The sequence below is a fragment of the Trachypithecus francoisi genome, unplaced genomic scaffold (genome assembly GCF_009764315.1).
Source record: "Trachypithecus francoisi isolate TF-2019V2 unplaced genomic scaffold, Tfra_2.0 Contig00469, whole genome shotgun sequence".
Taxonomy (NCBI): domain Eukaryota; kingdom Metazoa; phylum Chordata; class Mammalia; order Primates; family Cercopithecidae; genus Trachypithecus; species Trachypithecus francoisi.
Window position 1 is genome coordinate 22,178 of NW_022680662.1, and position 72,089 is coordinate 94,266.

Sequence of the window (72,089 nt, forward strand, 5' to 3'; positions counted from 1 at the left end):
TAAGAATATGCTCCAGGAAAATAAAAACATATGCAAGCATAAAAACTCATACATAAATGTTTACAGCATCATTATTCATAGCAGTCAAAAAGTGGAAAGAATGAAAACATCCATCACCTTTGGGTGGGAAAGAACCCAAAAGTCCATCACCTGGCGAATGGATAAATAAAATGTTTGATGTATCCATACAGTGGAATATTACTCAGCAATAAGAAGAAAGTAAGTACTGATACTGTATTAGAAGGAGACAGCAAAATATCTAGGCAGATACGGAAGGGTCACCAGAGAATCTCCAACCAGCCCGTAAGTGTTTACACCAGATGTTATGTGCAGATAAGGGAACCTGGACTTGTCTTGCCTATACATGCCGGCAGCGGACTGGAGGCCCACATGCATTGGGGGGATGGGGTGCAGCCACCAGGAATTCACGTCTTATGCAGGGGAGGAGCCTGGGCACTTCAGCTCATGTGCTCCTGGTATTCAATTGTGAGGTCGAAACCTGTTGGCAGGAACCCTCTCTTTGCTGAGAGCTTTCCTTTCACATAATAAATTCTGTCCTCCTCACCCTTCAGTGTGTCTGCATGCTTAATTTTTCCTGGTCATGAGAGAAGAACCCAGATTTAGCTGAACTAAGGAGAAAAACCCTGCATCAATACCTGCTACAACACAGATGCAGCAAGAAAAATTATGCTAAGTGAAGTAAGCCAGTCACAGTAGACCACTTGCTTTTTATTTCAGAGGCTTATAGGCAAATCTATACAAAGAAGGTGGGTGGTTCCCTAGGGCTGTGGGAGGAAGGGAAAACTAGTGAAGATGGCTAAATGACGTGGGGTTTATTTTTAGGGTGATGAAAATGTTCTAAAATTGATTGTAATGATTGTTATGCCCAGACCGTTTGTTCCCTGAAGAAGACCACCAGAGTCCAGAGTCAAAGCCAAGCGGCAAGGATCTTTAATGCAAGTTCGAACTTGGTCCCTCCGTTCTACAACATACAAGAGGGCCCCAAACAATGCGTGCGCTTGCTATTTATAGCTCGAGGTAAACAGGACTTGTCAGGTTACAGAGGAACAAGGCATTTCTCTAGGCTACAGCATTACAAATTGTTTACATGTTAATGTGAAGTAATGCTTTTAGCAGCCTTCTTATCGGTTCCTGTGCTTTTACAAACGGTTGTAACCTTATTGGAGCTTCCCCAGGTGTTGTTTTTCTTAATGTGTTTGTGTCGGGCAGGCATATGGGGCTCAGGAAGTTGGGACAAAATAGAGGATTGTTTGTACTGGGCCCAGGACTAAGATATGTGGCAGACACTGGTAATTAGAGCAGGACAGAGACTTTCACAACGTTTGTCCTTACAATGTCTGGAGTCTATAGATAACCTTAATCGATTAGGTCCGGGGTCGATCTTTAACTAGCTTCAGGGCCCCGCCCGGGCTGTTTGCCTGTGGACTTCATTTCTGCCTCTTAGTCTCTTCATTTGATCTCTTTCAATGATGACTGCATAACTGTCTGAAAATACTAAAATCAATGACTTTTAAATGAGTAAATTGCATGGTGTGTTCAATATTTCTCAATAAACCTGTTATGCACCACCCCCCTCCCACACAAATTAATTTGGTACTAGTGATCTGGAGACAGGTACTGCTTCGTTTCAGATCACTTGCCAGAATTCAAGACATAAGAGAATCAACAGCATGTCCTTTTTATAGAAAAAAAAAATTTGTATTTTAAAAACTATCCTTTTTATTAGTATCAAGTCTGTAAAATTAAATGAAAAATCTTTCTTTCACTGCTTAAAGCACTGAGAGATTTATATTGAGGAATAAGACCTTGTTTCCTTTGGCCCCAATTTCTATCTAAAGGGTCTAGGAATCACATGCTTCAAACTATAAAATCTCATCAGATGGGTTTTATTAACTCTTATAATGTGGCTTACTTTCTAACCTGATTCTGGTACAGCATCACAGAGAGAAGCTGCTGAAGGAAATAAAAATATTTAACTCCAAATATATTTTTTTACATATTTTGAAATGGCTGCTGCAGGGCCAAAAGATTGAAATGGCCCTCATTAATGTAACCCAGTCTCTCCCCTTCTAGGGCTTCCCAGATATGGGGAAGATTAAGAGCCTGATGCATTTAAAGTCTGAAAAGATATATTTACCCTCTATTTTCTCAACATATTTTGGCAGAATTTGGGTTTTTCCATTACTAATATTTTCCCAAATTACGTGACTTTTAAGCCCAAAACTGATTTAAAATCACCGTACGTTGGAATATAAATTTTTCTATTACAAAGATACATGCATTTGTATGTTCATTGCAGCACTATTCTCAATAGTAAAGACATGGAATCAACCCAGATGTCTATCAGTGACACATGGGATAAAGAAAATGTGATATATATATACCATGGAGTCATAAATATGAATGAGATCATGCTCTTTGCAGGGACATGGATGAACTCAAAGCTGTTATCCTCAGCAAACTAATGCAGGAACGAAAAACCAAACGCTACATTTTCTCACTTATAAGTGGGAGCTGAATGACGAGAACATGTAGACTTGGGGAGGGGAACGACAAACACTGGGGCCTGTTGGGGTCAGGAGGGAGAGCATCGAGATCAATAGCTAATGCCTGCAGGGCTTAATATCTAGGTGATGGAATGATAGGTGCAGCAAACCATCATGGCACACGTTTACTTATGTAACAAACCTGCACATCTCACACACGTAATCTAGACCTTAAGATGAAATAAATTTTTTTTAAAAATTACCTTATGTTTTAGCTTCTTAATCAGAATATCCATTTTCAGTTGATCTGTTTTTAAGTCTCAATGGCAACCGAAGTCTTCGTTTCCAAATGCACTTAACATATTTATTGCCATTTCCAGAAGTTTCTTATATCTGCAGAAATGCACAGAATTAGTAAGTCAAGTATTTTTAAGACTAAATATTTAATAATTGTTTAAACAGATATTATGTTATGGCATATCAAATAAACAAATCTATAAACTATAATCCTTTCAGTTTCAACTTAGCATAGTTTGGAAGCATTCTATATGAAATTATAATCTTAGATACATAATATGAAGAACGATTTTATGGCATATATGGCAGGTAAAGTGGTATTATAACCATACAGTTTTTTTTTTTTGAGATGGAATTTCACTCTTGTTGGCCAGGCTGAAATGCAATGGTGTGATCTCAGCTCACTGCAACCTCTGCCTACTGGATCCAAATGATTCTCCTGCCTCAGCCTCCCAGGTAGATGGGATTATAGGCGTGTACCACACCTGGCTCATTTTGTATTTTTAGTAGAAATGGGGTTTCACCATGTTGGTCAGACTAGTCTTGACTGCCTGACCTCAAATGATCCACCCACCTTGGCCTCCCAAAGTACTGGAATTACAAGTGTGAGCCACCACACCTGGCCTAACCATCCACTTTTTGTAAATAAACTGTTCATATCCATGTTGATATGCTAAGATAAGATAATCTATTACTAAATATAAGCCATAACCCAGAGATTAGTAACCAAGATAATAAAGTAAAACACATAACGTTTGAAAAAGACACAAAAATAAGTTTTGATACCCACTGACCACATTCCATAAGAAGAAAAAAAAGTACACACAAAAAGCATCAAGGACATTATTCAATGTAGAAAAAGAGAAGTCAGAAAACATCTTTAATATCTGAGTTAAGGAGAAAAAGGAAACAGACAGTTTTAGAAAAAAGGAAAGGGGCAGAGAGATGTGTGATGATTTAAAGACTTTGAAGAAGAGATCCAGAGATCTTTGCTGACATAATGTCAACAAAATGAAAGAGATACAAAACCATATAGAGAAAGGCAATGACAGAAAAATGTAGATTAGAATCAGAAAACCAACTTAAGTGCTCAGTAAATAAACAGAAAAGTAGCTGTGTTCAGGGATTCAAAGACACATTCCATTTAAAAAAAAATCTGTGATCAAAATATGAATGCTCATTTTACTTTTAAGTTATACATATATTTGTATACATATGAAATTTATTTCCATAAAACAGAAGTTTAATAACACATATACTTCATGTATAGAGTGGAGGTATCTGTGTAAAATGAGTAAACTTCCGCTGTTTTATATCTAAAAGAAAAAGAAGCAGAACAAAATATAAGCTACATATCAAGATAAATTTTGATGTTAAAGAATGACACAAATAGGTCTTCTTTAAAGAATTTGAATGCAGCAGAGGATACTACAAAAGGAAGAAAAGATGACCACAGACAGCAAAAGTATCTTCACAAATAAAAATTCAAACTAGATAATGAAGAGTGCACTTGACGTTGTCCAAGGCTTTGTCATTGTTTTCAAAATCATGAAAGAATAAGTGGCCAGGCACGGTGGCTCATGCCACTTTGGGAGGCTGAGGCAGGCAGATAATGAGGTCAGGAGTTCAAGACCAGCCTGACCAGCTTGGCAAAACCCCGTCTCTACTAAAAATACAAAAATTAGCCAGGCGTGGTGGCACATGCCTGTAATCCCAGCTACTCAGGAGGCTGAGGCAGGAGAATTGCTTGGAGGCGTGGGTTGCAGTGAGCCGAGATGGCGTCATTGCAGTCTAGCCTGGGAGACAGAGCCAGACTGTGTCTCAAATAAAAATAAAAATAAAAATAAAATAAGTATAATATTTTGGCATTCTAAAAAAATTTCAGATGTTTTTTCTCTCATATGGGTATTTTTAATATAAATTTTTTCATCCCAACCTTGCCCCAACAGCTCAGCTAACTCCCGCCCCCATGAGGCACATGCCTATCAAGTTGTGTTGTGAGTTTCTGAAATACATTTTAAAATAGAATTCGTTTAATTATGAAAATGCAGACATAAAATGAATTTGTATCTCGATTATAGTCAAGTAAAATTATAGTTAAATCAATTAATAAAGGATTAACATGTTCTACAATATTAAAATCAAACCCAGTTGCCTCTTCTTTTAATTCATGGTTTTTCTTTCTTATTTGATTCACATTATAGTCCAGTGATGATACCAACTCAAAAAGTTTTCTTAAGTCTTCATTTTTTCCTTCAGGCTTAAAAAAAAAGTGTTTAAAATTATTTTTGTAAAATCCAGAGACCCTCTTTTATCTTAAAAATATTATTTCTCATAAGTTGATGAGTAATATGTATATAGGCAGGGCTATAAAGTGCATTTTATAAACCTGATGCCAATAAGGGCAGATTTCAAAACTAGTCACTTTTCTTAAAGTGCTAAAAATGATTCATACTTTCATCATTATCTTTTCTGAAATTTAAACTGCCAAAAATGTTTGTTACAATTGAGGGGTTTTACACACAAAATACTAAGAGTTAGTAAAAAAAAAAAAAAAAAAAAAAAAGAGTAGTTATATTTACATTTTAGTTTTTAAAGATGTTCTAGAAACATTTTCATTACTAGTTTAAGATATTCCAACTTTTCTTAAATTACGTCTTACTAAGACCATTTTTAGAAAACTCTTGTCTAGTTCCCATTACATTTTTGGTCCTCATCTGTCTTCAGGTTGAGCTAAATACTGTCATTCTCTGTAAGTATTCACCCATAGGTTTCAGTTTTTCCCTTTCTCTTAACCATTTCTCTTTAAATAAAGGTTTTTTTTCTATAATAAACAAAAACACAACTTTTGTCTACTTTTTGCGGCTTTTCTATTATCCTGTTTCTCCCCTTCCATTGGACTCTATGACACATGGTCTCATCCAGAAATCTATTTTTCATCACTCATTGTTTTTAACACTGAAATCTAATTTTTAATAATTCCAATAAAAAAGTCCAAGGGTCATGAAGGACTTTATCCTGCTTTACTCAGCAGCAACTGTGAGCAGTGACCAAATGCTCCCTCTGCTCCTCTGACCCCACTTCATTTCTAAATGCAACAACCTCTGTTGTTCGGCCTTGTTGTTGTTGTTGTTGTTGTTTTTGAGATGGAGTCTCCCACTGTCACCCAGGCTGGAGTGCAGTGGCACCATCTCGGCTCAACACAACCTCTGCCTCCTGGGTTCAAGCAATTCTCCTGCCTCACCCTCCCAAGAAGATAGGATTACAGGTGTGTGCTGCCATGCCTGGCAAATTTTTCATATCTTTAGTAGAGACAGGGTTTCACTATGTTGGCCAGACTGATCTTGAACTCCTAACCTCATGATCTGCCTGCCTTAGCCTCCCAAAGTGCTAGGATTACAGGACTGAGCCACCACGCCCAGCTACTATTCCACTTTTTAAATTCTCTCAGGACTCCTAAAATCTCAAAACTTTGACCTAGATTCTCTCATCTACATTTCCAGCTCTGACCTTTTTCTTGAGGCCTCTTCCTTCTAGTACACATATTATAGACAATATTCTCAACCACACACTCATACATTGCTACTTTGTGCAGACTACTTTTGCAGAGAGTGAATCTTGTATATTCTATTCTTGTCTATTCTGTTGGTTCTTACTGATATTATTTTGAGTAGACTGTTATTTTCTAATCTCAAAGGGGGACAGTCTCACTGTTATGATATTGACCTTTTATGATATTGACTTTGTCCTTTTTTTCTTTCTTCTTTTTTGGACCAGTATACTTTGTCCCTTTTTTTCCCTTTTTTGAGATGGAGTCACACTGTGTCATCCAGGCTGGAATGCAGTGGTGCCATCTCAGCTCACTGCAACTTCCACCTCCTAGGTTCAAGTGATTCTCCTGCCTCGGTCTCCCAAGTAGCTGGGACTACAGGTGCACACCACCAAGCCTGGCTAATTTTTATATTTTCAGTAAAGACAGGGTTTCACCATGTTGGCCAGGCTGTTTTTGAACTTCTGACCTCAGGTAATCCACCCACCTCAGCCTCCCAAAATATTGGGATTACAGCACCCAGCCCTTTTTTTCCATCAGATTATCACTTGTTTGCCTTTGCTTTCTTTTAAAGAGTTTCCTTTTCCATAGAGATATAGCGTGATGAAAGTCTTGTTCTAAAGTTTCTTTCGGGGGACACTCAACTATATCATTGGGAAGTTCCAGTCAAGTAGAGGTCTCCCTTCCTCCTAATCGAGATACTTCATCTCAAAATGGTGTCCACCAAATGTCTTAATCCAGGTAGTCTCTTGCTTAGAAACTCATGAAATAAGAACCTTCTCAAGAAGTTAGAGGCTATTGATTGAGATGGTTTAATATTGTCCCTTATTCTATGTTTTACTCCCAAGGCAGACAACAAAGTGGCTAATAACTCTAAGCCTGATGTCTAACTCACTTCTATGGGAATCTATACAAAACCTTTTATTTGTGAGACAGAGTCTCACTCTGTTACCCAGGCTGGAGTGCACTGGCTTCATCACCGCTCACTGCAGCCTCAATATTCCAAGCTCAAGTGACCCTCCTACCACAGCCTCCCAATGTAGCTGGGGCTACAGGCATGCACCACCATGCCTCAGCTAAGTGTTTAATTTTTTTTTTTTTTTAGAGACAGGGTCTCACTATATTGCTCTGGCTGGTCTCAAACTCCTGGGCTCAAGCTATCCTCCTGCCTCAGCCTTCCAAAATGCTAGGATTACTGGCATGAGTCACCTCCCCCAACCAGGTGTTTAACTGGGGACTAACATGAAGCACTTAGAAGAGTACATGGAACATAGTGAGCTACAAAAATATTTGCTACTAGCATAATTATTTAATTGTATCTCTGAACAAAATTGTGTATGCTAGGCAGGTGGCATGCCAATGGAAGTGGTCTCCTATAACTGCATGCAATCTTCTTCTCACCACTGAGAGTTGCAGCAAATCGGGGCATATAATTTATAACTTACTTTTCTCTCTGTGTGACTCAGTAGACAATGACTATGCATGTACTACAATGTAAGTAGCACCTCCTGGACTGAATAGTACATAACTGACATAACCAGCAGAGACAGGCTAAAGACACTGAGCCAAAAACCCTGGACACTACTGCTAAATTGAAGCTCCTGAATCAGTTCCCTCTGAGCAACTGTTGCTGTGGTGCTGCCTTCACAAGCACTCTGTTGAGCACTCAGATTAAGGGGCTGTGCTATCATTCATCAGACAAGCTGCAGCCAGAACTCTTCAGCTGACAAACTGGTGGCAGTCCAGAAAGACAGTTCTGACTGCATAGTGAAAAAAGGCCAATTTAGATTCTTTCTCATAGTGAGAAAAACATAAACATGTGACTGACCGATTCTCCTCTATTAGACTAATTGGTTTAGATTTGATAGTTAATTGCTAAAAATACACTTAGAATATAAACTTTACTGTGTCGAGGTCTCAAAAAAGAAATAATTGGTATGTTATAAAGTATTTAATTGTATGCTAAAAACTTCTAAGCTAAAATATTTTCAATTTATGCAAGGATAGGTGGCATACATATTATATATTATTCCCCTGTTGAGCAAATTTATAATGAGAGAAAATTATCTTCCATTAAAAAAATGCTATATAAAATTAAGGACTAAGTTCTTCTGCACAGACTAGACAACAACTGCTAACACATAAGGTCAACGAGAGTCAGAACGGTCAGAGAAAGCTTCAGGAAAACAAAAAAATTGTCTGCCAGGTCTGAATGAATGAGGCTAGATAAACAGAAACTAAGAAGGCAGAAAGGCTAGCATGAGCAAGACAACTGCTGATATCTGCCCAATTAACTCTGAGGATAAAGTCCAATTAGCAGGGAAATAAAAACACATGTCCATATAGTATAGTAGCCTGTAAGTGAATGTTCGCAGCAGCATTTTTCATAATGGCTAAAAAGTGGAAACTAACCTAAAGGTCCATCAACTGATGAATGAATGGAAAACAAGTATAGCCATGCAATAGAATATCATTTAACTATAAGAAGAAATAAACTATCAATGTGTGCTAGAACATGCATGAATTCTGGAAACATTATGCTAAGTGAAAAAGCCAGTCACAAAGGACGACATATTGTAGAGCTTTATGTATGTGGAAAATGCAAAACAGGCAAACCTATGGAGATAAAAGTAGATGGCAGTTGCCTACAACAGGGGTAGGTGAAGGGATATGGAGGAAGGTTGCAGTCATGCCTAGGAGATGTGGGGTTGCTTTTCAGGGTGACAAAAATGCTCTGAATATACTAATAAATACTGAGTTGCACATTTTAAATGGTTGAACTGTCTGATATGTGAATTATATCTCAGTGAAACTGTTTTTAAAATCCAATGGCAGGATCAAGATAATTTTCTCAGCTCTCAATTTTTGATGTACATACTATATCAGATCTAAATATTTCTACACTTTTATAGTATATTTTAAATAAAAGGTAAATAAAGAGAATGCCTAACTTTTCAAATAGTTTGCAAATTAACATAAAACATGTACATTTCAAAGAATAGTATAATGGCCTTTCTCTACAAGTTAACCTAGAATTTGTGAAATAGACACAGATTCTGTGTCCATTCACAAAAGTGAAGAAATAAGACAATTTTCTGGAACATTCCATTAAACATTCCCCTCTGATTTAATCTAGCCTGCCTCATCAGAGCAATATAAAAATTACTTGAAAATATGTTTAACAGGGAAAAAGTCAATTTTCTGTGAGGAAGGATGTATAATTCTTAATTTTTCCAAGGTACATACTGTAAGAGAAAAGCTATGCAATGGTTTTTCAAAATGGTAGAATGACAGCCACAATAAAAAAAAAAAAGTACATTAAAGCTAGTAAAATGGAAATAATTAAAATGAAAATACAAAATCAAGCTTCTGCCAAAATTAGTATCCTAAAACATGTTATATAATTCAACCAGCTACAGAATAACTGTTGACATGTTAAATTCCATACATACTTGACTTTCCACTTGAAATCATTTCTTCTTTGAGGGCTGTGTCTTATCCAAATTAATGTGACAATGTGATGTACCTTCCAGTGGAGACTCTAACGTAGTTGATTTTTTAAGGGGATCAGCCATTTCTCATTGAAGTTGCCTCACAACCACCTGATAAAATATTTTTGTTACTGATTTTATAAACTGTCTTCTTAACTCTAATATACCTACTTTGAAAATTATCACCACACACATCAATTCACTTTCTTTTCATCACATGTACACACTTTTATTTATTATTGAATTCAGCGAGGGAGGCAGAATGTATTACTTCCTGCCAAATTGGTATTCTCTTACTTAACACAACAGATTCATCCCACCATTTCATCATCTTAGAAGCTCAACTCAACCTCAAAGTTCCTAACATATTCAATCACCTGTTCAAATCCTTCCAACAGATTCCTATCTCAGAATAAAAGTAAAATTCCAATGGCCTTTGAGGCCCTAGGTAAACAGGCCTCTACCTCCCTCTCTGACTTCAAGCTCCTACAACTCCTTCCTGTGCTCACTCCATTCCCACTGTACATAAGCCTGCCACCCCTCTTTAGTCTGAAAATGGGGATCTAATGCCTAACTCATAAATCACAGGCAGCTACAGTATCTTTGTACTGGACAAAGTTATATTCAAATGATAGTCATTGAGTCTTGAAATAAAAATTATGAGCTAATTATTAATACAAATATTCAAAGTCAATTATAAATACCGGTGGGAAGACCAAATCAAATATGGTTTTGCTAAAATCTACCACATTTATCCTAAATTATAATTTTATAACAAGTAGGTGCCTTTAAAACATTATGTGGTCATAAAAATACGTAATTTGAGACTGACATTTTCAGATTTAAGTTAAATTAATATGAATAATAACAAAGTTATGCCAACTAAAATACATACAAAGCTACTTAAAGGAAGGTATTACAAGACACAGCAATACACTTCATCTGGGGAATCTAGGATTAAGTGACAAAGCAAATCACTTAATTAAATTTTAATTTGAAAATACTTATTTCAGGTGTAAACATTTCCATTTATACATTCATCATAGTCTTAACATGTGGCAACATAAAGACATTAAAATTACTGCTTCAGCAACACAGGCCTATCTACCTTAAAATATGACTCTGTGCCTAATAAAATTTCATAGGTGACACAATGTCTTTTCTCAAAGTAAATCATCTCTCAGCTCTACCTTTTATTTCCTGGAAGCAAGGTATGTTGCTAAGCTGATATAATAAACACATTTTTCCTTTTTTTAATTAGGCTTTGTTGAAATATAATTTACATACTATAGAATTTGTTTTAACATAAAGTTAAAAGATTTTTAGTAAATTTACTGACTTGTGCAGCCATCTCTACAACCCAACTTTAGAGCATTTCCATCACTGCACGATCCCTCATACCCATTAGCAGTCACTACCAGCTTTCAGCCCCACCCGTTGTAAACATTAATCTACTAATCTACTTTTTGTCCCTATACATTTATCTTTTCTGATGTTTCATGTAAATGGAATTATACAGTATGGTAAACACTGTATAATTATCCAACATGTATCCAGAACCAAATGTTTAAATTATCTTTCTAGAAGTTTGAAAATATTTATCTTCCTTGACACTTACTACTCTTTGTTTTCTCTTTCTCATATTGAAAGACATTTTCTTTTAAATGATTATATTCATTCATTTGCTTATTTTTCTCTTCTAGCAGGAGGTCTTTCTTTCCACTCTCAATAGAGCCTCTTTGGATATTAATTACTATCTCTTGATGACCCTCTTTCTGATGAACATCATCTAGTTGCTGTTCAAGCCACGGATTTTCACGTTGGAGTTGACATATCCTCTCTTCTACACAGTTCCACATTCCAGTGGATTTACTCACTTTAGCTTCTGCATTTTGATACATCTCTTTCATTTCCTTTATGTGCTGCTGTGTTTGGCTTAGGTTGTTCTGTACAGTTTCTAAAGCCAATGACTATTTTCTGAGAGTATCTCTTGTCTTACGGAACTTATCTTTTAAGGTAATTAATTTAATTTGCATTTTAGAAAGTTGTTCAGACGTCTAGTAAATACCTTCATAGAAGCACTTACATTAGGTGGGCGGAGCAAGATGGCCGAATAGGAACAGCTCCAGTCTCCAACTCCCAGCGCGAGCGACACAGAAGACCGGTGATTTCTGCATTTTCAACTGAGGTACTGGGGTCATCTCTCTAGGGAGTGCCGGACAATCGGTGCGGGTCAGCTGCTGCAGCCTGACCAGCGTGAGCTGAAGCAGGGCGAGGCATCGCCTCACCTGGAAGCGCAAGGGGGAAGGAAATCCCTTTTCCTAGCCAGGGGAACTGAGACACACAACACCTGGAAAATCGGGTAACTCCCACCCCAATACTGCGCTTTAAGGAAACAGGCACACCAGGAGAATATATCCCACACCTGGCCGGGAGGGTCCCACGCCCACGGCCTCCCTCACAGCTAACACAGCCCTCTGCGGCGATCTATCCGCAAGGCAGCAGCGAGGCTGGGGGAGGGGCGCCCGCCATTGCTGAGGCTTAAGTAGGTAAACAAAGCCGCTGGGAAGCTCGAACTGGGTGGAGCTCACAGCAGCTCAAGGAAGCCTGCCTGTCTCTGTAGACTCTACCGCTGCGGACAGCGCACAGCTGCAGTCCATTAGGGGAAAGAGCGGGCCGCTGCAGACCCGAACGACTCTGTCTGACAGCTTTGGGGAGAGCCGTGGATCTCCTAACGCGGAGGTTGAGATCTGAGAACGGACAGACTGCCTGCTCAGGTGGGTCCCTGACCCCTGAGTAGCCTAGCTGGGAGACATCCCCCACTAGGGGCAGTCTGATACCCCACACCTCACAGGGTGGCGTCACCCCTGAGAGAAACTTCCAAAGAAAGAATCAGACAGGTACACTCGCTGTTCAGCAATATTCTATCTTCGGCAACCTCTGCTGCTGATACCCAGGCAAACAGGGTCTGGAGTGGACCTCAAGCAATCTCTAACAGACCAACAGACAGTCCTTCTGACTGTCAGACGGAAAACTATCAAACAGGAAGGACACCTATACCAAAACCCCATCAGTACGTCACCATCATCAAAGTCCAGAGACAGATAAAACCACAAAGATGGGGAGAAGCAGGGCAGAAAAGCTGGAAATTCAAAAAATAAGAGCGCATCTCCCCCTGCAAAGGAGCGCAGCCCATCGCCAGCAACGGATCAAAGCTGGTCAGAGAATGACTTTGACGAGATGAGAGAAGAAGGCTTCAGTCCATCAAACCTCTCAGAGCTAAAGGAGGAATTACGTACCCAGCGCAAAGAAACTAAAAATCTTGAAAAAAAAGTGGAAGAATTGACAGCTAGACTAATTAATGCAGAGAAGATCATAACGAATGACAGAGATGAAAACCATGACACGAGAAATACGTGACAAATGCACAAGCTTCGTAACCGACTCGATCAACTGGAGGAAAGAGTATCAGCGATTGAGGATCAAATGAATGAAATGAAGCGAGAAGAGAAACCAAAAGAAAAAAAAGAAAAAGAAATGAACAAAGCCTGCAAGAAGTATGGGATTATGTAAAAAGACCAAATCTACGTCTGATTGGGGTGCCTGAAAGTGAGGGGGAAAATGGAACCAAGTTGGAAAACACTCTTCAGGATATCATCCAGGAGAACTTCCCCAACCTAGTAGGGCAGGCCAACATTCAATTCAGGAAATACAGAGAACGCCACAAAGATACTCCTCCAGAAGAGCAACTCCAAGACACATAATTGCCAGATTCACCAAAGTTGAAATGAAGGAAAAAATCTTAAGGGCAGCCAGAGAGAAAGGTCGGGTTACCCACAAAGGAAGCCCATCAGAATAACAGCAGACCTCTCGGCAGAAACTCTACAAGCCAGAAGAGAGTGGGGGCCAATATTCAACGTTCTTAAAGAAAAGAATTTTCAACCGAGAATTTCATATCCCGCCAAACTAAGCTTCATCAGTGAAGGAGAAATAAAATCCTTTACAGATAAGCAAATGCTTAGAGATTTTGTCACCACCAGGCCTGCCTTACAAGAGACCCTGAAGGAAGCCCTAAACATAGAAAGGAACAACCGGTACCAGCCATTGCAAAAACATGCCAAAATGTAAAGACCATTGAGGCTAGGAAGAAACTGCATCAACTAACGAGCAAATAACCAGTTAATATCATAATGACAGGATCAAGTTCACACATAACAATATTAACCTTAAATGTCAATGGACTAAATGCTCCAATTAAAAGACACAGACTGGCAAACTGGATCAAGAGTCAAGACCCATCAGTCTGCTGTATTCAGGAGACCCATCTCACATGCAGAGACATACATAGGCTCAAAATAAAGGGATGGAGGAAGATCTACCAAGCAAATGGAGAACAAAAAAAGCAGGGGTTGCAATCCTAGTCTCTGATAAAACAGACTTTAAACCATCAAAGATCAAAAGAGACAAAGAAGGCCATTACATAATGGTAAAGGGATCAATTCAACAGGAAGAGCTAACTCTCCTAAATATATATGCACCCAATACAGGAGCACCCAGATTCATAAGCAAGTCCTTAGAGACCTACAAAGAGACTTAGACTCCCATACAATAATAATGGGAGACTTCAACACTCCACTGTCAACATTAGACAGATCAACGAGACAGAAAGTTAACAAGAATATCCAGGAATTGAACTCATCTCTGCACCAAGCGGACCTAATAGACATCTATAGAACTCTCCACCCCAAATCAACAGAATATACATTCTTCTCAGCACCACATCGCACTTATTCCAAAATTGACCACATAATTGGAAGTAAAGCACTCCTCAGCAAATGTACAAGAACTGAAATTATAACAAACTGTCTCTCAGACCACAGTGCAATCAAACTAGAACTCAGGACTAAGAAACTCAATCAAAACCGCTCAACTACATGGAAACTGAACAACCTGCTCCTGAATGACTACTGGGTACATAACGAAATGAAAGCAGAAATAAAGATGTTCTTTGAAACCAATGAGAACAAAGATACAACATACCAGAATCTCTGGGACACATTTAAAGCAGTGTGTAGAGGAAATTTATAGCACTAAATGCCCACAAGAGAAAGCAGGAAGATCTAAAATTGACACTCTAACATCACAATTAAAAGAACTAGAGAGGCAAGAGCAAACACATTCAAAAGCTAGCAGAAGGCAAGAATAACTAAGATCAGAGCAGAACTGAAGGAGATAGACCACAAAAAACCCTCCAAAAAATCAATGAATCCAGGAGTTGGTTTTTTGAAAAGATAAACAAAATTGACAGACCGCTAGCTAGACTAATAAAGAAGAAAAGAGAGAGGAATCAAATAGACGCAATAAAAAATGATAAGGGGATATCACCACCGACCCCAGAAATACAAACAACCATCAGAGAATACTATAAATGCCTCTACGCAAATCAACTAGAAAATCTAGAAGAAATGGATAATTTCCTGGACACTTACACTCTTCCAAGACTAAACCAGGAAGAAGTTGAATCCCTGAATAGACCAATAGCAGGCTCTGAAATTGAGGCAACAATTAATAGCCTACCCACCAAAAAAAGTCCAGGACCAGATGGATTCACAGCTGAATTCTACCAGAGGTACAAGGAGGAGCTGGTACCATTCCTTCTGAAACTATTTCAATCAATAGAAAAAGAGGGAATCCTCCCTAACTCTTTTTATGAGGCCAACATCATCCTGATACCAAAGCCTGGCAGAGACACAACAAAAAAAGAGAATTTTAGACCAATATCCCTGATGAACATCGATGCAAAAATCCTCAATAAAATACTGGCAACCGGATTCAGCAGCACATCAAAAAGCTTATCCACCATGATCAAGTGGGCTTCATCCCTGGGATGCAAGGCTGGTTCAACATTCGCAAATCAATAAACGTAATCCAGCATATAAACAGAACCAAAGACAAGAATCACATATTATCTCAATAGATGCAGAAAAGGCTTTTGACAAAATTCAACAGCCCTTTATGCTAAAAACGCTCAATAATTTGGTATTGATGGAACGTACCTCAAAATAATAAGAGCTATTTATGACAAACCCACAGCTAATATCATACTGAATGGGCAAAAACTGGAAAAATTCCCTTTGAAAACTGGCACAAGACAGGGATGCCCTCTCTCACCACTCCTATTCAACATAGTGTTGGAAGTTCTGGCTAGGGCAATCAGGCAAGAGAAAGAAATCAAGGGTATCCAGTTAGGAAAAGAAGAAGTCAAATTGTCCCTGTTTGCAGATGACATGATTGTATATTTAGAAAAACCCATCGTCTCAGCCCAAAATCTCCTTAAGCTGATAAGCAACTTCAGCAAAGTCTCAGGATACAAAATAATGTGCAAAAATCCCAAGCATTCTTATACACCAGTAACAGACAAGCAGAGAGCCAAATCAGGAATGAACTTCCATTCACATTGCTTCAAAGAGAATAAAATACCTAGGAATCCAGCTTACAAGGGATGTAAAGGACCTCTTCAAGGAGAACTACAAACCACTGCTCAGTGAAATCAAGAGGACACAAACAAATGGAAGAACATACCATGCTCATGGATAGGAAGAATCATATCGTGAAAATGGCCATACTGCCCAAGGTGATTTATAGATTCAATGCCATCCCCATCAAGCTACCAATGACTTTCTTCACAGAATTGGAAAAAACTGCTTTAAAGTTCATATGGCACCAAAAAAGAGCCCGCATTGCCAAGACAATCCTAAGTCAAAAGGACAAAGCTGGAGGCGTCACGCTACCTGACTTCAAACTATACTACAAGGCTACAGTAACCAAAACAGCATGGTACTGGTACCACAACAGAGATATAGACCAATGGAACAGAACAGAGTCCTCAGAAATAATACCACATCTACAGCCATCTGATCTTTGACAAACCTGACAAAAACAAGAAATGGGGAAAGGATTCCCTATTTAATAAATGGTGCTGGGAAAATTGGCTAGCCATAAGTAGAAAGCTGAAACTGGATCCTTTCCTTACCCCTTATACGAAAATTAATTCAAGATGGATTAGAGACTTAAATGTTAGACCTAATACCATAAAAACCCTAGAAGAAAATCTAGGTAGTACCATTCAGGACATAGGCATGGGCAAGGACTTCATGTCTAAAACACCAAAAGCAACGGCAGCAAAAGCAAAAATTGACACATGGGATCTAATTAAACTAAAGAGCTTTTGCACAGCTAAAGAAAATACCATCAGAGTGAACAGGCAACCTACAGAATGGAAAAAATTTTTGCAACCTACTCATCTGACAAAGGGCTAATATCCAGAATCTACAAAGAACTCAAACAAATATACAAGAAAAAAACAAACAACCCCATCAAAAAGTGGGGAAAGGATATGAACAGACATTTCTCAAAAGAAGACATCCATACAGCCAACAGACACATGAAAAAATGCTCATCATCACTCGCATCAGAGAAATGCAAATCAAAACCACAATGAGATACCATCTCACACCAGTTAGAATGGCAATCATTAAGAAGTCAGGAAACAACAGGTGTTGGAGAGGATGTGGAGAAATAGGAACACTTTTACACTGTTGGTGGGATTGTAAACTAGATCAACCATTATGGAAAACAGTATGGCGATTCCTCAAGGATCTAGAACTAGATGTACCATATGACCCAGCCATCCCACTACTGGGTATATACCCAAAGGATTATAATTACTCTACTACAAAGACACATGCACGTTATGTTTTTGCGGCACTATTCACAATAGCAAAGACTTGGAATCAACCCAAATGTCCATCTGTGACAGACTGGATTAAGAAAATGTGGCACATATACACCATGGAATACTATGCAGCCATAAAAAAGGATGAGTTTGCATCCTTTGCAGGGACATGGATGCAGCTGGAACCATCATTCTTAGCAAACTATCACAAGAAAGAAACCAAACACCGCATGTTCTCACTCATAGGTGGGAACTGAACAATGAGATCACTTGGACTCGGGAAGGGGAACATCACACACTGGGCCCTATCATGGGGAGGGGGGAGGAGGAGGATTGCATGGGGAGTTATACATGATATAAACGTCATGCACATGTACCCTAGAACTTAAGTATAATAAAAAAAATAAATAAATAATTAAAAAAAAAAAAAAAAAAAAGAAAGTTGTTCAGTAAGAACTCATTCTTTTCTTCTACTTCAAAATATCAGAAGCATTTTTTTTGTACTTGTAGAGAACGTCTTGTGTTCTTTCTAAAGCAAGTCTTAGGTTTCTTTCTGTTTTCACACTTTCACTGTGTTTACTTATAGCAGCAGCCAGTCTAGCCTGATACGATTTAATTTCAGCTTCCAGTCTTGCCTTGCCTTCTTTTTCCCTCAACAGTTTGGAATTGAGCCCTGTATTCTCTGCCTTGAGATCATGAAGCTCTTGTTGATACTGGAATGTTGTTTTTGTTATTGTTTCCTCATTGAGTTTTATACTCTTTTCAAGGTAAGCATTTATTTCTTTAACAATTTTAATGTCTGTAAGACATTTATTTTCTTTTTCCAGGATGTCATGTTTCATTGTACATATTTCCTGTCTGAGAATAGCAACATCTGTCTTTAAAATGCAATTTTCATCCATCAGATCTTTCATTTCTTCATGATTACGAAAATCCTAAATAAAACAAAAAAAAGTTTTAGCTAGTACTCAATAAAATAACGTATCATGATTACGATTACCTCTGAAGTGAATGAATAACCTGGACATTCATACACTAACAAGGTGACTGTAAGTGGATGTCCAACTGGAGAAAAAGTTGAAGCAAAACTTTGAACCTTATAGAGCATAAATTCCAAAAAGTTCAGAAATGTATTTAAAGTCAATGAATTTATAAAAGTAAACACACACACACACACACATGCACACCAGAGAATTTTTAAGAATATCAGAATTGGAAGAGCCTTTCCCTGAATTACCACAAACCCAAAAGCAAAATTAATGCATTAACAAATTTGGCTAAATTAAAACATATCAAAAAAATTGCATTTACACTTTGATATCTAACCCACATTCACCACCCTATAGTAAGAACCTTAGTTCACATGTATTTGGACAGATAAAATTTCCCAAAGTTATTACAGTTCTGTTTCACTGATATATTCTATCGCAATTTGACTCTTTTAACACTTTATAGTCAGTTGTAAGAATTACATTTACTAAATCATAAATCTAGACATTATACTAGTCACTCCTATATACAATCATTGACGAACTCATCTAGTTACCACAATTTTGAAAAAGAAAGTTTAAAAATATAAGCAAGCTACAGGATTTTCCCCAGGACTTCTGACTCTACTTATAGTTCTCCAACAGATAACAGTTACTTCTGTGATGTAAATATATCAATACAAAACTTTTATTTCAAAACACCAATAGTAAATAAGATAAAATGTATAGAACTCTTCTTAGAATATTATGAGATTATTTGTGATTGCAATAATTTCTGTTCCTTCTTTATAATATTAGGTACAGTAACCAGTATGAAATAGGGGAAAGAAAAAGGAACAATTTTACTGGGAACAAAATTTTTATCAATACGTTATCACTAAGTGCATATTATGGTATATAATTGTTTTCAAAAGCTCTTTGTAATAAAATTATATTCTATGTGGATGTCAAGATTTATAATAAATATTAATAATTGTACCTGTAAGTGTCATCATTCATTTTTAAAAATAAGATAACATTTCTGGTTTGTTTTAGACCTAAATAATATATGTAAAATCAAGGGGATATTATAAGTAACATTGCTAAAATAAAGTTTAAAATACAGAGTTTTTACCAAAGAGTAATTTACCTGATTTGGAGTATTTCTTACAGTCTTTGGTTTCATCTCTAGTGATTGAACAGTCGGTTCAAGTTGTTTGCTTCAACTTCTTTCTTACTTCTTCTTTCTTACAACTTCTTTCTTCAACTTCTTTCCTTTCTAATTCTTCTCTATTTTTTTTTGTACAGCATATTAACATTTGTTTTTTCTTCATTTTCTTGTTTTAAGGTGCATCTGCAGATAAAGACATTTATCTTAAAATGCATTTATCATAAAATTCATTTTGTTAAAAAATAAAAAGTTCATCTTCTGATCTACCTCTTCATATGTTACTATCCTAACAAAATTTCTATGTTCTGGATTATTTTTCCTTTCTAGTTCTCAGATATTTAATTTCTCACTTCAACATCTTCAAAAGAATGCATATACTTGAAAAGTAGTAAGGAAAGAATATTCTGCTAAAGTTTGTGTTCCTAGTCCCTCTAGTATATATTATAAAAAAGAATACTGGAGATTATTCAGTAAACTTACAAGTTCAAAATTACCTTTTTAAATCACACAGTCATAATTACTCCATAATTTAAAAAGATCATTTACAATTAACTAATTTTTTAAAGTTACTATTTATTGACAAGCATATAAGTTCACCAGAAATAAAGTTTAATCTTTAGGAAATATTGCAGGTATCTCTCCACATGATTGACGGTGTAAGATGGCACCTTCAGATGTCTTTCACACAAACTATCTGCAGATTACTGTAATCCAAAACTAGGATAAAGAGTCTAATATATCCATACTTTTTATATTTCTTTCTTAATACTTTCAATTCACCTTGCTATTACATATATTTTATATATTTATTGGCCTACTGTTCATTATGTGTAATATATAATTAATGCCCTTAATAAATGTGTATATGTTTATACAAGTTATGTTTTCCTGTGAAATCTAGTTCCAAAAGTGAAGTTGTCAAGTTCAAGGGATGTCAGGTTATTTGAAATTTTGATACATAGCACTAAGTTACCCTTCAGAAATAATTTACCTATTTCATATACCAACAGTGTGTGAGAATGCCTTTGTCCTCTCATTTGCCAACACTAGTAATTACTTTTTAAATATCAGCATGACTTCTAAAAAGTATCTTATTTTATGTTAATTTGCATTTTTCTGATTACCAGACAGGGCTAAATATCCCTGGCAAAAGTATAAAACTTGTTAATCATAAAGAATATTAGTCTAATTTTGAATTAGTTTATAGCACAATGACAATTACCTGCTGTTAAATACTGCAATAGGTGTCCAGGCACGGTGGCTCACTCCCGTAAACCCAGTATTTTGGGAGGCTGAGGTGGGCAGAACACCTGAGGTCAGGAGTTCGAGACCAGGCTGGCTAACATGCTGAAACCCCATGTCTACTAAAAATACAAAAAATTAGCCGGGGCATGGTGGCACATGCCTGTAATCCCAGCTACTATGGAGGCTGAGGCAGGAGAATTGCTTGAAACCAGGAGACAGAGGTTGCAGTGAGCCAAGATCACACCATTCCACTCCAGCTTGGGCAACAAGAGAGAAACTCCATCTCAAAAAAACAAAAAAACAAAAACCAAAACCACCACTACAGGCTTACTTATCATGCTCTTCCTTCACCTCCTTGGGAAACTGCGGAGAATATGTTTTCCCAATCTTCCTTTGTTGGGTTAATCTGCCAGCAGCAGCAGCAGCTGTGCGATCACATAGCCTTTCTGATAGTTGTATTTTTTCACTTTTGTTTGTATTATTTCCTTTTTCGACCTTTAATAAAATAATAAATAATAATTATTTTATTCAATAAAAATCACTTTTTCGCTGATTTTTTCACTTGATTCAGGTTGTCACCATTTTAATCATAAAAATATTTTGTGCTTAATTTAATTTTATCATTATACATAACTATTATAATTCTAAGATATTCTTATTTCATCACTGACATTTTTGTCAAGTCTGCTCATTTCTGTTTGAGTGAATAGAAGAATTTTCCAAAATTTCAACAAGGGCTCTTGTCCACTTTGTGCTTTTATTCCCATCCACTCTTCGCTACCTGATATAAATTTTTATGCTATCTGACTGGCAGAAACAGAGAAATAAAAAGACACAGACATAACATATGTCTTCTGTCTTTACCACCTGGATTTTACATGAAATAGCCAGATTAAGAGGATGTGACATTGTAGGGCTTCGGGAACAGGGAAGAAGCTTAAAGAAGCTTTCCCTTTTCTGCACTAAGCTATTCTTTTCCCCAATGTCTTTCATCTCTCTTTTGTTTTTTCATTTGAATCCTGGGATATCAAAAAAGTAAAGGTGCTCTCAGAACTATGGGAACAAAAGTTTGCCACAACACAAAAAGCAGAGTGAAATTGCTGAGCTTCTAGTGCAGAATTCTGGAAAACAAGATGCTTCCCAGATTTCATGTTCAATTACCACAAAAGTTTATAGGTGGAAAACATATGGTACAGTTACCCCATTATCTACTGCTAATGGGAGTCAAACCAATCAAGACATATTCAATGTTTCATCCAAAGCTCCTAAGGTGGCATTCCCTAGCATTTCATGGCACCAAATAATATGATACAATGCCATATTCCTGAATTACATAAATTACCAGATAAATTTATCAAATTAGATATATTAAAAGTCTAACTGAAGCAAAGCAATTTAATGCCTCAGAGGGTGAAAAAGGCCTCATCTGCTTTACTTGGAAAGAAGTAAATCTCCAGATTGTTGTCTATCTTTAGAACACAATCTACAAAACTCAACTTTCTACTAAAGAGTCAAATGCTAAATTTTTGGTTGAGAAGTTATGCTTCTTTTCTGATAAAAATCATACATGTCAAAACTTACCATATTTTATTAAACAACATAATATAAAGGTCTGATTCAACAGAAATATTGGAGAGTGGTAATGTTTTAAAATATGTGGAAATATATATCTGTTTTCAAAAATATTTGAAATAACCATGATGGGACTGTAAGTTCAAACAGTTTGAGAGTTTGAGCTAAGCAGATAAACCTGCATGCATGAAAACACATTAAACAGACTCCTTTGCCTGGGAATATTCGTTGCAACTCTCAAGGCTAGATGTGTTTCTGTGGCTCTTCTCAGTCATTGCTTCCCTCCCATTGTATTCTCATTCTATCATTAAATAATGTAGTTCATCTCTAAATGAATACAGAAAAAAAATAGTCTAGAATCTAGACCTTGTTTCTTCAGCAATTTCTTTCTTTATCTAGTTCAGAAGGTCACATGGTACACGGCTGAATTAGTTTCCCAGCCCATAGGCCACTTGGGAGACTGATAATGAGACTTAGGTTGATTAATGAACAAACATTATGAGAACATTCTCCAGAACCATTATTTAGATAGCAGAACTAATCTACTTTGACACATAATTACACATTCAGATAACCCCCTGTAACTGTACACATGAGATTTTCTTGAATAGAAAATTAGACTGAATCAAATAATTGATAAAGAGAAAAAAGAGAAGCGGCAAGTGAACCTCTGTATTTCTGAAGTTGAACTGTCTCTTTCTCCAAAGTCAGGAACTCAACTTGTAACATGCCTACCTCATTCTTAAACCTTGGGATATCTTGCTGTAAGTCTTCTAGCTTTACTTTTTATGTTCTCTCAGTATGTGGTAGACAATAACTCACATTTTATAATTCAAGATTCACACTTTTGTAGTTATTAGCACTGGGATTGTCATATAGTGGCTTCTGGAACAAACACTGCATTGGTTTTCTATTTTTATATGTATCTGTAACAGCAGATTTACTGTGGCTTTCTATCTGAATTATGCTTCATTTCTTTGGGGTGGGTAAACCACAAATCAAAAAGACTTTCAGGATCTCTAGACTGAGGCCAATGCCTAATATCTAATTTCCAACTAGTGGCATTTGGCTTTATATTTTTTGCCATTTGCATGTTAAAACTCTTCATCTCTTTCTTTCAATCATAATTACTGGGTTCCTTAATTTTTCGGTTTCTTTATCATTACAAACATTTTCTTCATCTGTGTTAGAAACAAGCTATGTGTCTGGTTTGTTATCATTTCTTAGTCTGATCTATTTTCATTTCAATCAAGCTTAGAAGATAACTGGTAACTGTATTTCAGGGACCTGGAGTGTGAATGGAATGAAAAGACATTTGACATGGACTTCCTCTGTCAGGCACTGCCTGGAATGCCACAGAGTTACACCCTCCAGATGCATCTTCCTCCTCAAAATCAGGGACATGATTCATCAGATTAGAGGGCACTCCCTTTAAGTTCATCCCTCTTTACAGTTACTATGGAGGAGCTCTTCCTCAGGGCAACCAGTAATTTGGGAGTTTTCAAAACTTTCACCAATATTCAGCTTAAACTTGTTTGTAATGAATTTTAAAGGAAGTCCTGAATATACAGATATATTCCCTTTATCACAATTCCTACCCAGTTCTGGTTCCTGAGAATTTTTTTTCCACAGGTGCACAAGTGGAAAACTGATTTGCTTGTTTTGTTTCGCAGATGTCTTTTCTGTCAGAGTGCATGTTTTAAAATTAGCTTTAATCAAGTATAAACAAAGAAATATCAGAAAATAATTTAAATTTAACTGTGAAACTTAATCTATGTGTTGCTACTCTTAAATTATGGGATTGTAACGAAAAAGTGAAAAATAATTTGCCTTGGCTTAACATAGGAGAAAAACATGAACCAGCAAGCTGAACTGTCAGTGTTTGTTTGGACTAAACTTATTATGTATTAAATCTACCAGAAATGAATTCAAAGATGATACGTGGTATTATAAAAGCTTCCTCTCTTAAAAAGATGTTACCTCAGCATACTGGTGAGCCCCTACAGTGCATTTATATTTCTGAAGATTAGAAGATTAGAGACTAGGCAAACAAAAAATTATTAAGAGTCAAACTGAACACCAATCAGAAAGAGAAGCAAAATTTTAAGTTCTAATTCAAATGATAAACTATGATAGTCTTATGTATCTAGATAGATTTTCTGCTTATATCCACTTCTGATATATTTTAAGTTCTGCTAGTGATAGCAGATGGATTTTTAAAATTTTAGTAATATTTACTATTTATTTATGCTGAAATTAAGTTATTGTTTGTACCCTGACACCAACGGTCCCATTCTGCAAGGTATAATTCTCTTAACAGACAACTGGGTGGACTTTTATGACCCCATTCACTACCTGAACACAAACACTGAAGTCAACTGGCAACCACAAAACAGAATAAATCTTTTAACTGGGCACTGGTGACCAGCAATATGAAACTGCAAAATTTGAACCACTAGCAATGATGACTCCTTTAACATTAGTTTAACTCAGTGGCCATCATTGTTCAATTGTTCATAATTTATATTCCTTAGTAATATGACTCAATATTTCATGTTACCTTCTGTATTATGAGTAAGGTTATAAAAATAAAAGAGTAAGATAATACTGGAAATTTCTTGCCTCGATTCCAAAGGTAAAGACAGCTATGAGTTACCACAGATGGTAGGAATATCTTAAGTTTCGTAAGTGGTTAAATGTTTTAAAAATTAAATATAAAATTATGATCTATTGGATTCTAAAGGTATAGTCTAAAAGGTCATGTCATTTGGACTACGCTTTGTTACTAAAGCAAAAAAAAAAAAAAACCCAATATTAAACAAGAAACTTAAATTTTTATATACCTGTGGTTGCTTCTTTTCACTTCTTTCAAGCCTTTCTCGCTCTTCCTCTGAAGCCACTAGTAAGTCTTCTTCTGTTGAAAAATTCGTAGGTTTAGTTCAAATGAACTAAGAACAGTTAAATAAATACTATAATCTTTATACAAAGAGAGAATAAAATTTCTTTGTATTTTATATTTTGAGAGTTTAAATGAAATATTTACTTCTTTAAGAAATACTTCTAATTATCCAAAACTTTAACAAACTACTTGGGGAGACACTAGATACCACCAGGTTCAAGCCATACACAATTTCAGGGTCACTCACAAATTGTTCCACCCAACATAAATAAACAAAACTGTTGGAAACAAAACAAAATTTTAAAATACACTCAAAATATACAATGTAACACTTTACTATACTTCATAACAGTATCTTTTTAACAGTTACTAATAATTTGCAAAATTATTGTTGTTTATACTGTAATTAGTGTGCACCCCATTTTTTACATCACAAATGTTCTACAATTCTGAAAAATGTATTTTCATCTTTTAAGACTCAGAACGTAGGCTGGGCATAATAGCTCACATCTGTAATCCCAGCACTTTGGAAGACCAAAATGGGAGAACTGCACGAGGCCAAGAGTTTAAGACCAGCCTTGGAACCATAGCTAACCTTGACTCTACAAAAAAAAAAAAAAAAAAAAAAAAAACCTAGGCATGTTGATATGTGCCTGTAATCCCAGCTACTCAAGAAGTTTAGGTGAGAAGATCCCTTGAGCCCAGGAGTTTGAGGTTGCACTGAGTCTCGATCATGTCATTGCACTCCACCCTGGGCGATAGAGTAAGAACTTGTCTCCAGTAACAGAAAAAGAAAAGAAAAGAAAAAAAAAAAAAGGCTCAGAATGCCATGTGAAGTCTTCCTTGATTCTAGCTATCTTTCTCCATATACACAGGTTTCTGCTTCTTGGGGCTCCCTTAGTACTTTGTCAATTTTTCTAGCGTCACTTTACCACCTCAACTGCACATCATGTCTTTACATGTCGATCCCCTTTGTTGCTAGACTGTAGAAGACAAGCTTCTGAATCATCTTTGTATAAACAGTCTTAACTTTGCCAAATAATTAGTTATTGAGTTCCTGTTAAGTGTTAGACACTGGGGTATAAGGAAGGAAAATAAAAGCTGTCAGGGATGGCTTTCCTAAAGATCATGCATGAGCTGAGTCTTAGAGAGTAAGGTTAGCCAGATTAAGTGAGGCAGAGGGCAGGAAAGGGTGAGCACATACCAGGCAGCACCAAGAGAAGGAGAGAAGCTTCCAAGAGCATATGTATTTCTCTGCAAAAGAGGAATGGTGAGAGGGGCATTACCAGCAGCTCAGTAATTCCAGAGAAAAACGCAGATGGGGAAAGGGCTACAGATGGAGATTTGGGCAGAAGTCAGTTTATTTTTCTTTTCTTTTTTTGAGACAAGGTCTTACTCTGTCTCCCAGACTGCAGTGCAGTGGCATGATCTCGGCTCACTGCAACCCGGCCTCCCAGGTTCAAGCAATTCTCCTGCCTCAGTCGCCCAAAGAGCTGAGATAACCAGCGGGTGCCAGTACCACCTGCTAATTTTTGTATTTTTAGTAGAGATGGGGTTTCACCATGTTGGCCAGGCTGGTCTCGAACTCCTGACCTCAAATCGTCCACCCACCTCAGCCTCCCAAAGTGCTGGGATTACAGACATGAGCCACCGTGCCCAACCCAGAAGTCAGTTTCTGAAAGCCTTATATAAACCTTTAATATGCTTGGACATTAGGTATTCAGGAGTGGTTCACAGATCTATTTACATTAGAGATAATTAACTCTAAATACTGTGAAGAGCATAAAATTCTGAGGCATATAAATAAATGAACAAAGATAAAATATAAGGCAATGTTGCAAAGATGATGCAGGTCTGAGGAGATGTTTTTAGAAATATTTAGAATATAAGTATCAGTGGCCATTATAAGAATGAATTTGTATTGAATGAGTAAGTACATCTATCTGGGTCCCCAAAGAAATTCATTCTGCTCATTACCTTACAAAAGTTATCAAATGAGAAGTAAAATAAAACACATAAACTGTTTCAGTTACTTGTATTTACTTTATACTTTTTCTGTTTCAGTTTTACTGTGCCAAGAAAATGCATTCGGGTTTTGTGGTGGTGGTGGTCGTGGTTGTTGTTGTTAGAGATGGAGTTTCGCTCTTGCTGCCCAGGCTGAAGTGCAATGGTGCGATCTCAGCTCACTGCAACCTCTGCCTCTCGGGTTCAAGCTATTATCCTGCCTCAGCCTCCCGAGTAACTGGGATTACAGGCATGTGCCATCATGCCCAGCTACTTTTGTATTTTTAGTAGAAATGGGTTACTCCATGTTGGTCAGGATGGTCTCAAACTCCCAAACTCAGGTTATCTGCCCACCTCAGCCTCCCAAAGTGCTGGGATTACAGGCACAAGCCACCACGCCCCCCACATTTGGGGATTTTGTTTTAAAAGTTCTGCTTCCTGGATCTACCAAGCTCATGAGAAAATAGAAGCAAACAAGTCATTTGCATAGATAAGAAACTTTGGATTTATAGCTTGTCATCGCTACTCTAGAAGATTATCATCATGTTTTATAAAACAAAATGTTAATTCTAGACATAAAGGGAAAAAGAAATTAAAACTATAGGAGTGAAAAAATAATGCATAATTTATTACTGTTCACCTGATCTTATGACTAAGGGCACTGAATTTAACTTGTATGTAAAGTAGACCCCATAGTTCTGCAGTTAATCAATAGACTGAGTGTTCCGGCAGAATTAAATTTGATGCTCATGTGTTATCTTGAAATGATACAGCTCTGATGAAAACCCGTATTCCTAGTGCATGATTATCCATTAAGACAAGGTGATGGAATGTGTGAGTACAGCCGAGGAGACACTACAAGGCAAATGCTCAATGGTTCCCATTAATATTGGAAAAATCAACACTATAATACAGAAAGCCATAGACATCATTTAATATTTGCTTTGGGAAGGTATTTTTAGTGACACTGCATATAATTATACCTAATATTTGCAAAATTAGAGATATAAAAATGAATCAAAGCCACATTGTGTTTGAGTAGGAAATCTGTAGACATCTACTTCATTTTCCAATCCAGCCCCAAAATTCTAAATATAACCATGGTACCCACACTCAAATTTATGGTAAATACTAACCTCAATGAAATTACTCTTTCTCCTCATTCTCTTTGTTATTTATATGTTGCTTTCCTTAAAGGAAGAATACAAATGCCTTGCTAAGAAGCATTATGTTTGGCTGTAGGCTGCATAAGGGGAGTAAACACAAAGTACATTTGACCACAAAATGACTTTACAAGTCAGAACTACGGTAGCATGAAGCCAACCGAGGGAATCTAGAATAAAATTTTCCATGCTTCTTTCCCTTCCTTGCTCTCTTTCTACTGTAATAGCTGTGATTCACACAGGTAATGAAGAGTATAACTCCCTGATAGAAACACAGCTTCAAGATTAATCCTTTCGTTAACTACGAAGTTCGTGTGTCCAAAGTTTGTGGTCGCTGTCTGATTTTTGATCACTGATGGTGATAGATATTTATCATCAACTCACAACTTCCCAAATTTTTGAAAAGTCTTACTATTGATGGTTCAAGTAGTAGAAATATAATCTAAAATATCTGAAAATAAAGTTTTCATTTATTAGAATGTAAATAGTAATACAAATTGTAATAAAGTATAAAAATTCTTTCTTCACTGAGACAGTACCATATTGTCCTCTACCCCACAAACACACTACTCCTTCATGGTCTAATGTATTTTACAAGTCCTGTAATTGCTATTAACTCAGACAAGTTTACTTAACTAGAATCTCTCACTTTGTTCTGAGCTTTTGTTATTTACTACAATTTACTTGGAATCACTCAACAATGTCTATTATATATTTTGTTTTCCACGAGAAATTTTTTAATAATTAAGATTCTTCAGAGATAAGAAAATATTTGAATAACTAACTTTGTGCATAAACACATTAAGATTAAATACCCATGACATTATTTTGTGTTTCTGTGTACTAGAGATAAAAACTTCAAAAAACATTTCAATGAATATACATTAAATTAAAAACTGCTTTCATCTTCCCTCAACGCATGAATACCTTCATTATTCATATATGAAGCCTTAAATATAGACCAAAGATTTGCATAAAATAGCCTTAAAAAATCTTATCTGTAGCCGGCACAGTGGCTCCCACCTGTAATCCCAGCACATTGGAAAGCTGAGGTGGGCAGATCACCTGAGGTCAGGAGTTGGAGAGCACCCTGGCCAACATGGTGAAATCCTCTAACAAAAATAGAAAAATTAGCAGAATGTGGTAGCATGTACATGTAGTATCAGCTACTCAGAGGGCTGAGGCAGGAGAATTGCTTGAACTTGAGAGGCAGAGGTTGTAAGGAGGCAAGACTGAGCCACTGCACTCCAGCCTGGGTGACAGAGCAAGACTGTCTCAAAAACACAAACCAACAAACACACAAAAACCTAATTGTTCCCATATAAAAATAAGTCTAATTCACACTAGATCTGAAGCATACACAATGCCGTGAGACACGACAGAAATATATTTAACAAGTTCTATTCCCGGTTTCTGTATAAATAAAACTGTTGCATTTAAGCTTTTAAGACAAGTCAAGGAAAAGAGCAAAAAAATGTAAAAGCGAAACTTGAAAGTTCATTTCACCATCAAGGACTCATGATCACTAGACATTCACAAACTATATATATTGTTCAAAACATTAGTTCTGAATTTTGATCTGAGTATCCCTGGAGTTTCAGTTTCACTCAAGGATGTCCAAGAGGTCAAATAAGACAATGCCATTTGCTCTTTTCAGTTTTCTTTTCTGAGAACAGCACAGCAAACTTCTTCAGAGAAATGAATTGTCCTAACTTCAGAGGCTAAAGGCTCATGAGTCATAGTTCTAAGGGCATTTATAAACTATGGTGGTGCATGCTTGCATTCTGAACTTTTCAGCTTTAAACTCTCGTATAGTAAACATTAATAGATACAAACTGATTAAACAAAAGCCTTTTTAATCTGACATTATTTTTACTTTTCTTTCTTCATTTATCAGCAACAGGAGAGTCTAACTAAATGTGGTAAAGTGGTTTAAGGGAATACAATGAAAAGTGTAAAATGAATTAAACCAGAGATAATCATATCAATGTGGATGCATCTGGAAAATATAATACAAAATACACCAAAGAAAGTGGCAGAAAGGTATGTAAAGTGTATAACCATTCACATACCATTTTAGGACACAAATAAAAAATTCTGCATATTATTTCTGAGCATCACCATAGTTAAAGATTTCAAAAGGGCATTGAAATGAAAAACAATCGATTTATGATGTTGGTAGCCTCTATGCAATCACGCTTCAAAAACCTTAACACCAAAAAGTCTCAAAATAACCCTTTTAAAAGACTCTACCAGTTATAAATGAATAAATACTTCCCTGATTTTTAATAATCAAAGATGCCATAACCACACACATACACACACCTATACATACACATACACACACAGTCTGCTCATTTGGAACATCTGATTGGCTTCAGATCATCAGTGTAATAACACTAGCAGCAAGTCTCTAAAGTTCAAACAGAAACTGACATGTTAATAAGTAAAGCTTTCCTCTACGTAAAGATCAGAACTCCAACTAGCATATAACTCACTGGAAATATCCTAGAGTCTCAAAATTCACTGCTTTGAATCCCTGACAAGTATAAAAATTTTATATTGAAAACTTTATGCTATTCAAAACATTAAAACAGAAACATCTGAGTTACAGCTTACATTTTTAAAATCTTTTTTATGCTTCTAAATTTATTTTTATTCAAATATAGATACCAACAATAACATTTATGTCAATGAATTAGGGGTTAAGAATAATGTGAGTACTTTCAATCACTTGATGTACTTATTTCCAGCATTCCATTTGTATTGAAAACATACCTGCTCTCAATGTCTGAACATTCTCTTTGTACTGCTCCTTTCACAGCAGGATCTTCCATTTCAGTGCTAGGCTGAAAGGCTTTTAAAAGAAAATGATTCATAAATCATATATATTTTATACAATATGGAGTTAGTGATTCAAAAAATATACATAATTACTTACCTTCAAGGAAGGATGTTTTGCAGGAGGCCCTACAAAGCAAAGGGGATATGTCATCAATTACATGTAAGTATGACAAGGCCAACCAAACATTCATGCAGTATTACTATCAAGCTGAGTTCTCATGCCTGGCTGTAAAAATAATTACTTAAGGTTTTGAGGTTCTTCTTGACATCTTCTTTTCATTGCCTAGGACAGCAACATGACAGAAATATGAGGAAAATAGGAATATAGGATTCCTAAAACGCAGTTTACATTTCAATAGTGAGATTATGTTTCTAATGCCTATACCTAAAATAGAAAACCATGGATAGCACCGTGAACACATGGGCTGATGAGGAGAAAAGAGATCATTTAATAGAGGACCAAATCAAACCTGAGGGAATCAATGTCAAAGCTGATGGTGAATGTACAGAGTATTTTCACTCAACACATCAGAGGCATTGCTGCCAGCACACCACAAACAAATTCCCCTGTCCTGTCACTGAGGAAATACACAGTTGAGATGACAGTTCAGATGAATGTGCAATTCACCTCTCATTAAAGAGAGTGTTCTAAATTGATCAGCTAGGGTACACACTTATGAAATCACAGCTAATCAAAATACTCATTTTTCCCATGACTGCACGGGCTACTGTAGCACCCACGTTTCTCCTATCTCCTTGTTTTGCCTTGAATTAGAGCTCCTTGATCCACTCATGGAAGGCAGTCCATAAAACACACCAAGCAAACCGTGTAGAATAAGCTTCCAATATCAAAACATTTATCAAAAAAGAAAACATTGAATTACCACAGACTTGCTGGATATGAATACACTTTCATATTGCAAAATTAGTGCAATATTTATTGAAAATGACAATTTTGGTATTCACAGAATGAATTTTACAATATTATTGCTTCTAAAATTAGCTAAGTTTTGTATATCGTCTTACACTGTAAAGGACTTTTATAAAACACCTATCATATCAAAGAACTGACTGTTTCAAAAAAAATTAGCCAAAGCATCTATATGCAACTTAATCACAACTGATTCACTCATGTCAATGAGACTTCTCTCTCTGAGACCTGACAGTTATGAAGTGAGATGAGCTGCTGTGGTTTACCCCAATTCTAGCACTCCCTTCTGCCTCCAGTACTCCCCACAGCAATAACCTTTTTTGTGAGACTGGGTATATGCTGAAGCAACTGGAAGTGAGTTGTCTCAAGTTGACTTAGCTTTAACTCCCAAGACCCCAGCAAATGTCTTTCTTTCCTCCATCCTTGTCCTTTCACAATCCCTCTTTCTTTGAAAAAGTGATTTTTAGATCTGTCGTCCTGATGCTTCCCTTCCTAACTGCTTTTTATGGATAACTGTGACCACTGTTTTCATCTGTATTCAGCAATAGTATAAACCTGTAATCTCTCTTTTCATCTCATTCTCCTTCCCCTATGGCTAGAATTATGCTCAGAAATAAAAGGAAATTAATGCTTTCCCTTGATTCTGTTATTTTTAAAATTGCTGTCCAATGGTTCTTTTTCCAGATTTCTCTAAAGGAAAGCTATTTCCTTGCTATTCAGAGCTATGTCCAAGGACAAGCACCAACATCACCTGAGTATTCATGAGAAAGGCAGAATCAATCAGAATGTGCATTTTGCAGAAGCTCCTCAACTAATTCATGAAAATTTGAATGCCCTGTTCTATACTGATATGCTTCCATATTTGTTTACCCTAGTTGCCCTTTTTGGCCTAGCCTCAATTTCTTCCCTATTATGTCCCTGAATTTAATATTACATTATAAGCCATAGTGTTCCTAATGAACTTTTAATCAGGCAATACCTTCTCTAATTAATTTCTTCTCCATAAATCACCCAACACTCTTCTTTTCAATTATGTTAACTTGACCTATATGATACTATCCCATGAGGTTACAACATTTTCTGTAAAACTAAATTATAGCCATACATGGCTGACCACTTTTGGTGATGCTCATCTATGGTAGATAAAACACAGGTCTGTGTAGTAAAGTACCTCAATCCTTAATGCCTTCCCAGTAGTGAGGATGACAGCAAGAGTAGGAAAATGTTACTCTAATTCTTTGACACATTTTGGTACTGGAAGCTCACTTTATCTTCTTTCCTATTGCTAACACCATGTTCTTCCTTCTTTTACAGAACGATTTGAGTTTACTACCCTCCATTACATACACCCACATTTTTTTTATTTATTCCATGTACATTCCGCCCTCCTCATTCTTTCTCTTTTATTCATTTCCATTCCCTCTTTCCTGACTTGCCACAGGTCTTAGAGTGTCTTAAAATGGAACTCATAACTCAGCTCCTTTAGTGGTACTCCCAGTAGAATCAACTGCTGACCCTTGGTTAGAGACACAACTTATCACCAATTTACTTCTCCTTTACTTATTATACAGTTAACGGGACATTTTCTTTAGCTATTTGATTATATTAGTGCTTATATTTTAAAAGATACATTCCATCAAATGACTTTTTAAATAAAATACGAATCTCACCTTCTCCTTTTCCATTGACGATTCTGTTTCCTTTTTCATGGGAAAGTCCAGGTAAAGGCTCTGACACTTTCTCAAGGACACAATTCTAAGGTAATATCAAGAAAAAGTTTCCATTTTAAAAATTATAATACGTTGCATCAAGAGTTTCTTATCAATCTCTTTTTATGAAACTGGGTCTCACTCTGTCAAACCAGGGCTAGAATGCAGTGACATGATTATGGCTCACTACAGTTTCAACTTCCTGACTTCAAGCAATCTTCTCACCTCAACTTTCTGAACAGCTAGAACTACAGGTGCATACCATCATGTCAGGCTAACGTTTCTATTGTTATTTTTGTAGAGACAAAGCCTCATTATATTGTCCAGGCTGGTCTCAAACTCCTAGGCTCAAGGAAACCTTCTACTTCTGCCTCCCAAAGTGTTGAGATAACCAGTGTGCACCACCACACCCATCCCTAATCAATTCTTTTAAATAAACCTCAATATTGCTCAGGCATGGTGATTCACACCTGTAATCCCAGCCCTTTGCCAGGCCAAGGTGGGTGGATTGCTTGAGTTCACGAGTTTGAGACCAGCCTGGGCAACATAATGAGAACATATCTCTACACAAAAATATAAAAATGAGTCAGGCTTTATGGTGTGTGCTTGTATCCCAGTTGCTTGGGAGGTTGATGTGGGAGGATCACTTGAGCTTTACAGGCAGAGACTGTAGTGAGCCAAGATCATGCCACTACACTCCATCCTAGGAAACAGAACAAGACCCTGACTCCACAAAAATTTTGACTTAAAATGTGAGAACGAAGGGAGATACAAACAGACAAGCAGAGAGCCAAATCAGGAATGAACTTCCATTCACAATTGCTTCAAAGAGAATAAAATACCTAGGAATCCAGCTTACAAGGGATGTAAAGGACTTCTTCAAGGAGAACTACAAACCACTGCTCAGTGAAATCAAAGAGGACACAAACAAATGGAAGAACATACCATGCTCATGGATAGGAAGAATCAATATCGTGAAAATGGCCATACTGCCCAAGGTGATTTATAGATTCAATGCCATCCCCATCAAGCTACCAATGACTTTCTTCACAGAATTGGAAAAAACTGCTTTAAAGTTCATATGGAACCAAAAAAGAGCCCGCATTGCCAAGATAATCCTAAGTCAAAAGGACAAAGCTGGAGGCGTCACGCTACCTGACTTCAAACTATACTACAAGGCTACAGTAACCAAAACAGCATGGTACTGGTACCAAAACAGAGCTATAGACCAATGGAACAGAACAGAGTCCTCAGAAATAATACCACACATCTACAGCCATCTGATCTTTGACAAACCTGAGAGAAACAAGAAATGGGGAAAGGATTCCCTATTTAATAAATGGTGCTGGGAAAATTGGCTAGCCATAAGTAGAAAGCTAAAATTGGATCCTTTCCTTACTCCTTATATGAAGATTAATTCAAGATGGATTAGAGACTTAAATGTTAGACCTAATACCATAAAAACCTAGAAGAAAATCTAGGTAGTACCATTCAGGACATAGGCATGGGCAAGGACTTCATGTCTAAAACACCAAAAGCAATGGCAGCAAAAGCCAAAATTGATAATGGGATCTAATTAAACTAAAGAGCTTCTGCACAGCTAAAGAAACTACCATCAGAGTGAACAGGCAACCTACAGAATGGGAGAAAATTTTTGCAATCTACTCATCTGACAAAGGGCTAATATCCAGAATCTACAAAGAACTCAAACAAATTTACAAGAAAAAAACAAACAACCCCATCAAAAAGTGGGCAAAGGATATGAACAGACATTTCTCAAAAGAAGACATTCGTACAGCCAACAGACACATGAAAAAATGCTCATCATCACTGGCCATCAGAGAAATGCAAATCAAAACCACAATGAGATACCATCTCACACCAGTTAGAATGGCAATCATTAAGAAGTTAGGAAACAACAGGTGTTGGAGAGGATGTGGAGAAATAGGAACACTTTTACACTGTTGGGGGATTGTAAACTAGTTCAACCATTATGGAAAACAGTATGGCAATTCCTCAAGGATCTAGAACTAGATGTACCATATGACCCAGCCATCCCACTACTGGGTATATACCAAAGGATTATAAATTATTCTACTACAAAGACACATGCACACGTTTGTTTATTGCGGCACTATTCACAATAGCAAAGACTGGAATCAACCAAATGTCCATCTGTGACAGACTGGATTAAGAAAATGTGACACATATACACCATGGAATACTATGCAGCCATAAAAAAGGATAAGTTTACATCCTTTGTAGGGACATGGATGCAGCTGGAAACCATCATTCTTAGCAAACTATCACAAGAAGAGAAAACCAAACACCGCATGTTCTCACTCATAGGTGGGAACTGAACAAGGAGATCACTTGGACTCGGGAAGGGGAACATCACACACTGGGGCCTATCATGGGGAGGGGGGAGGAGGGAGGGATTGCATTGGGGAGTTATACATGATATAAATGATGAATTGATGGATGCTGACGAGTTGATGGGTGCAGCACACCAACATGGCACAAGTATACATATGTAACAAACCTGCACCTTATGCACATGTACCCTAGAACTTAAAGTATAATTAAAAAAAAAAAAAGAAAATTTACCCCAACCTCCAAGTTTTACCCGGAGAGAGGTGAGAGAGGACTAGATACTTTTAACATCTCATAATTTCATCTTCATTTCTCATTTTTGCATATCTTAAGAGCTATTCTGAGGAATTATTGAATGGAAATGCAATAAAAATATATACCACCAATGAATAAAGTTTTGCAACAAGGGAAAAGAAAAAAAAAAACAAGCCTAATTGGTCAATGAAATATGAGCTTAAGCCAAGAAAGAAAATAAACAACATGAAGTACAATGAAGTAAATGGAGAAACAGATCTATAACAGAGCCTTTTGGTCTTTCATATCCCTAAGAATACTAATTAATATTTATGCTACAATTAGTTTTTTGTAAGTACTTCTGTGATAGAGTTTATTACTCTAAGACATTCAATTACTTAAATATGGTCAGCTACCACTACCTGAAAGAACATTATTATAACAAAGAGAGAAACCTGGAACTTTCAACTTTCCACCTAGAAAAAGAATTGGTCACCAGAATTCTAAAGAGTCATGTATGGCTTGAAAAGGTAAATTTCATAGAACATGGGTAGGGGCTAATAAAAAGCACAAGAAATGTTAATCTAAAATCACAATGTGAAGATTCCAGTTCAATGATACTTGAAAATACATTGTAATCCTCATTGCTACTGATGACCTATTTCTAATTTATTTGCTTTTTATGTATGGCATACTTTCTCAACATAACACATCAAAACTTACACATCCTTAAATATTAAAAAATAATGCAAATGTAAGCAATATTTTAAAAGTTTAATCGTTAGATACATGAGGTATATTATATTACTTATAACCTTCCATTATATAAAAATTCATTTGTCTATTCAGATTAAGCAACTATTAAGGCTGAATGTCTCATGCCAGTAACCCCAGCACTTTGAGAGACTGAGGCAGACAGAACACTTGAGCCCAACAGTTAAAGATCAGCCTGGGCAACAAGGCAAAACCCTGTCTCTACAAAAACTACAAAAATCAGCCGAGCATGGTGACACAGGCCTATAGTCCTAACTACTTGGATGGCTGAGGTGTGAGGATCACCTAAGCCCAGGAAATGGAGATTGAAGTGAGCCAAGATCTTACCACCGCACTCCAGCCTGGGTTACAGAGTGAATCCCCATCTCAAAAAACAACAATTAAAATGCTTCTTACATGGAAGACTGTATTCTACGTACTCCAGGATACATGCAAATATGTTTACTGACCTCCAGCAGCTCATGGTATTCAGGAGTTTCCAATGATTACTTAAACAACTAAATATAAAAACTTCTGAAACTCAAAATTTCAGAATGTGAGATAAGGACTTTGAGTGGTTATTTTATTTCATTTTTTAAGATGCAGTCTTGCTATGTCACCCTGGATGGAGTGCAATGGTGTAATCTTGGCTTGCTGCAACCTCTGCCTCCCGGGTTCAAGCGATTCTCCCTCCTCAGCCTCCTGAGCAGCTGAGAATACAGGCATTCGCCATCATGCCCAGCTAAGTTTTGTGTGTTTTTTTTTTTTGAGACAAGCTTTCACCATGTTGGCCAGACTGATCTCGAACTCCTGACCTCAGGTGATCCCCCACCTCGGTCTCCCAAAGTGCTGGGATTACAGGCATGAGCCACTGCCCCTGGCCAAGTAAATATTTTAAATAAACTACAATGACAAAATTATGATGTTAAAAGTCTTAGCATATTGGTATTACAAGTCTCTGCTTCTAGAACTGTTTATTTGCAGCAAAATACATATTATTCGATTAGATGAAGTGTTGTATATAAACTCTTCATGGACAACTTACAAAACACAGAAAAATCCCTTTGTGATACAAATTTTGAGAGCATAAATTTAAATTTTTACATTTCCACAATTTATATTTTTAAGACAGATAGTCTTGTTATGTTGCCCAGGCTTTTCTCAAACTCCTGGGCTCAAGCAATCTTCCTGCCTCAAACCTCCAAGTAGCAGGGACCACAAGTCTATACCACCACACTCAGTGATTTTTTCTGCAATTTTTAATACTATTTTAGTCTCATTGCAGAACCAATAATATAAGTAGAGAAACAATCTCTCCTAAAACCTATATGATACCAAAATTGTCAGTTTCCAAGAAAAAAAAGCTCTTGCTATGTGCTCAACAATTTTACAACTAAAACGTCCTGGGGGAGTCCATGATTACTGCAAATAATTTGATCCACTGAAGATTTATACAGGCATAAATATTATGAAAGTCACTCTCATGTGATTTAAAAGTCAAAGTGTTAGTATTTATCCAAATAAACCTTAACCAAATTTCATGTTTCCTCTATTGGAGAAAGCATTTCCTAATGTGATTTTCCTGTCACTACTTACTTTCCAGTTCATTTTTTTCAGCTCACACCCTGTCACAGGACTTATCAATCTTTGTTAGTTACCAAAGTTAAACAAATGCTTTGAATCAACTAGCCACATGTATGTTTTTCTCTGACCAACTTTCCATTACCACCATAAAACTATGATAGGTATACCACTGCTAAGTTTTAAAAGTAAATACTATGCAAAACTAGATTCAGAGTGAGAAAATTAATTTTACAAGAGACTACTTTACCTTAGTAGCAACACTTAAGTCTTCATCATCTGATGCAGGCAATGAATCCACACACACATCATGGAAAATGCTTGAGAGCAAAAATGTACAATGAAAATGAGCAAGCTGATTTCTTTACAATTTTTTAAACTGCCAGTTTATATCCAGCTTCCCCTTCAAAAAAGGAAAAAACCTGGGGAAAGGTCAGTGATCTACGTATTAAATAATGATTTTTGATACAATTAAAATATGTCCTCTGTAGTAAAAGATTTTAGTTACCTATTTCTGCCTCCACCTGTCTAAATCTATAAAATATTCAATGAAAACTGACTTTGAGCTCTATAACAAACAGTGACAGTCAATATGTTGGCAGAGCCTGACAATAATTTACCCTCACAAATTATCTCTCCTGAAGCTGAACTTAAAATTCAATTAATGGATGACATACATTTTGTTACCTAATCTGGAAGAAAACCGATGACCTAAAACAAGGTAGAGAGATCCACTGTCTCTTGTCCATGATCTACCTCTGATTACAAGACTAATCTGCATCACTTCAAAATGGCAGTCTTGAGTCCTCAGCAAGGAAACCACTTAGGAAGGTCCTATTGCTTTCCTTTGCCCTAAATCAGTACAGGGCATCCCCTGCAATATTTGAAACGTATGAAAGCTAAATGTACAAAAATCAAATAACGAAGGTGTATATTCTTACTGAGAATACTTTGCCCAGAAAGACTAAAACATTAACAATAATAAAATTCCATTATTTCCACTCTATAGGTCCTGCCTTATTCAGATCCACATAAACTAGCAAGCCCTTAAAGATTTTCATAGGTGCTCAGACACCCAAGGAGAGAGCCTGCTGGAAAAACAGAGTCCTGCTAGTTGTGTCTCTATTTCCCTAAGTACTATCTAAATATCTGTCTTCCTATGGGCTCCCGCTTCCAGATTCCACTTCTGCAAGGCTCCACAGAAGTTTCCAATCTTCAAATCTTCAGTCTATGAAAGCACAGATTCCTGAAAGGATGGCCTCAAATGACCAAGTGTAGGAGCCCTCTCTATCCCTGCTCCTGAAAAACAAGCTAACTGGAATCTCCATCACCTGCCCCCAGCACAGACACACTACCAAAGTCCCAACTGAACTCCATGAATGATTTGCCAGCCAATCATGCCCCTGACCCAGCCTACATGAATAAGGGAAGGACATCAATGAATTGGGAAAAGAGGCAGAGGTGAGGAGACCACCTGTCCTGGGCCACAGATCTGTGTAGTTCAGCAGTCTCCAGTCCCTTAGTATTCCAGGGGCTCTAAGGAGCTCTGTAAGTCAGGATGGAAGTAGATGATACCACATTTCTATCTGCTGTAGACACTGCTCCCAGTGTCTCAAAATGTTTTAGCATCTTTCAGTAAAAATCTTCCAAGTTTGTCAGTCCTTGATAAATAAAAAAAGCAGCAAATTTTTTAGAGCTCCTTTGATTCTTCTATTTTAATGTGCCTTTGTAGATAATTCCCAACATCTTGTGTGTCCGTCATCTTTATAATTTATTGATAAGTGTTTCTCTTCAAACTTGGCCTTCCTCTGCTCATTCCATTCTTACCCAATTTCATTGGGTTCACTAGCTAATTCCACCTTCATTCTATCCGCTGGGTGCAAGAGACTCACTCCCGTTTGTATTATTAAACACACGCCAATAGGATATGAAAAGAAGGAAGAGTACTGGGCTTTAAAATGAGTACGAATCTCATTTCTGCCAATTCCTATGTTTAAAAAAAAATAAAAAAAAAAACCATCCTAATCTTTTTGAGTCTCAAGTTCTCTATCTAAAGAATCACTTCACCAGAATATTCAACACACGTGAAAATACTACAAGGTATTTTAATTCATTCTAAGATTCCTTAAAATTCTGTAATTCTATGTGCTTTTGATTCTGTCTATAGGAAAACTGGGAATACATAGCAGAATTTGAAAAAAATAATAGAATAAAAGAAACACCAAAAAAAGCAGAGAAGAAAGTTTTAAAAATCAATACAAGACTATAGAAAATTCATGGAAAAAGAAACAAGACTAAAAAAGTATTATGGAAGTAAGCAAAAATACTAGCCTAAATGGAAAACAAAACCGGGAAATCAAATAATTTCTAAGGCTTGCCTAAATTTGACTTTGTAAAACTTATAGTCCTATGGTCATAGCTAAGTAAGATCTGCCCTAAAGCCTTTGATGGTAAAAGTAAGATACTGGTTACCACTGAAATTGTCACATTTATCAGGACAAACTCTTGGACTAACCACATTCTAATGATAACCTTAAATGAGAGTTGAAGGTATTTAAACTCTCATTAATTTAGACATTAAATGAATGAATTGGATTAATCTGATTCAGACCTATGTCTTGATCCAAGTGCTACACAGATGTCTATTGATCTATGCTGAGGAGCAAGAGAAGGGATTTGGAAGGCAGGCAGGCTGATGATCAAAGTGGGCCAGCGACTTTGTTAACTATGGGATCATGAGCCAATTAATCAACCGCTCTAATCCATAGTTATTTATTTAATAAACAGTAGCTTATAGAAACACAGATGTTGTGATGGCTTTATGAGATGATAAATGCATAGACCATAATAGGATGTCCAGCCCAGACTACGACACTCAACAGATACTAGTTTCTTCCATCTATATTTCCTTAGTTAACATAATTTTTAAATCTATAAAATCCTACCTGACTGCAGATTCATCAGAACTTCCAGTATCTATTAAAGAAAAAGGCAAAATGCATTTTAAATCAATAATAAATATACAGAATATTAAAAGCAAAAGAATGCACAATGATGCATGCCTGTAATCAAAACTACTTGAGAGGCTGAGGCAGGAGGATCACCTGAGGAAGCCAGAAGTTTGAGACCAGCTTGGGAAACATAGTAAGACTCTACCTTCGTTAAAAAAATTGTGCACCCTTGTGTGTATGCTTTAGATCCTGTTGTTGTTGTTTTGTTTTGGTTTGTTTTTGTAAAGCATAGGACTGATGCTTTGTTACAAAGAATTCCTTTGGGAGCATGCCAGGGACCTTATTAGAATTAACATTAATTATACCTATTGGTAGGTAATTAATGCATTAAGAACTGCTACTTCCCTTTGTATTTATTAAAATCAAAGAAGAATAAATTTATTAAAATTTGGTATCTACAAGTGAACTGCAGTATACAAGTCATCCTAGTCAAACCGTATGAGATTGAGTAAAAATGTTATTGTTAGCAGAACAGGTGTGATGAGTCAACAGTGCCAAAGAGCATGATTTCTGGACCAAAACATGAGGGGCAGTTAAAACAGAGTATACAGTAGTACCCCTTATCCATTATATGTGCAGAAAGACATACTTGACATGGTTTTCTCTGCTGTCACACCACAGCAACAATCATCAACAAAGAAGGCTTCTGTGACCAAATATGTGGAGAGTTTTTCCCCACCAACAAGCAAGCAATCATTTCTGCTGATGACACAATTCAATTTTCACACTCTGTCTGCAGATGACATCAGATTTATTTTAATTTATAAATTAAAGTTTACCCTAGATATGTATGTATAGGAAAAAACAGTTTGTGATTCAGTATATTCGTAGTTCCATGCATCCACTGGGGGCATTGGAATGTATCTCCTGTAGTTAAGGGGGAACTACTGTACTTATTTTGTTATAATGCAACACAGCCTCTCTAGCTCTTCAGTTCAAACTGTTCAGTTTAGGATAAAACACCCTATCACCAGAAGCCAGCAAAACATAGGAATCAGATCAGAAACAGGAATCCTTGCAAAGACTTTCCAGCTGCTAGTGGAAAAGAGATCAACGTGTTACTCTGGCTACTACTCTTTGGGGAAGGTGCTGGGTGGTTTACTTAGTTATAGCTATTTGCTCTGCCTTATGTATAACAAGGCCCAAATTCACCTGCCATTTTACCTCCCACAGAAAAACCACTGGAAATATTACTCCTTTAAGAGCTTATCCACTACAAACCACACCTCACATTCAGAGAGAAGCTTAAGAAACACTGGGGAGGTGTGGCAGGCTGCCAGGCAGTACTATATGATGTTAAAATATATAGAAAGAAAACCATATCAATGCCCTTTTACTACCAGAATGTTCCAATGCTTGCCCTTCTCCCTAGTAAGGGAAAAAATTCTTTTTCACCTTACATAAAGCAAAACTCTCTTGCCATCCCTCATGACAGAATCTAGTTAGAGGTGAGTCATGTCATTATAATAACCTGTTGTCAAACTTATCCCTCAAAGGAAGAGGATCAGTGAGGAACCTATGTATTTAGCTACAGCATTCACTGTCTGCTCTTATTTCTAACCGAAGGTAAGTAAGAAAAACATTGTGATTCCAGTTTTATAAAGTACAACCCCTGGAACTTCTCCCCTTTCACTGCTAGAGAGTCTATCTGGACCCACCTCATACAGCAAGAGGCCCCAGTTTGTGCTGCGTGGTACTGCATGGTGTCCTTTTCCTCAACCCTTTCCATTATGTGGCAAATACCTATACAAATCATTTTTCTAAGTATGTAAAGCATATGTCATCAGCATATATCATTCTTTATAATGATAAAGAAGCAAAGGAAAAACAAAAGGACAAAGTACATCTTAAATGACTACTTTCAATTACGATGGAGCCTTTTTTAACTATTCAAAAAGATACCCAATGTATTATTCCAACTATATGACTCTTCTGAAAAAAGTAAAATCATGACGACAGAGTAAAGATCAATGGTTGCCAGGAGTTGCCAGGGAGAAAGTGAGAGATGAACAGGCATATTATAGAGAATTTTTAGGGCAGTGAAACTGTTCTGTCAATAATATTACAATAATAGATACATATCATCATACATTTGTCCAAATTCACAGAACGTACAGCATCAAGAGTGAAGCCTGAAGTAAACTATGAACTTTGAGTGATTAGAATGTGTCAATGTAGGTTCATCAGTTGTAACAAATGTACCACTCTGGTGGAAAATAGTAATAATAGGGGAGGCTACACATGTGTGGGAGGTATGGAGCATATGAGAAATCTCTGTACCTGCCTCTCAATTTTGCTGTGAACCTAAAACTGCTCTAAGAAATAAAGTTACTGACTTAAAAAAGATATTAACAGGTGGGCACGGTGGCTCATGCCTGTAATCTCGGCACTTTGGGAGGCAGAGGTGGGTGGATCACCCGAGGTCAGGAGTTCAAGACCAGCTTGGCCAACATGGTGAAACCTCGTCTCTACTAAAAATACAAAAATTAGCCAGGCATGGTGGCAGGCTCCTGTAATTTCAGCTACTCAGGAGGCTGAGACAGGAGAATCGCTTGAACCCAGGAAGTGGACGTTGCAATTAGCCAACATCCTGCTACTGCACTCCAGCCTGGGTGACAGTGAGACTCCGTCTCAAAACAAAAAAACAAACAAACAAGCACACAAACAAACAAAAAAGGATATTCATTGTCTATGCATCCCAGGATCTCCAGAACAAAAATTTAAAAAAAAAAAAAGATGGCCAGGTGCAGTGGCTCATGCCTGTAATCCCAGCCCTTTGGGAGGCCAAGGCGGGTGGATCACCTGAGGTCAAGAGTTTGAGACCAGACTGACCAACATGGTGAAACCTCGTCTCTACTAAATACAAAAAATTAGCCGAGCATGGTGGTGCATGCCTGTAGTCCCAGGTACTTGGGAGGCTGAAGCAGGAGAATCGCTTGAACCCAGGAGATGGAGGTTACAATGAGCTGAGATTGTGTCATTGCACTGCAGCCTGGGCAATGAGAGCTAAACTCTGTCTCAAAAATAAAAACAAAAAATAAAGGATATTCACTGAACCTGTTGTTATAATATATTTAAGCAAGACACAGTGACCCTAAAAATCAGAGATCATTGAAGATGAAAGTAACAGCATGTCGTCATTATTTCACAAATTGAAGTATATATGATAAATAAATAAGTTTAATTGCATGCATAGGCAAGAAAATATTGATAAAATGCTTGAATATTTTATCTTATTTCATAATTCTAAACAGGGATTTAGCACAATATGAAAACTAGATTATTCATGTAATCAAAATAAAAGACCATTTTTATTCTAATTTTAACTCGGAAATTATGCTTATTGAACATTTTACTGAAAGATTAATGAGTTAAAAAGGACAGATTATAATTACCTAACATTGCTATGGTAACTTACATACAAATACCTATTAATCACCAAAAGTCAAAAAAGCAACTAGCTTTACAACTTCAGATGGATCATACAACAGAAACTAGTACCAAGTTACCTTATCTTATCATATTGAGTGTTACTAAAATGAAATTTTAAAACAACACCAAAGTTTAAGTTGGGGTTATAAGTGTCGTGCAGAAAAGATTTCATATAGCAGGCAAGAGACTGCCATCCTTAGAAAGGCCTGCATGCCAGGCTGGCCCTTGGCTGGTGTTTAGGAAATTGGAATTGGGAGGGTTTCCACCATTCCCTGAGAAGAGTGGCTCACTGTGTTTAAAGTGTTTATAGAAACAGTGTGGTTACTCTGAACAGCTGTTTTCCTTCTAGAAGTCTGGAATTTGGATACACGTGAGGGAGAGTAACCTCCATATAAAAACTCAGGTACTTAAGTCTCTAATGAGACTCTGGTACTGACAGACATCACTGCACATATGTTGTCAAAATGTGAGCCTGGGAGAATTAAGCAGATCCTGGGAACTCCACAGGAGAGAAGTCCTGGAGGCTTGTGCCTGCTTTCCTCCAGACTTGACCACATGCACACCTTTTTACTCTACTAATTTTACTTGTCCCCTTTCTTGTAATCAGTTAAAGATCTGAGTATGACTATTTGCTGAGTCCTGTGAGTCCTTCTAGTGAACCACCAAACCTGGGGGTGGTCTTGGGAAACCCTGACACCTATGCATTGTATAAGATTTTTATTAAGTTGATATGATACATGTAACTGTAATCAGATGGCTATTTCACAGAATAACATTCCCTAATCTGTTTTTCTTTTTTTGCCTTGATATTTGACTTGGAGATTCTTGTATTTCTCTATCTATCCAATTGAATAAAGCCATAAAAGGAATAAAGGAAACAATAATGTCACAAAGTAATGTGAAATAAGCAGCAATCCTATTTTAACCAAATAAAACACAGAGGATCTGGGTGATTGACAATATGTCCTATAATACGAATGTTTCTAGAAAAAAAATGAAAAGGTGGTCAATTTTCTGCAACTCAACTGGGCTTCATTCCTTTACATAATAATTGTGCAGGCCATGTGCAGTGGCTCACGCTTGTAAATTTCAGCATTTTGGAAAGCTGAGGCAGGAGGATCACTCGAGCCCAGAAGTTCCAGACCAGCCTGGGCAATATAGTGAGACCTCATCTATTAAACAAACAAATAAAAAAACCTTAAAAAGAAAATTAGCCAAGTGTGGTGGTGCATGCCTGTTTAGTCCCAGCTACGTGGGAGGCTAAGGTTAAACATGAAAGGCTCATTTAAGGCCAGGAAGCAGAAGTTGCAGTGAGTCAAGATGGCACCACTGCACTCCAGTACCAGCAACAGAGGGAGACCCTGTATCAAAAATAAATAAATAAATAAATAAATAAATAATTGTGTATCAGACCAGATGTAACTGCACAAGACTGTAGGTCCCAGGTACTCAGGAGGATGAGGTAGGAGGACTGCCTGAGCCCAGGAGTTCAAGGCTACAGTGAGCTATGATTGTATTGCTGAATAGACACTGTAATTCTAGCCTAGACAACATAGAGAGACCCCATCTCTTATAATAATAATTGATTCATTGTGCATCATTCAAGTAAATTGTATAACTGGAGAAAAACATATAACTATTGAATACACTGTAATAGTCTACTACTGATCATAGAGTTCCTGTTTACTGCTTCTAATCTTTTTCTTTGTTTCTTATATAACTAAAAACATGATTCACCCATTAAAGGCAGTTCATCACAAAACAAGTCAAAAAGTCCAAAGAATTGCATCCAAACTATAGGATGTGTTATCCACTGCTCCCTGCGAACAGTTGGATTTGGTCACTAAGAATCAGCAGGACTTTTAACTTTGTGTGTGTGTATATGTGCATGTGTGTATGTGTATGTGTGTAAAGTATGACAGATAAAACCACTTTGCTTGTGTAAGAATATGTAATATAACTTGTGCTTCTCAAGAAGGAATTGCTTTTTCTGTCTTCTGTGCTCAGTAGCTATCTTCAAAAAATAATCTCCTATTTGTATGGATGCATGCTGTTCAGTTTTACATTTCTTATTGCCATTTATTTATGGTACCAGAAAGGGATTGCTGAGTTCCCATTTCTAAGATAGTTACTTTCTTAGTGACACAAATCAATATGTAATACAGTTCACCCTTCAACAGCAAGGGTTTCAACTGCAGGGATTCACTTATATGCAGATTTTCTTCTGCCTCTGCAACCCAGAGACAGCAAGATCCACCTCTCCTCCTCCTCCTCAGCCTAATCAACCTGATGATGATGAAGACCTTTGTCAGGATCTACTTATGCTTTATGAAAGGTCGCTATGCTTTTCCTGATTTTCTTTCTAACAGCTTCATTTCTCCAGCTTACTTTATTGTATGAACACAGTGTATAATAATGCAGCACAAACAAAACAAATGTTCATCAACTGTTTACGTTATCAGGAAGCCTTCCAGCCAATGGTGGGATATTAGTAGCTAAGGTGAAGGAATCAAAAGTTATACTCAGATCTTCAACTGCACAGGGATCAGAGTCCCTCACTCCCACATTATTCATGGGTCAACTGTAATTCTTTATTTACTAAATATAAAAATTTATTATAAAAATGAAATAGAAGATCCATTTGTATAACAAGTTCAATTTGTTATAATGTGACTATAGAGGAAACCTACAACATACTAACTTAAAAATCTTTTTTCTTATTTATGCAAAAATATTATATAGAATTGTAGGGATCATGATTAAATAAATGACTTTTTTCAGACAATAATGTTTGAGCTTATAAACTAGCTACAACTACCTTCTTAAAGAAATCTGAATTTCAAACTAAATAAGTTAAATTTTAAAAATTTACTTATGTAAATACACATATACACATGCAATTCATACATATTTTTAAACTGGCCTTTTTTGATTAACACTAACTACCTTAATCTTGTATCTTACTTTTCATTTTCTTATCAAGAGTAGGATCACCAAGAGAAATAAGAAATTCACTATCAGAAGTCTTACCTGGATTGCCATTTTTAAGTATCTTCTTTTTATGTTCCAAAATTTGTTAATTCTATGTATACAAAAGTAATAAATAAAATTGCTATTTTAATACTGAAATAAAAAATATTTACCAAACATATTAAATTCTAAAACAATTTCAGGCAGTATCAGACCTATTATCAGAATTTTAATGTCCCATACATTTCAAATTTTTTAACCTTATAAGCTGATTAAGCTTATAATTAAAGAAGAAAAAAAGTGAAGTACTCATAAATAGAGGAAGCACAGCTCAGTAAATTAACTCGTTAGCAGGACCTCATGCAAAGTGTCCTGCACTCAGAATAAGTCCTCGCTCTGTAACCAATAGGTATTTTGTTTACAGACAAGTTGCTTCTCTTAGGCTCCATGGTTTCTTCTAAAAAACAAGGATTTTGCCACCTTACCTCACTAGGTTATTAGGAAGATGTAATGAGATTACATGTTTAAATGTTCAGAGAAATAGTAAAGCAATGGAATAATTATTCTTGAACGTTATTGCTGAAACCATTTTGGAATCCCAAATAAAGCTCGGTGTGTGTTTTTCTATAAGTCCTAATATTCAAATGTTGCAGTTTTCAGAAAATGTTATTAAGTGCTAATTTTGGTTATTAGTTGGATTTATTGTGGCTTGTAATTCAGGGCATTTTACCTAATTAATAACTTATTACAAAAAATATATATATATATATAAATGTCTCATTAAAATAGATTAATTGTCTCCTATCACTGAGCTCATCAATCACACCAAGGGCAGAAAACTAATAGGTATCAAAACCTGGCTTGGACAACTACCACTCCTTCTCTACCTCCTCAAACTCTGAGCCAGCAGATCTGTGCTAGGATGCTGGATCTCCATGGTCCTCTCCAACTAACAGACAAGACAAAACCCTGCTTTGATTGTTTTTCAGATCCATGAAGGAAACGCAAGTTGACATTTTCTCATTCCCAAGACATGTACTAACAACATGTAACATCCCCTTACTACTCAGCTCTGTTCTCTCCAACAACAACAAAATAAGTAAGTAAAGCTCATCACAGATATATAGTGTAATGACTCAGAGAGTTCAAAAGACATCGCTGGGCAAGGCGCGGTGGCTCACGCCTCTAACTCCAGCACTTTGGGTGGCCGAGGTGGGTGGATCACCTGAGGTCAGGAGTTCAAGACCAGCCTGGCCAACATGGCAAAACCCTGTTTCTACTAAAAACATAAAAAGTAACCAGGCGTGGTGGTGGGTGCCTATAATTCCAGCTACTTGGGAAGCTGATGGAGACTGCAATGAGCTCAGATCACACCACTGCACTCCAGTCTGGGTGACAAAGCTAGACTCTGCCTCAAAAAAACAAACAAAAAAAGACATCACTGAATTAATTATCACTCTGGTTCACTAATTTATGCCCATGTGCCTAGCCCATGGAACGGGGGTAGTCTCCTCAAAGGATGCGGGCCTTCAGGGGCAGCATTACTCTGTGTGTCTGTTGCTTGCTGAAAGATACAAGAACTCCACATTACCCAGGCATACCTTTAATCCAATTGGGCACCAATCCACAAACTGGATGGTGCGCTTGGTCTTGATGGTGGCGATGGCCGCGTTGACATCTTTCGGGACCACATCCCCCCTGTACAACATGCAGCATGCCATGTACTTGCCATGGCGAGGGTCACACTTGACCATCTGATTGGCTGGCTCAAAGCAGGCATTGGTGATCTCGGCCACGGACAGCTGCTCATGGTAGGCCTTCTCGGCTGAGATGACTGGGGCGTAGGTGGCCAGGGGGAAGTGGACGCAGAGATACGGCACTAGGTTGGTCTGGAATTCCATCAAGTCCACATTCAAGGCCCCATCAAATCGCAGAGAGGCCGTGATGGAGGACACGATCTGCCCAATCAGACCATTAAGGTTGGTGTACGTGGGACGCTCAATGTCCAGGTTGCGCCGACATATGTCATAGATGGCTTCATTGTCGACCATGAAGGCGCAGTCAGAATGTTCTAGGGTCGTGTGGGTGGTCAGGATGGAGTTGTAGGGTTCCACCACGGCCGTGGAGACCTGAGGGGCTGGGTAAATGGCAAACTCTAGCTTGGACTTCTTGCCATAATCCACTGAGAGCCGCTCCATGAGCAGAGATGCAAACCCAGAGCCAGTGCCGCCCCTGAAGCTGTGGAAGATGAGGAAGCCCTGCAGTTCCGTGCACAGATCCGCCTGACAACATGAGCCAATGCCCGTGGAAGCCACACCACCAACCTCCACCAAGCCAGTGCCACTTCTCTTTACCTCTGAAGACTTGATATGGATTCAAATCATCCATAATAAACACACAGTACACTTTGAAGCAAAGAAAAGCAGACAAAGATCTACAGACAAATCACCATGCATGCCTCAGACTAAGACCATTGCAGACTCAATCGGACTCAAGATGCTGGTCTAAGTTTTTTCTTTCTCTTTTTTTTTTTTTTTTTTGAGATAGAGTCTCACTCTGTTGCTCCGGCTGGAGTGCAATGCCATGAGCTCGGCTCAGTGCAACCTCTGTCTCCTGGGCTCAAGCCATTCTCCTGCCTCAGCTTCCTGAGTAGCTGGGACTACAGGCAGGCACCACCATGCCTCATTAATTTGTGTATTTTTAGTAAAGACAGGGTTTCACCATGTTGGCCAGGCTGGTCTCAAACTCTTGACTTCAGGTGACTGCCCACCTTGGTCTCCCAAAGTGTTGGGATTACAGGTGTGAGTCACCAGATCCGGCCAAAGTGCTGGTCTAAGTTTTGACAAAATGACCTCCCCTTCACAATCCAAGATCTACCCTCCTGTGCAGGACAATGGTCACATGAAGCCTTCTCTTCTTACCAGTTTGCGGATCCGGTCCAGGACCAGGTCGACAATCTCCTTGCCGATGGTGTAATGGCCTCTGGCGTAATTATTGGCCGCATCTTCCTTCCCGGTGATCAGCTGCTCTGGGTGGGAGAGCTGCCTGTAGGTTCCTGTGCGCACTTCATCTACAAAAGAGACCGAATGTACTGTGAATCTTTAAGGCCTGTACTCACCAAGATGAACACATTCCAGGACTGTTCACTTCTACAAAGTACATGCTATTCAAAGTACATGACCTACATGTTGCAGCTCAACAGTGGCAGTGTCTGGTAGAAAATATCTCTGTGTGATAACCAAAGTGCAAATGTGTGATGATCAAACTGCAATTTATGACTCTAGGAAGTTAAACTCAGCTTGCAGTAAATGTCAGCACTACCAGTTCCCAGTGAAGGGAAATAAGCTGTAGCACCCACACACAGGTAATTCTACAGGTACGTAATTCTTTCCTACATGTAGCTACATCAAAGGCTGTAAGTTAAAACTCTTACAAACTGGGAAGTCACCAGGTCAATGTGACTTCTGCAGCAGTCCCATCAGGGCACCCTGTGTGGCCTGGGCCCCACAGGCTTTCAGGTGACACTGTCATCTCATATGGGGCCACTGAAAGGGGCTGTCTCTTTGCAGTTCTTCTTGGAAACTACCTTGGGCTGCTAATCTGGAGGAAGCAAATGACTGTGCTGTACTTAACCTTCTATGCCTAAGATGCAGGTCAAGACTCTCGTGCACCAGCATAAGAGAGTGCACAGCATTCAGGAGGGAACCAATGCCACTGTGCCCTGCAGGCAGGGCCACCTGAGCAGGGCTGAGGCAGCCAGAGAGAATGTCTCCACAGCCCATCTTATTGCTGCCAAAGCAGCTTTTCTCTGTAGGTCAGGTTTTCCTAAATGAGGAGCCGAGTCTCACAGACACTTTAATCATGAACTTTTCAGTTTCTCTTAACAACACCATAGGCATATGCTTGTCTATCTCATACCTTCTGCAGAAGGATTCAAAGGAGCCCACATGGGGCTTTACCGATGATGCTCTCCCACCCTCCCAGGAAAGCTGCCATCCAGAGCCCGAGCACCTACCAACCACAGTGGGCTCCAGGTCCACAAACACTGCTCTGGGCACGTGCTTGCCAGCCCCAGTCTCACTGAAGAACGTGTTGAAGGAGTCGTCCCTGCCACCAATGGTTTTATCACTTGGCATCTGACCATCGGGCTGAATTCCATGTTCAAGGCAGTACAGTTCCCAGCAGGCACTGCCGATCTGGACACCTGCCTGCCCTACGTGGATAGAGATACACTCGCGCTGTGAACCAGAACAGAAATGTAGACCCATTCATTTCAAGGCAACTTGAAGCTATATGGCACGCAAAATATTCTAATTTAATATTTGTATAGTGCTTCAGTATCTGGTGCTTTCACAATTGATATTTCCTAGGAGGGTTAGGTGACTGACCCCTTAATCCCTGTGAAAACTTACTTGCTCTAAACCATCCTAGCTGCTAAGTTCCAGAGGTAGCCCTAGAACCTAACGTTTGCCACTACACAAAAATTAGATTATTTTAAAACTTGGAAGCCATGTAATGCCAATAATCAACCCCACATTATAGCCAGTCACAGTAATGCTCTGAAGAGTACACAGCAGTTTTTGATTATGTCCTGATCAAAGGATAAGGTAATTGGGTTGGGTAAAGAAATAGAGAGTAGGTCCCAGGTCACTGTGGTCCAAGCCCAGGTGTTCAGTATGTGTCCTCTCTCTGCCCCCCCAGATCTACCCTCCATCATTCACCACCTGCTCTTTGCTCCCAGAGGCTGACCCATGAGGACAGTGTCAGAGGCCTATCTTGCCCTCTGGCTTCGTGCTGATTTGTTCAATGACAGGCAACAGCAGGAGACCAGGAGGCTGGAGGAGGCATCAGGGTACTCTCCCCTTGGCCCCTTCCTGCTCAACTTTCATGGGTGATCCAAATCCCTCCATCAAGGCCACACTTTTGGCAGGTGGCCCTCTTCATAAAGTTACCCTCTCTGTAATCCCAGCACTTTGGGAGGCCGAGACGGGTGGATCACGAGGTCAGGAGATCGAGACCATCCTGGCTAACACGGTGAAACCCCGTCTCTACTAAAAATACAAAAAACTAGCCGGGCGAGGTGGCGGGCGCCTATAGTCCCAGCTACTCCGGAGGCTGAGGCGGGAGCATGGCGTGAACCCGGGAGGCGGAGCTTGCAGTGAGCTGAGATTCGGCCACTGCACTCCAGCCTGGGTGACAGAGCAAGACTCCGTCTCAAAAAAAAAAAAAGTTACCCTCTCAAGTTTTTGTAAGCACTCCCTCCCCTCCACCCCTTGAAGCCTAGGAGTGTAATGGCTCCCAGACGTCATCAGTGCTGGGACACTGCACTGTCCTTTGGTGGTTTCTTTAAACCCTGCCAAGCTGGGTGTGGTGGCTCATGCCTGTAATTCCAGCACTCTGGGAGGCTGAGCTGAGATCGCTTGGGACCAGTTTGAGACCAGCCTGGGCAACTATGAAAAAAAAAATTATTATTATTATTTTGAAACAAGAGTCTCACTCTGTCACCCAGGCTGGAGTGCAGTGGCACAATCTCAGCTCACTGCAGCCTCTGCCTCCCGGGTTCAAGCAATTCTCTTGCCTCAGCCTCCCAAGTAGCTGGGACTACAGACCACTATGCCCAGCTGATTTTTTGTATTTTTAGTAGAGACGGGGTTTCACCGTGGTAGCCAGGATAGTCTTGAGCTCCTGACCTTGTGATATGCCCGCCTCAGCCTCCCAAAGTGCTGGGATTACAGGCATGAGCCACCGCACCCACCTGAAAAATTTAAACATTAGCCAGGTGTGGTGGCACCTGTAGTCCCAGCTACTCAGGAGGCTGAGGCAGGAGGATCACTGGAGCTCAGGGGTTCAAGACTGCAGTGAGCTGTGATCCTGCAACTGTGCTCCAGCCTGGGCAACAGAGCTGTTGAGCCGTCTCAAAAAAAAAAAAGATACTTGACAGACCACGGCCATAGCTATTCAGACTTGGGACTTGCAAATCTGTTCTTTATGTGAATGTGTTGGTTGCTTTTTTTTTTTTTTTTTTTTTGAGGCACGGTGTCTCTCTTGTCACCCAAACTGGAGTGCAGTGGCACCACCATGACTCACTGCAGCCTGGAAGTCAGTCCTGGGCTCAGCTGATCCTCCCACCTCAGCCTCCCGAGTAGCTGGAACCACAGATCCATGCCACCACCCTGGGAATTTTTGTATTTTTAGTAGAAAAGGGTTTTCGCCATATTGGCCAGGCTGGTGCGGAGCCCCCGACCTCAGGGGATCCCCCGCCTCCACCTCCCCAACGGCTGGGATTCCAGGCGTGAGCCACTGTGCCCACCCACCGTGTTGCTTTTAGGTGAATGAGGCAATGTTTTAGCAGCGTCTGGGCTTTAATTGCTGATCTGACCAATGTCCACAGCCCCAGCCTCCATCAGCTAAGGCTCCTGGGGTTCCTCAGTGGTTTCCAGTAGCATTGAGCCGTTTGGAGACCGGAAAGCGGGAGCAGCGCCCTCTTGTCTTCAGGGGGTGACACCACTGTTTGCTCTCTGGGGGACGGGACACCGTCAATGCTCCCCGTCCACCGACTCAAGGCCGGCAGCTTCCTCTAAAACAAAAGCTGCCGTCCCTGCCCTGGAGCCTGCAGACCCAGTATACGACCCCGTGTCCTGCCCTGGGCCCCGCGTCCTTCTCTGGCCTCCTCTCTGCACCCGCAACAGCATCCCTCCGTCCAGCCACCTCAAGAGGCCAACTTCGTCCACCCTCCAGCCTGGACGTCTGTGGGTCAGGAGTGACCAGGCCAGGCCCTACCATGTTCAGCTCCACCGCTGCTGCAGTCCGAAGCTACTACTTGACAGCAACCGGCGCTGCAGCTGCACACGCGCAACTACAGCCACACACCGCACGCTGCCTGGGATTGGCTCACTGGTGCCAGGCCACCATTGGTCCAGAGCTCTGGGGAGGCGGGCCAAGGCTCGGATCCCAGTTTCAATTGGCTGTTGCTCAATAAACGTAGTGCGGACGCCCTCTGATTGGATGCAGGATTGGCGGGAAGGCAGCAGTCTCAGAGGGGGCCCTCTGATTGGATGCAGGAGCGGCGGGAAGGCCGTGTGGTCAGAGGGCAGTGCGTGGGCTGAGACGTTTCTGGGGGTCCTCTGAGCTGGGTTGGAGCAGCTACTGCGCCTTTGTGGGTCCAGGAACATTGCTTTGTAAGTAAGCTCTCAGCCTGGCAGTGGCTTGACCAAGAACTTGTGCCGCTGCCTCCTCCCCAGTTGCCCCAGGCTGGCTCCTCTGGAGGTGCCTTATTCAGATCTTTGCAAACAGGGCCGCCTTTGAGAGGCCTTCCGGGCATCTACCCAACTCTCAGCAGCATTGCAATCACCCCACCTTCCCACCCGGCACCCGGGAAGTGGCGGGATTCGATCACTTTTGTGATCTGAAAGGAAAAAGTGGGTGGGTCTCGGTGGCTCAGGCCTGTAATCCCATCACTTCGGAGGCAGAGGCGGGTAGATCACCTGAGGTCAGGAGTTCGAGACCAGCCTGACCAACATGGTGAAATCCCATCTCTACTAAAAATACAAAAACTAGCCGGGCATGGTGGGCGCGCCTGTAATCCCAGCTACTCGGGAGGCTGAGGCAGGGGAATTGCGTGAACCCGGGAGGCAGAGGTTGCAGTGAGCTGAGATCACACTGCATCCTGGGCGAGACTCCGTCTCAAAAAAACAAACAAACAAACAAAAAATTATATATTCAGCTACTCAGGAGGTTGAGGCAGAAGAATGGCTTGAACCCAGGAGGTAGAGGTTGCAGGGAGCTGAGATTGCACCATTGTACACCAGCTTGGGCAACAAGATTGAGACTCCATCTCAAAAAAAAAAAAAGTATATAGTATATAATACACTGAACCTATAAACTATGTGTTCATTGACTGTTTATGTTATGAATAAGGCTTCTGGTCAACAGTTGGCTATCAGTAGTTAAGTTTTGTGGGAGTCCAAATTTATATGTGAATTTTCTACTATGCCCCTACACCCCACATTGTTCAAGAGGCAAGGAAAGGAAAACATTAGAATGAACCATGTGGGACTGGACTGAAATGGAGAGTGTCAGTAAGAACTTGGGATTTTCAACATATTTTGATACTGAAATTTGGATTAATGTAATAAGCAGGTATGTATGTGTATTTATGTATATGCATATATTTCTCTGCTCTGTTCCTGGAGGAAGCCTGGGAGCAATGAGAACCCCCATAGCCATATACACATCTGCTTCAACTAGTGGCCAGATCTTGGTTTCTAAATATCATTATCCCCTAAAAAAAATTTGGTCTGCCAGAAAAATGGCTGATTTCAGGGCTGGGGAAGAGAGAGTAGATGATAAGCTTGGAAGACTGTGTGGCATAAAATAAAGAAAAGCTTAAAGAATAATGGCAAAGCATCAAAAGGACACAAAGTCAGCCTGAAGTGGCTATCACTGGCCAAGTCTGGGGGTATCTGAACACCAAAATAATGTTTTCCCTTCTCCCGTTTGTCTGTTTTGTTTTGTTTCATTTTTTAATCCATGTAGAAGGCATGAAAGAATAAGAAAATCATCATGCAACCACCATCAGGCCAGCATCACTCATCATAATTAAATTCAAGCAAGAACCATCAATGCAGCCAGGTGTGGTGGCTCATGCCTGTAATTCCAGAACTTTGGGAAGCTGAGGCTGGGCGGATCCTTTGAGCCCAGGAGCTTGAGACTAGCCTAGGCAAATAGCAATGCCCTAGCTGCTTGGGAGGCTGAATAAGAGGATCGCTTGGGCCCAGGAGGGAGTCTGAGGCTGCAGTGAGCTGAGTTTGTGCCACTGCACTCTAACCTAGGGTACAGAGCATGACCCTGTCTCAAAAAAAAAAAAAAAAAAAAAAAAAGAACAGGAAAGAAAAAGAAAAAAAAAATCATCAATGCAATACTAAATCTAGTGGGTGAAATTTTGAGGTGTAACTAGACATTTATAGAGCCACCAAGTATTGTCACACAAGATATCAGTGAAATACAAAAGGTAAACAGTAACTTTACCACGGACAAACCTGACAGACACTCCTTAACCAAAGAAGCAAAGTCAACACTGTCCAGCAATGAAACCAACTGACAGCCTCCAGATATGCTGCATAAGTCTCCAGATAAGTTGTATTGGGAAGAAGTCAGCATCACCTATGTGACATTCCTGCCTGAATGATATAATCTGAATCTAATAATGAGGAAACATCACATGAACACAGAGAGAAAATCCATAAATAATTGACCCATACTCTTCAAAAGCGTGAATGTTATGAAAATCAAAGAAAGGCTCAAAAACAGTTCCAGATTAAAGGAGAACAAAGAAAGAGGACAACTGGACCCAACACATCATTGAATGTGAAAATCCCCCATCTTGGATTTTCTTTAGCTATAAAGGATATTATGGGGGAAACTGGCAAAATCTTAATAAGGTCTGTCAATTAGATATTAATATTGAATCAATTTTAATTTTCTGATTTTGATAATGATAATCCTAGTTATGTAAGAAAATTTCTTCTTTTTAGGAAATAGATAGTAAAGTATTTAGAAATAAAGAGGCATCATGTCTGACTAACAAATGGTTCAGGAAGAGGAATACATATTGTGTACCTAAATTTATATTTATTTAGAAAGAGAAGAAGAAAAGTGGGTGAAGAAGCAAATGCAGTAAAATGTTAACATTTGGGGAATGAGACCCAAGGATTCTTTGTACTATTTTTATAATTTTTCCTTAAGTCTGAAATTGTCAAAACAAAACATGTCAAAGAAGAAAAACAAATTTTTTAAAATATCAACAAATTATATCCCATTGCATGAAATAAACCATGCATCCATGTTGATCTAAGTAAATGAATAAATTGAAGATTTTATGAGGAACAGAGATATTTACATAGTCTTAAATTCCCTCCCCACAATATATCAATTAATTACAAGATGAAAAAGCAACACTGCAGAAAAGAAACCCAGCAGATACCATCATTAATTGTCAATGCTAATCTCACCAGTAATAAGACAAATCAAAATTATAGGTTATATGGCAGGATGCAATGAGAAGATCCCAGGATCATCGCTGAGATACTCTTGCCAAAAATAATACAATCTAAATCTCATCATAATGAAACATCAGGAAAAGACAACTGAGAGATATTCTATACCCTGAAATTTACTCTTGAAAAGATTCAAAGTCATGAAGTCAAGGAAACCTGAGGAACTGTTCCAGACTGAAGGAGTGTAAGAGACACACATCTAAATGTAACCCATGGGTCTGAATGGGATCCATCTGCTATAAAGGACATGACAGACAATTAATCAAAGGTCAAAAGAAGCTGAAGATTGAATGATATGATGTAGTAAAGTTAGCTTACTGATTATCAAGATTGTATTGTAGTTATGTAGAGTGTCCTGACTTGTGGGAATACCTACTAAAGTAATCAGGAGTGCTGGCCTAATGCCAGCAATTTACTCTCACATGGTTCGGGGGATAATTATTTGTAGTATAACTTAGAACTTTTCTATAATTTTAAGAGTGTTTCCCAAAAGTTCACGAATAAAAATAAAAATAAAAAGATAGAAAAGGTGAAAAAGCCTAATGCAATTCATATATTTCCAGGAGAAAAGATCTACATACACCAGTGCTTAAAATCAAGAATATGGAAGTTTGATGGCACTATAGCAATTGACATACATCGAAACATTGACAATGATCACAGTACCAATATGTCAAAAGGATGTGTCTAAATCAAAATCTATCACCATATAAAAATTATAAAATGAGAATAAACCATCAATTACCTCCACTGAAGTATTAATGACAACTTAGCTGTTTGGCTGTTTAACCTGCTAGCATTTTGAAAGTCTGAGTATGTAAAACTCAATAATACTAGTTTTCTTCTTCTTTCCTGTTTTTTTTTTTTTTTTTTTTGAGATGTAGTCTTGCTCTGTTTCCCAAGCTAGAGTGCAGTGGCATGATCCTGGCTCACTGCAACCTGTGCCCCTGGCTTCAAGCAATTCTCCTGCCTCGGCCTCCTGAGTACCTAGGATTACAGGCATGCGCCACCACACTCAGCTAATTTTTGTATTTTTAGTAGAGACAGGGTTTCACCTTGTTGGTCAGGCTGGTCTCAAACGCCTGACCTCATGAACCACCCACCTCAGCCTCCCAAGTGCTGGGATTACAGGCATGAGCCACCACACCTGGCCAATAATATTAGTTCTCATTTGTAAGATCCACTTGAGAGTTAGTCAAGAGGACCAAGAAACACGATTTTAAATACTATATAAGTTTTCAACAGACATGCATGATACAAAAATATTTTCCTTTAATAAAGATTTTCACATGTCATACACATAATGGGAAGCAAAATGTCAGGTAAACAGACCAATAATGACATTTTGCTATCTTTCAGATCACATATTTCTGGTTAAAATCAATACATATTTCTTAATATTTCTAAACTATATCTTAATTTATATTTGACTCATTAGTAGGTCCTAGATGAGGAACCACATATGATCCCAATTCAAATTCACCAGCATCTGGAAAGAAAAACAAAGAATTACCTATCTCAAATATTCCACAGTTAACTAAGTGTAAGTCAGTAACATGAGGCGAGAACTTTATCAGTGTTAATAAGAATAAAAAATACATATGCAAAATTACAATACAAAATTACTATGAAATATAATTTGGTCATAGTCACAGATTGAATTATCATTGTGATTAAGTATCAGAATTCCTGGTTTTCTCGTTTTTTTATTCATTTATTCAACAACCATATATTCAGGAACTAGGACAAGCACCGAAATTACAAGATGAAGATGATATAGTCCACCCCTCAACATTGCATGCTACAACCTGAAACACAAACAGACACACAGGCAATTTCCACAGACAGTCATGGACACCATGGCAGGTATTAAACGTAGCACTGCTAGAACACACAGAAGAGACATGTATCTCAGTTTCATATCAATATTGTAGGCTGTTTGCTGGAGACAATATGTAGGTTAATAATTGAAGGACAAGAAGGAAGAACAGCTGATGGAGGGAAGAACACGTGCAGAGAGCTGGAGCTGAGGAAGGTCCCTGTGTTCTGCGTAGCTGACTTTGGCGAGATGCTAGAGTGAAGGGACAGAGTATGGCAAGTGATGAGAGATGAGGCTGAATAACTTGACAGGAGCCAAATTGATTTGGGTGTTTTTACTCCATGCTAGGAATCTGGAACCTTTCCTGGGGGCAAAAGTAAACCAATGACAAAGTAAATGACTGGAGATTTAAAATGTCACCTGTCACGTGGCTGCCTTTGAACTGGAGTAGCCTGACTGTTACTAGATGAGCCTGGAGTCTATCTCGTGGCCTTAAATCACCACCATAAACCCGGGAAGTCGATGATGCCTTTGTTTTCTGAGAACAGTTTCAGTGTGCTGGCTGGCAGGTCCCTAGGGATGGCAGAAGTGAAGGAAGTGTAAAGCCAGAGAAAAAAAGATAGATTTCTTGAGATTTCTCTGAAGTTATGGTAGACGATGAATTAATGATGGGTTAAATATACTTTTCATTGTAAATATTAATGCTTTCATATCTTTCATTAGTGGTGTGTATGAAAAAATATTTAGCATATTACCTGTTAACCAAATCATGGAAAAGGATGCTATTTACTATTTGTAGTTTGTTTCAGAAATCAATGAATTAAGTTTAATTCATAAACTTTGGCAAGATACCTTTTTGTAGCTCTCCAGTTATACTGTCTTGAAACTCCTGTGGCATCTGAAATACGTCAAATATAATTTATAATGTCTAAGTTAAACAAGAGACATTAATATGAGAATGATACATCACTTACAAAAATGTAGCCTTTTATATAGTAATTTCAAAGGCTAGGTCTAATTTGAGAATTGCTCAAATAAACAATAACCACATAAATAAAATTCCTACTTAATTTAAGTTTAGATAACAGAGAACATATACGTGTTATGCTGTTTAGATTAATCTGATAAAAAATACAATTGATATATTAAAAATAACAACTATATCATGGTGATAAGAACTAAGCTCTGATTTTTATCTTATCCAAATTCCTACCTACGAATCTGGGGAGTCATGCCCTAGAAACCATACATTCTCATCAGATGGGTTATATTTAACTCTATATATTGTGACTTAATTTTCAATCTGACTCTGGCATAACATTATGAGACAAGGAAAAAAAATTAACCCCAAAATATATTTCTTGCCATACCTTGAAATTGCCCTGCAAAATCTCTTATGGGAAAAATCCACATTCTATAGAGAATTCCCTTGTCTCTTTGTTCTTTCCTTCCTCCCTTCCCCTTCCCCTTCCCCTTCCCTCCCTCCCCCTCCTCCTCCTCACCTTCCGTCCTTCCTTCCGTTCCTTCCCTCCTTCCCTTCCTTCCCTTCTTTTTTCTTTTTTCTTTCTTTTCTTTCTTTTCTTTTTTCTTTCCTTTCTTTCTTTCCTCTTTCTTTCTCTTTCTTTTCCTTCTTTTCTTTTCTTTTTTCTTTCTTTCTTTTCTTTCCAGAACCAGGAGATAATCAACCAATAGCCAGGCACCCTTTTAAAAACAATTTACAACCTGCTGGCTCTCAAGTGTGCTATCAAAGTGCTTTCTCTGCTCAATAACACTTGCTCTCCACAATCCTGGTTATCTTTAGCTTATCTATCTAGGCCATCCACAATCTAGGTTATCTTTAACCCAACATTCCTTTCTATTGATCCCAGGTCTTTAGACAAACTCAACCAATTGTCAACTAGAAACGTTTAAATTCACCTATAGCCTGGAAGTCCCCGCTTTCAGTTGTCCTGCCTTCCTTAGCCAAACCTATGTATTTCTTAAATGTATTTGATTGATGTTTCATGCCTTCCTAAAATATATAAAACCAAGCTGCACCCCAACCACCTTGGGCACATGTTCTCAGGAGCTCCTGAGGGTGTCATGGGCCACAGTCACTCAAAATTTGGCTCACAATAAATCTCTTCAAATATTTTACACAGTTTGACTCTTTTCTCCCACAGTGATAATGATAATGATAACATGATAGCCAATGCCTTCACAAATTTGGGGTGTAAAGACATTTTTCTGACTAACAGGTTTAGGAATAGTTTGAGAGACAGTTTTCTATAACTTTTTTTGTGAAAATAACATAGATAGACTTTTTTTCAAAAAATTTTTTATTATTATACTTTATGTTTTATGGTATATGTGCACAACATTATAGACTTTATAAAATGGGTAACATGACAAAATCATTACTAGCCAGGCCTTGTAAAAGTAACAACTCAATACCAGATAAAGGGAGAAGCCTTTATCAAAGAAATCTTATATTATCATTCATTAACACTACGTAAAATGTGCAGTTTTACATGACTTCAGCTAACAACCTACTAATGTAATGTTATTATTTTCTTTTCTTCCAAAAGCTCTTCTCCTAAATACTTCCTTTGTGTAATATATTTTATTAGTTCATGATACCGCAGTCACAAATACTTTCATAATACTTACATGTTACTTAGATTACAAATCAAATACTTTTCTTGATAGGCTTCTTACTTTTATCCTCCAGAAGTCTTAACTATCTAGATAGAGGATGCTTTCTGTATAATAGACTTAAATAAAGGTCAATTCTTTTCCCTCCGAACTCTAAAAGAGTACAGGGTAGAAGTCATTGTATCCTGAAGCTGCCTCTCCCTACATAAATCCTCTTCCGGCTTTTTGCTGACTTTTGAATGTTTTACCACACAAATGACGCTGAGGGCAACTGCCTTTGGGAAAGAGATACCAGCTCAGATTTTCAGGGTCAGAGGGAAAAGGGACAGACCAGAACACAGGGAGGGAACTGTTCTGAAAGGGGATTCCAAGAGCTGTCAGAAGGGTTGATGGCCCCAGTTTTGAACTGGCTGGTGGCAGGCAGGGGCAGTTCTGCCCATATTCACCAGTGAAAACTGCAAACATGAAATGACTTTTCAAAATCTCTTTCGTTTTATTCTTGCTTTACCATTAAAGAACATATTTTCCAAATAATTATCTTAATAGAAATTCAGAACTGTTGTCACCCATTGAATGACTTAATACAGTACCTGGTACAGGTTATAGAAGGAAGATGGAGAGAAAAGCATTGGGAGGCCGAGGCGTGCGGATCACGAGGTCAGGAGATCCAGACCACGGTGAAACCCCGTGTCTACTAAAAATACAAAAAGTTAGCTGGGCATGGTGGTGGGCACCTGTAGTCCCAGCTACTTGGGAGATTGAGGCAGGAGAATGGCGTGAACCTGGGAGGGGGAGCTTGCAGTGAGCCGAGATCGTGCCACTGCACTCCAGCCTGGGTGACAGAGCAAGACTCCATCTCAAAAAAAATAAAAAAAAAGTGCAGACAGAAGGGATTATATAGAACATATATAAACTGACATAACAAAAGGTTAATCAAACACTATCATTGTATCCAGAATAGACAGCATAACTATTATGATAGTTTCATTGGAGTTAAAATTCAGAGTAGACAGGCACTGCCTTCATGATGCAAACAGGCCTCTTTTTAGTCAGGAAGAACCGCAACTCACTCAGTTGAGACACAATGCTCCACCATGAAAAAAAATCAAAGATTTAGAAATGTTGTTTTAGCTTGGATGTACCCGTATAACCACATTTAGCTAAATAGAAAGCATCTTTGAGAAATAGTGAAATTACTTAAATAAGCATTTCTGAATGTGTCCGTAGTGCACCCAAAATCCAAAACCAATCAATGTAAAAGAGTCTTCCTATTTAAAACATTAAAAGAAAACATTTACTCAGTGACTACTGTGGGCTTTGCATTCTGTTAGGCACACAAGACTTAAATAATGCTTGAACATACATAATTTTTAAACCAGGTAAGTTTTATCTTCTATAAAACTGGAATCATTTTTTAAGAGTCCAGTGATCAGAAAATTATTGTATGTGCAAAAAAGTCCCACAGTGAAGTAGCTGTTCAGGCTACTTTTAAGTTTCCTTTTTATAACAATATAATTAAAAGAGAAACCAATCGAATTTTAAAATTACTTCTGATGTATAAAACAAAGCACACCAGAATTAAACTAGAATGTACAAACTGAAAGTAAAAATTAGCAAAGTATATGTGTAGGAATCTCTAATCACTCCATTGCTAATCGATTAGTGGCGAAGCTAGACTGCACGGAATAGTGAGAGATGCCTTTAAGGCTAAACATTATGAACATAGAAAAAACCTGCTTCAACCACCAGTACAACTGAAATCATATACTAGAGAAATAAGTCATTACATAATTTTCCTTAAAGTTAGAGAAAATGCAATCCACAGACCAGGAGGTTCCCTCATGTGCCTACACCACCAGGGCCCTGGGTTTCAAGCACAAAACTGGGCAGTGGTTTGGGCAGACACTGAGCTAGCTACAGGAGTTTTTTTTTTTCATACCCCAGTTTCACCTGAAACCCCAGAGAGATAGAACTGGTTTTCCACTCCCATGGAAAGGGGGCTGAGGCCAGGGAGCCAAGTGGTCTCGTTCAGCAGGTCCCCCTCCTATGGAGCCCAGCAAGCTTTGAACCACTGGCTTGAAATTCTCGCTGCCAGCAGAGCAGTCTGAAGTTGACCTGGGATGCTCGAACTTGGTGAGAGGAGGGGCGTCTGCCATTACTGAGGCTTGAGTAGGCAGTTTTCCCATGACATTGCTTAGGAAGCTAGCAAGTTTGGACTGGGGGGACCTCACCACAGCACAGCAAAGCAGCTATGGCCAGACTGCCTCTCTCGATTCCTCCTCTCTGGGCAGGGCACCTCTGAAAGAAAGGCAGCAGCCCCAGTCAGGGGCTTATAGATAAAACGCCCATCTCCCTGGGAAAGAGCATGGGGAAGCGGCAGCTGCGGGCACAGCTTCAGCAGATTTAAACCTTCCTGCCTGCCGGCTCTGAAGAGAGCAGTGGATCCTGACAAGGAAGATTCCCCCAGCACAGTGCTCAAGCTCTGCTAAGGGGCAGACTGCCTCCACAAGCGTGTCCCTGACCCCCATGACTCTTGACTGGGAGAGACCTCCTAGCAGAGGTCTCAGACACCTCATACAGTAGAGATCTGGCTGGTATCAGGCCAGTGACCCTCTGGGATGAAACTTCCAGAGGAAGAAATAGGCAGCAATCTTTGCTGTTCTGCAGCCTCCGCTGGTGCTACCCAGGCAAATGGGTCTGGAGTGAACCTCCAGCGAACTGCATCAGACCTGCAGAAGAGGGGCCTGACTGTTAGAAGGAAAACTAACAAACAGAAAGCAATAACATCAACATAAAAAAAGGGAGCCCCCCCCCCCACACTGAAAGCTCATCCAAAGGTCATCAGCCTCAAAGATCAATGGTAGATAAATCTGTGAAGATGAGGAAAAACCAGCACAAAAATGTTGAAAATTCCCAAAACCAGAATGCCTCTTCTCCTCCAAATGATCCCAACTCCTCTCCAGCAAGGGCACTGCACGGAGAATGAGATTGACAAATTGACAGTAGTGGGCTTCAGAAGGTGGGTAATAACAAACCTTTCTGATCTAAAGAAGCATGCTCTAGGCCGGGCGCGGTGGCTCAAGCCTGTAATCCCAGCACTTTGGGAGGCCGAGGCGGGCGGATCACGAGGTCAGGAGATCGAGACCCTCCTGGCTAACACGGTGAAACCCCGTCTCTACTAAAAATACAAAAAACTAGCCGGGCGCGGTGGCGGGCGCCTGTAGTCCCAGCTACTCGGAGGCTGAGGCGGGAGAATGGCGGGAACCCGGGAGGCGGAGCTTGCAGTGAGCCGAGATCGCGCCACTGCACTCCAGCCTGGGCGACACAGCGAGACTCCGTCTCAAAAAAAAAAAAAAAAAAAAAAAAAAAAAAAAAAAAAAAAAAGAAGCATGCTCTAACCCAGTGCAAGGAAGCTAACTAAGAACCTTGATAAAAGGTTACAGGAACTGCTAGCTAGAATAACCAGTTGAGAGAAGAACATAAATGACCTTATGGAGCTGAAAAACATAGCATGAGAACTTTGTGAAGTATACAGAAGTATCAATAGCTGAATCAATCAAGTGGAAGAAAGGATATCAGAGATTGAAGATCAACTTACTGAAATAAGGCATAAAGACAAGATTAGAGAAAAAAGAATTAAAAGGAACAAAGCCTCCAAGAAATATGGGACTCTGTGAAAAGACCAAACCTATGATAGATTGGTATACCTGAAAGTGATGGGGAGAATGGAACCAAGTTGGAAAACATTCTTCAGGATCTTATCCAGGAGAACATCCCCAGGCACCGCCACTAAGATACTCCTCGAGAAGAGCAACCACAACACACATAATCATAAGATTCTCCAAGGTTGAAAGGAAGGAAAAACTGTTAAGGGCAGCCAGAGAGAAAGGTCAGGTTACCTACAAAGGGAAGCCCATCAGACTCACAGCGGATCTCACTGCAGAAGCCCTACAAGCCAGAAAAGAGTGGGGGACAATAATCAACATTCTTAAAGAAAGTAATTTTCAACCCAGAATTTCTTTATTTTTAATTATACTTTAAGTTCTAGGGTACATATGCACAACGTTCAGGTTTGTCACATAGGTATACATGTGCCATGTTGGTTTGCTGCACCCATCAACTCGTCATTTACATTAGGTATTTCTCCTAATGCTATCCCTCCCATAGTCTCCCACCATGCGAAAGGCCCTGGTGTGTAATGTTCCCCGCCCTGTGTCCAAGTATTCTCATTGTTCAAATCCCACTTATGAGTGAGAACATGCGGTGTTTGGTTTTCTGTCCTTGTGATAGTTTGCTGAGAAGGATGTGAACCCAGAATTTCATATCAAACTAAGCTTCATAATTGAGGGAGAAATAAAATCCTTTACAGACAAGGAAATGCTGAGAGATTTTGTCACCACCAGGCCTGCCTTACAAGAGCTCCTGACAGAAGTACTCAATATGAAAAGGAACAACCTGTACCAGCTACTGCAAAAACATACCAAATTGCAAAGGCCATTGACACTATGAAGAAACTGCATTAACTAGCGGGCAAAATAACCAGCTAGCGTCATGATGACAGGATCAAATTCACACAAAACAATATTAACATTAAATGTAAATGGGCTAAATGCCACAATTAAAAGATACAGATTGGCAAATTGGATAGAGTCAAGACCCACAGGGGTGCTGTATTCAGGAGACCCATCTCACGTGCAAAGACACACATAGGCTCAAAATAAAGGGATGGGGGAATATGTACCAAGCAAATGGAAAGCAAAAAAAAGCAGGGGTTGCAATCCTAGTCTCTGATAAAACAGACTTTATACTAACAAAGATCAAAAAGGACAAAGAAAGGCATTAAACAATGGTAAAGGGATCAATGCAACAAGAAGAGCTAACTATTCTAAATTTATATGCACCCAATACAGAGGCACTGAGATTCATAAAGCAAGTTCTTAGAGACCTACAAAGAGACTTAGACTCCCACACAATAATAATGGGAGACTTTAACACCCCACTGTCAGTATTAGACAAATCAGTGAGACAGAAAATTAACAAGGATATTCAGGACTTGAACTCCGCTCTGGACCAAGCAGACCTAATACGTATCTATAGAAGTCTCCACCAACAGAATATACATTCTCCTCAGTGCCACATAGCACATATTCTAAAATCAACCACATAATTGGAAGTAGAACATTCCTCAGAAAATGCAAAAGAACTGAAATCATAACAACAGTCTCTCAGACCACAGTGCAATCAAATCTTAGAACTCAGAATTAAGAAACTCACTTAAAACCACACAATTACACAGAAATTGAACAACCTCCTCCTGAATGACTAGTGGGCAAATAACGAAATTAAGGCAGAAATAAATAAGTTCTTTGAAACCAATGAGAAAAAAACACAATGACCACAATCTCTGGGACACATTTAAAGGAGTGTGTAGAGGGAAATTTATAGCACTAAATACCGACAAGAGAAAGCAGGAAAGATCTAAAATCAACACCCTAACATCACAATTAAAAGAAGTAGAGAAGCAAGAGCAAATAAATTCAAAAGCTAGCAGAAGACAAGAAACAACTAAGATCAGAGTGGAACTGAAGGAGACAGAGACACGAAAAACCCTTTAAAACATCAATGAATCCAGGAGCTGGTTTTTTGAAAAGATTAGCAAAATAGAAGGACCACTAGCTAGATTAATAAAGAAGAAAAGAGAGAAGAATCAAATAGACATGATAAAAAATGATAAAGGGGATATCATCACTGATCCCACAGAAATACAAACTACCATCAGAGAATACTATAAACACCTCTACACAAATAAACTAGAAAATCTAGAAGAAATGGATAAAATCCTGGACACATACACCCTCCTAAACCAGGAAGAAGTTGAATCCCCAACAACAAGTTCTGAAATTGAGGCAGTAATTAATAGCCAACCAACCAAAAAAGCCCAAGACCAGACAGATTCACAGTGGAATTCTACCAGTGTTACAAAGACAAGTTGGTACCATTCCTTCTGAAACTATTCCAAACAATAGAAAAAGGACTCCTCCCTAACTTATATACTGATACCAAAACCTGGCAGAGACACAACAAAAAAAGAAAATTTCGGGCTGATATCCCTGATGAACATTGATGCGAAAATCCTCAATAAAATACTGGCAAACTGAATCCAGCAGCAAATCAAAAAGCTTCTCCACCACAATCAAGTCAGTTTCATCCCTGGGATGCAAGGCTGGTTCAACATACACAAATCAATAAATGTAATTCATCACATAAACAGAATCAATGACAAAAACCACATGATTATCTTAACACATGTAGAAAAGGCCTTTGAAAAAATTCAACACCCTTCATGCTAAAAACTCTCAAAAAACTAGGTAGTGATGGAACATATCTCAAAATAATAAAAGCTATTTATGACAAACCCATAGCCAATATCATACTGAATGGGCAAAAGCTGGAAGCATTCCCATTGAAAACCAGCACAAGACAAAGATGCCCTCTTTCACCACTCCTATTCAACATAGTATTGGAAGTTCTGTCCAGGACAATCAGGCAAGATAAAGAAATAAAGGGTATTCAAGCAGGAGAAGAGAAAGTCAAGTTGTCCCTGTTTGCAGACGACATGATTGTATATTTAGAAAACCCCATCGTCTCAGCCAAAAAACTCCTTAAGCTGATAAGCAACTTCAGCAAAGTCTCAGGATACAAAATCAATGTGCAAAAATCACAATCATTCTTACACACAAATAGACAAGCAGAGAGCCAAATCACGAGTGAATTCCCTTTCACAATTGCTACAAAAAAAATACCTAGTAATACAACTTACAAGGGATGTGACGGGCCTCTTCAAGGAGAACTACAAACCACTGCTCAAGGAAATAAGAGAGGACACAAACAAATGGAAAAACATTCCATGCTCATGGATAGGAAGCATCAATATTGTGAAAATGGCCATACTGCCCAACATAATTAATAGATTCAATACTATTCCCATCAAGCTACTATTGACTTTCTAGACAGAATTATAATAAACTACTTTAAATTTCATACGGAACCAAAAAAGAGCTTGTATAGCCAAGACAATCCTAAGCAAAAGAACAAAGCTGAAGACATCACACTACCTGACTTCAACCTATACTACAAGGCTTCAGTAACCAAAACAGCATGGCACTGGTGCCAAAACAGATATATAGACCAATGGAACAGAACAGAAGCCTTGGAAATAACACCACACATCTACAACCATCTGATCTTCAACAAACCTGACAAAAACAAGCAATGGGGAAAGGATTCCCTATTTAATAAATAATTCTGGGAAAACTGACTAACCATATGCAGAAAACAGAAACTGGACTCCTTCCTTACACTTTATACAAAAATTAACTCAAGATGGATTATAGACTTAAACATAAAACCTAAAACCATAAAATCCCTAGAAGAAAACCTAGGCAATACTATTCAGGGCATAGGCATGGGCAAAGACTTCATAATTAAAACACCAAAAGCAATTGCAACAAAAGCCAAAATTGACAAATGGGATCTAATTAAACTAAAGAGCTTCTGCACAGAAAAAGAAACTATCATCAGAGAGACCAGAAAACCTACACAATGGGAGAAAATTTCTGCAATCTATCCATCTGGCAAAGGTGTAATATCCAGAATCTACAAGGAACTTCAACAAATTTACAAGAAAAAAAACCCAATCAAAAAGTGGGTGAAGGATATGAACAGACACCTCTCAAAAGAAGATATTCATGTGGCTGACAAACATAAGAAAAAAAGCTCATCATCACTGGTCATTAGAGAAATGCAAATCAAAACTACAATGAGATACCACCTCACTCCAGTTAGAATGGCAATCATTAAAAAGTCAGGAAACAACAGATGCTGGAGAGGATATGGAGAAATAGGAACGCTTTTACACTGTTGGTGGGAGTGTAAATTAGTTCAACTATTGTGGTAGACAGTGTGGCAATTCCTCAAGCCTCTAGAACCAGAAATATCATTTGACCCAGCAATCCCATTACTGGGTATATACCTAAAGGATTATAAATCATTTACTATACAGACACACACACACACACACGTACGTTTATTGCAGCGCTATTCACAATAGCAAAGACTTTGAACCAACCCAAATGCCCATCAATGATAGACTGGATAAAGAAAATGTGGCACATATACACCATGAACTATTACGCAGCCATAAAAAAGAATGAGTTCATGTCCTTTGCAGGGACATGAATGAAGCTGAAAACAATCATCCTCAGCAAATTAACACAGGAACAGAAAACCAAAAACCACATGTTCTCACTCATAAGTGCGAGTTAAACAATGAGAACACATGGACACAGGGAGGGGAACATCACACACCGGGGCCTGCCGGGAGTGGCGGGCAAGGGGAGGGAGAGCATTAGGGCAAATATCTAATCCATGCAGGGCTTAAAACTTAGATGACGGGTTGATAGGTGCAGCAAACCACCATGGCACAATTATACCTATGTAACAAACCTGCATGTTCTGCACATTTATCCCAGAATCTAAACTTTAAAAAAAATCTTCCCTTGAACCACATCTGCATTTACACACATCATCCTTTGGTAAAATGACAGATATACGACCTCATTTTTCTGGTAGGAACTAAGGAGAACATTTTATATTGGCCTCATCCTTAACAATTTACAGAGGTATACAACATTTATCTTTTCATGCCGAGCACTACAATTTCATGACTCTGAAGCACTTAGTCTTCAATCATCTCATATTTTCAGAAAAACAAAATAAGCTAGCAAAATGATGAAAATAAAATCATCTAGCTAGAATTTCATAATATATGTACAAAACCAATCATTTTCTTTGTTACCGTTTAAGCTCTTTGGCTGCAATGCTGTCCAAGAAACCCTCAGTTTGCTCTTCTATAATCTGTTAGGATATAAAGCCAAGAAAAGAAACAAGGTCGAGTCCTCATTTAACATGGGCCTATGCTGCTTTTCTCTGCATTAAGGAGTTCACAAAAACCCCACCAAAATTATAAGCCAGTGTTCATTGGTTGAAATGATTATTTTAGTCACAATGATACATAAAGAAAACTAGTTGCTGTTTATTTTTGTTCAACCAATGCTTTAAGGGGCCAGCCATGGTGGTTCA

At 38.5% G+C, this 72,089-nt stretch overlaps 2 pseudogenes across 1 annotated transcript; both read right to left on the reverse strand.

Annotated features, from left to right (window-relative positions):
- Positions 1-11,412: 11,412 nt before the first annotated feature.
- On the reverse strand, positions 11,413-48,546 carry LOC117084285 (annotated as a pseudogene).
- A 1,495-nt stretch (positions 48,547-50,041) lies between these two features.
- On the reverse strand, positions 50,042-55,328 carry LOC117084280 (annotated as a pseudogene). Its single transcript, XR_004437385.1, has 4 exons — positions 55,221-55,328; positions 52,456-52,678; positions 51,362-51,510; positions 50,042-50,722 (listed from the first exon to the last, which is right to left on the reverse strand). The product of XR_004437385.1 is annotated as a tubulin alpha-3 chain-like (transcript).
- Between the last annotated feature and the right edge of the window lie 16,761 nt (positions 55,329-72,089).